The sequence below is a fragment of the Rhynchophorus ferrugineus genome, unplaced genomic scaffold (genome assembly GCF_030347505.1).
Source record: "Rhynchophorus ferrugineus isolate W39M unplaced genomic scaffold, kcgeb_rfMv2 rfM7, whole genome shotgun sequence".
In the NCBI taxonomy this organism is placed as follows: Eukaryota; Metazoa; Arthropoda; class Insecta; order Coleoptera; family Curculionidae; genus Rhynchophorus; species Rhynchophorus ferrugineus.
In genome coordinates this window covers 33,972,945-34,045,033 of record NW_027472586.1, presented here as the reverse complement: position 1 = coordinate 34,045,033, position 72,089 = coordinate 33,972,945, and the positions used below count along the sequence as shown (strand labels likewise).

The 72,089-nt window shown below is 36.1% G+C and overlaps 3 long non-coding RNA genes across 4 annotated transcripts; 1 reads left to right on the top strand and 2 right to left on the bottom strand.

The window, feature by feature from the left end:
- Positions 1-15,081: 15,081 nt before the first annotated feature.
- LOC143199843 (uncharacterized) lies at positions 15,082-19,492 on the top strand. Of its 2 annotated transcripts, none has more exons than XR_013006556.1 (2): positions 15,082-15,254; positions 19,322-19,492. It is a non-coding gene; the product is annotated as an uncharacterized LOC143199843 (long non-coding RNA). The 2 variants fall into 2 exon arrangements; XR_013006557.1 differs by lacking the exon at positions 15,082-15,254 and adding an exon at positions 19,135-19,268 and having other exon boundaries at positions 19,322-19,458.
- A 16,949-nt stretch (positions 19,493-36,441) lies between these two features.
- Positions 36,442-49,152, bottom strand: LOC143200079 (uncharacterized). The gene is made up of 2 exons (XR_013006622.1): positions 37,614-49,152; positions 36,442-36,580 (listed from the first exon to the last, which is right to left on the bottom strand). It is a non-coding gene; the product is annotated as an uncharacterized LOC143200079 (long non-coding RNA).
- A 5,303-nt stretch (positions 49,153-54,455) lies between these two features.
- On the bottom strand, positions 54,456-63,483 carry LOC143200078 (uncharacterized). The gene is made up of 3 exons (XR_013006621.1): positions 62,507-63,483; positions 61,420-61,720; positions 54,456-56,020 (listed from the first exon to the last, which is right to left on the bottom strand). It is a non-coding gene; the product is annotated as an uncharacterized LOC143200078 (long non-coding RNA).
- Between the last annotated feature and the right edge of the window lie 8,606 nt (positions 63,484-72,089).

The window sequence follows — 72,089 nt, the reverse complement described above, 5'->3', positions numbered from 1 at the left end:
CCCTGAAATTGTTTTATTATGTCTGTTTTTCAATTTCTGTGATGTCGTTTGCTGGCTTACATAATAATAATCTCAAATAAATAAATAGATAAATAAACAGTACTGTTGCTAGCTCCAGCTATGATGAACGTGTAATGCGTATAAGGGGGAATGCCAAAGACCACACGCTAGACACGCCACCAAGAGCCAGCAGAAACCACTTGGTGGCGTTTATGTATGTTTCAAGTTATATATAGATCATAATTACACATGTGAATCTTTGGCCACTTTGGTATTTACTTTTGGTTTATAAAATAGTTATAATTTATAATTACAGTTGGAAATCGATTGTTGCAGTTTCGGGCGCTTGGACGAAGTTCACTCAGATGACGAGTGTTGCAAAAAGGTTGCAAATTAAATTTATTTTCTCTCTTCTTTAATTAATACCCAACGACGATTTGTTTTTTAAAGATATTAATCAATACGTTATGGGAAAATGATTATGATTCAGAACGAATACACTTACTGAGATCTGAAGAGAAAACTCGGGAACGGTTCATGACCGGGTCTCCGAACGCCTGTTCTGCACCGTCGCGACGCTATTGCTCACTTCGTTTGCTAATTCCCTATTGTGATTCCTCCCCGATCTCTAACTAGCCGCTTTATTATGCGCCAGCATTCGGCTCTTCCTGGCTGCCACCATGGGTATAACTTTCCTCATCGTCAATCACCGTATCGGACCACGCGTTGATCCTTGTGACGGTCTCCATATTGACTATTCCCTCCGCGTTCCTCAACTGGTAGTTCCCGTCGGCTGTCCTATGCCTGTTTCGGGCCTCTACCCTTTCCCCAATTTCGCACGTTTCCAAAATATGCGTCGTGTCTTCCGGACCTGTGCGACACTTGCAGAGTCCATCGGTCTCCTTTAATTTAAATCTGTGCAGGTAGGCTTTCATATTTCCGTGGCCTGTCATCAGTTGCACGGCCTTCATGCTCAGTCCTGTCTTCCCACATCCTACCTTTTGGCAGTATTTGTAGAGGGTTCTTCCTTTGGTGAATTCTTCCCAATGCATTTGCCAGGATGGATCAGCACCAGAACCATCAATACTTTCTTGTTACTTCTCCTTTCTTGATCCTATTGATGGCTCTGGTGCTGATCCATCCGTGGTTTTTCAGTTCTATTTCTTCCTCTACCGTGGCTTCTCTCGCGAGTCTGTCTGCGGTTATCATTTCCTTAGTTGTCATTCTGCGGCACCATATTAGCGATATTTCCCTACCGCTTTTCTGCAAATCTAGCAAGGTTGCTTTGATTTGCATTATGTCCTTATTTCGTGTGTTAGCGTGCTCGGCCCACCATATGGACATTCTACTGTCCGTTCGAATGGTGACTGGTCCCGGTAGGCTTCTGTCCCGAACCAGTTCTATGGCTTTCTGTACTGCCACGAATTCTACCGCCCTGGAGCTCGATTCGTCTTTTATCCTTAGACTTATCTCTTCCTGTGCGTTTGTTCCTGTCCGAATCACAATTCCTATGCCAGCTTTTCCTTCTTTGGCACTAGCGTCTGTCCATATCTTTGTGTTTCCGACGCTATTTGTCCGATTTTCCCACGGTTCCTCCCATGGCCATGGCAATTTCTTTGGTTCTAGTCCTTTTGGCCCATTGGGGTATCCGTATTTTCCAGCTGGTTTTCCCCTGGGTCTCGGCTTCCAGTTATAGGGGTGGGCTGTTATGTTCCAGCTATTACCTGCAGAGCATCATTCGATGTGGTTCGATAGGCGCCTGTGATTGCTAACAGTGCAGTTCTTTGTGCTGCTGCTAGCGCTGTCCTAGCTCTTCCCATCGAGGCCCTGTATCCCCATATTTCTGCGCCGTATAATACTGCGGGTTTTATAACCCTGTCGTATATTTGACGCATGACCTCTGGTGCCCTAGGGTTGCTTCTTCTGCGCAGTGTTCCCCAGAGCCGGCACATCACCTTTTCCGTTTTTTTCCTCAACAGCTGTATGTGTTGTATATACTGCTGTTTTCTGTCGATTGTTACGCCCAGATACTTTATTGTATCTTTGACCTGGATGATGTCTTCGCCAGTTCTTTCCAGGCTTGGCTGCTACGTTGGCACAGCTCCGCATTCCTTTCATTTTATCTTCCGTAGTCCCTTTCGTCGTTCCTTTTGTCGCCCTGTTGCTCTCCGCCATCCCTTTTTCATTGCTGGTCGTCTTGGCGGTTTTCGCGGGCTCGTTATGTTTCTTCTTATTGCTTGCGGAGGTGGTTTCGTCAGATTTTTGTTTGGTGATAAGATTCTCCAGTCTGGCCATCCTACCCTCCCATTTCTTATCCATTTTTTCCATCTTCTTCCCTATGGTTTCTTCAAAACTTTCCATTTCCTTGGCGGCCTCCTCTGATTTTCTCTTAATGTCCAGTTCCATGGACATTATTAATATAACTTTTAAAAGTAGGTCTATTTTCCGACCCACTATTTTTCCCGCGTGACTAATTGCCTTACTTTCTCAGCCTGCCTCTCCGACAGGTCCACCAAGCTCTTGATTGACATCCCTTTCAGCTCCTCCAGCTGCTCCTCGTCCTTTTTTCTGTCGGCTCTTTAGCCGCCCTTATTTTAGTTAGGGCTGGGTTGTTAAACCAGTCCCCTTCCTTGATTGAGTCCGAAGTTGCCTCTGCGGTCGCTTCTATAGAGGCTATTGTGACCTCCTTACCGCTAATTATATCAATTATCCCACACCGCTTTTTAATTAATAAATGTTGGGACACGTCCTTTATTGGTTTCCCCAGGTACAATAATGTGATTTACCGTTGCAACCAGGTACAACAATAAATTCGGTAGATGTTTATTATACAGATAATTTTTCTTTTTTATAATTTTGCACTCACACAGCTGACCGATAATTAGTTGTTGGTGTCACAATTAATCCACTTAGATTTCTTCTATCTACACGTGTTCGAATTGTTTATAAAAATTATCATTTTAGGCTGTTGTTTTACCGTTAGGCGCGGCGGCTCGGACGGGTCACGCTACCTGCCCGACCCTTTTTCGACGGGTTTTTTCGACTTTTTTACCGTTGGAAATGAATTTCTTTTGTTTTACGTCGTTTTTGCGTTATTTTAATGGAAATTGCACCAAAAAACACTATTTATTCACGCCGATTTTAACAATATCGCGAATGTCTACCACGTACAAAAAATCGTGATTTCAGCGTCTGCTTTTACCGTTGCACGCGGCGGTTCGTTCGGAATTTTACCACTTTTTACACTGTTTTCGGCTATATTTTCGGTATTTGCGATAATATGCACTAATTTCACTATTTAACTGCACTGGATATAAACAATTTAACGTACTGCACTACTTTTAACTCCGGATAATACACGATTCGTTTCCACGTTGGCTATTATACCGATCTTATTTCATTGACTGGTAACCGTACGATTTGCTACCTGAACACGACCGTTCGCTTCGACTGCTCGATGCGGAGTCTTCTACTCTTCTCCTTTCTCAACAACACTGTCTCAACAATACTTTCTTCTCATTTCAACTCTATCCCTCGTTGTCGATGCACGGTGTTTTATCGCTGAAGCTCCTCTCTCCGGTTCTTGGTGGTGGTGGACAAGGCTGGTCAAAGAAACTTTTTTCTGTACCCAGGTTCGCTGAGAATATCGAGGTGGGAATAACTCTTCCAGCTAGGAACTCTTCTTGATAATTATGGTTATAGGCACCAGAAGGCGTCGTCTACCAGGTCTAGCAACTTCTGACACGTTTCATCTAGCCTCGGTACGTGAACCGAAAACTGGTTTTTGGTTGGCTAATTTCACGTTCAATACAATGCGATGTTATATTTTGTATCAAGCCATAATTATTTTCCCATTTCATAAATATTAGGAACATCAGTTAAAGGCCTAATAAATTATACCCGTTACCTATACAAACGAAAGAATTCTACAATTAACGTATAATTAACAAATACAGTAAATCATTAAATTTGTGTCGCAACATACTGCGCGCCTTGAACCATTAGGTTCAAATATAAATATAGTAATAATACTAATAAGAATTCCTAATTCTAAAACTACACAGTTTTCTTAAACTTATATAAATGTAATTACGTCGCAACAAAATTGTTTTTAATTTATAGTGATTATGAGTTATAATAAATAAATAGCTAAGAATAAATAGTTAAATTAATAGATAAATTATTGAATTGATTAATTGAGTTCAATGATTGGATAGATGAATAGATAAATAAATAGAATTAAAATAAAAGTAAAACTGGAATACTCTGTTGAAAACTCACCCCATTGAAGAACTTTGGTTGTGCAGCATAAAACGCGGACAATAATACTCGGCGCGATTGAAAAACGTAGTTACTCTTGACGGTCGCGGACAATGGACTTTCATAGAGCTCTAAAGGCCCTTGGGCTATAAAATATCAAGTTATACCATCTGACAAATGCAGCCCGCTGAACCAAACATACTTATACCAAACAACTAAACTATCTCAACTCGAAATACTATGGGTACATATCATCTGAAGACAATCCGACACTATCCTCCGCACTGGCACTGTTTGTCGCGTCTGAGAATCCCCCCATACGGTTTACAGCGATGATTTTCTCCTCGTACCTTGTTGATCGCGGGGTCCGGTGAGAGTTCTTCATATTCGTCACTACATATCGATCGATCGATTGTTCGGTAGAAGGTTTCACGACCATAGGACCACTCTACGGAGCTTTCAATAATCTACTTGCGCCTGTATATTGAATCTGCCGAAGAATGGCAACTAAATCGTCCTCGTTATAGGCGTGTGGCCTTTTTATTTTATTGCCGAAGCATGCTTTCTGTTTATCCTGACAATTTCGAATTTTCTTGACAGCTTCCTCTCTAGCATTCAATTAAATCGACCAACACCGATGGTATTTTGCAAATCTCGTCTTTTAATAATGCGTCGCTACTGTTTCGTGGGATAAAAATTGTATTGGACGAACCTCGAACGGTCATTCCATTCCAAGGATGGTTCTATTTAATCTCTCCACCTATGGTTCTGGGCGTCGCTACAGCATTAACAATATGTCGGATGTTATTTAATTTACAAAAGGAGACATATCTCTTGTTTGTAAAACAACTTACCTAATCGGATAGTATGACTTTTGGGGTGCTGTAAGTTGCAAAAATAGCCCTAAAATATTCTATGACACTTCGTTTTTGTGTTTTTGACCGCGTGCAGATATAAATTTTGTGAATGCATCTATTCCAACAATTATATGGCCTTTATCCTTCTGCTTTTTGGGAAAGGCCCCAAATGGTCTACATGGAAAATGTTGAGTGGTTCAATCCCCTTGGAGATAGTGTTTAAAAATCCTTTGTATTGTACGGAGACACGGAATGCAACAAGCGATGTACTGTTCCATATATTTTTTCATCCTTAGAACTTATGTAGCGTCCTGCCCACACGGAAGTGACCTAGATCATCATGGGCTGCTGTAACAACTTGTCTCATTCCTTTCGGGATCACACATAAGATTCATTTCACTGTTATTCGGAAAGTTTTTCGATCTCGCAAGCAATAGTTCTTGTAAATGTCCTTCTCGTGTATTGGCATTGGTGGTCTGTCCAGTATGTCGTAATTTTCTCAACTTGAACTATCTCGAAAGAACCCAATCCAACTTCCAGAATGTGCAGGAAAACTTCACATTCTGTTATCACTCTTGCATGGATTTCGATTCAGAGCGTCGACGTGTCCTATTCGATTTCTTGGTCTATACTGGACGTTAAAAGTGAATTCTTGAAGTTCAAGCTACCATCGAGCAATCCGCGGAATCATCTTCTTTATTTGACCGGCGGAATATAGATAATTATCGTCCGTTATTACCGTAAACTGAATTCGCAAAAGTTAATTTTTAAATTTCCTTAGGCTTTCGATAACAGCTACAGTTTACAACTCGTAGGAATGATATTTGCGTTCCGCATCTGCTGTCTGTCGGCTACAGGGCGTAATCTTTCGTCTAAGCCTTGTATCAAAATTCCTGCCAATCCTATCTGGGTTGCTTTCGTGTGGAGTTCGGCAGGACTATGCGGATTAAATAAACTTAAAACAGGTCAGCCTCATTCTCATCTTTTGAAGCTTACGGAATTTCATTTTTTTTTGTGTTCCCCCATCAACTTCGTAATCATAGCGAATAATCCAGGTGTGTTGGAAAGAGTCCACATTCTTGAAAAGTATAGCTGATGAAGAGGTGCAACAAGAATTAATAATTAATAAAAGTATCGCACAAATGTGGACACCAACAAGGATATGTGAAAGTTCATTAAAAGAAATACTTAATTGTCACTCTCTAATTGTATGCCCTTCGATGAGGAAGTAAGATAATGTTAGTAATCTTCGGGTATTACAGTGTAAACAAAAGCAGAATTCGGGTTAAATTATTAAGGCATTAATCTATACTAAAAAGAAATATTAATATTGAATGGAACAACCATGTATGGTTAGTAATTATGAACTTGGAAATGTTTGCCTCCGTATTATTCGGCGAAATTATTATGGTACCAGCACAAGCCGTCGTAGAAATTGGAACCGCGAGTATGTGATCGACCACCGCTTGACGGATGCGATGACGAAGAGGTCACCTCGAGGAAGTCGTTCACCATCTTAGCCGGTACATCCAATTTGCCTATCAATTTGCGACAATTGAAATTCATATCATCTCAACTCGATCAGTGAGAAATCAGCAGAATAATATTTTATAATGTTCTTGTTTTAAAATTATTTATATATATTTAAATATAAAATATTATCATACAAATTAAAGTTTGTAATTAAACCTTAATTGTATTTCATAGCATTAAAATTTTAAAATTCAGTTCATTATTTTTAATATAAACTGTGATGATGGGAAAGTGTTTCAAATTCATTAAATTGTAAAATTAGATTATTTCATATAAATGTTGGTAATGTTTAAATAAAACATTTTATGAAATGTTTGCCTTAAATTTCTCTGCATTTGGCTACTGGCACCTTTGGGTTATGAAATAACAATTTATATATGCGGCATGGTTTCCCATCTATATCTAAATAGATCTAGATATCTTGAAAGACAACAGCAACCCCAGGGTGAGTGACGTCAATGGGGCCCGAGTTCCTTTTCCGTGTTGAAGTATCCTGACTTGGCGATTGCATTAAGGGTATATAGGGCTCAGCTTCTGTTCCATAGTCATATCATGCAATTGTCGGCTGTGGTCATATCTCGCGGGGTCCTTGGCTTAATTGTCTGGGTCAAGATGAGACCATCCCAATAAAAACCTAAATGCCAAGGTTGAGTTAAGCCGAAATGATGCATGGCTAAATAGATCAATCTATCAATCCAACTACAGAGTAATTCCTGTCCTCGTGTAATAATAGGGTTGCCGTTACCGCTACATAGCCTCTAGCCTTTTGTGCTGTAGCTCTCGTGGGAACATCATGAAAAACTTTTATTCATTTCCACCCCCCTTAGGGTAAAGTAAGCCCAGATATAAAATTAATACTAATCATCTTCATAATATCGAGTGATAGTACTTCACTTGATAAGATGAGCGGTTAAAATATTTAATCAAATCCTGGAACAAATTGGCGAGCCTGCAACTATGAATAAAATTAGAAACTGTTCCATACTCGTTTCTACAAAGAGCGAGGACCAGTCTAAGAAACTCCAAACACTGTCTTGCGACCTCCCTGTGACCGTTAAGCCCCACTCCGCTCTGAATCACTGCGGGTCGTAATAGCTCGCCGTGCACTTCTCCTTGCACATATGATGAAATTATAGAAAAACTAAGACCATTTGGAGTGGAGAATGATCACTCAGACGAGAGATGGAGTAACCACTTCTACGGATAGTCTGATCCTGAATGTTAAGAGAGGTCTCCCAGAGAGTTTGCTGTCACTCCTTTTTTTTCTTTCTTTTGTTCTGGCCTTGTTTTCCCAGCTCGTACGCAGTTGATGCACTTGTGGATTTCTGTTTTACAGGAGTTATCCTCATGTTTCTCTCCACATTTATAACATGCCGATTCTGTTACCGTACAGTTCTTGTGACTGTGCCTGTAGCGACAGCATCTCATGCAGATCAGAACACTTCTGAGCATATCCACAATTACTGTGCGCTCTTTCATTATTTTGTTGAATATTTGCGGGGCTACCTCGAAAATCCAGTTTTGTCTCTGGAATCTACTGTTCCACGGGATTTTCTTGATGATTTTAATGTGGTTTACTTCCGGGTGTTGCTCCATGATTGTCTTTACCTCCTCGTTTTCATTCTTTATGTCCTCGATGATCTCGGCTTTTATGTTGCTGGGAATCCCGATTACTTTTATACGAGGATTCAGCCTGATGCCTTCTTTAATTTCCGCCGTTTTTACTGCTTCCATCTACTCCTTCACCGCTTTCTTTTGTTCCGTGGTTTTACATTCGACCAAAACCGATCCGTTTTTAAGGACTCGAATGCCCTTAAATCCCGTCTGCAGTTCTTTTGTTGTCATGTGTTTTTTTAGTTCCGTCTTTGTTTCTTCCCCTGTCTTGTTGGTGAAGTTGACAATTATTTCGTTCTTCTGTTTGTTCTTGTCCGGGGGTGTCCATGCTCTGGTCGTTTCCTTATTTTTGTTCAGTATTGTTGTCTTATTTCCCGTCTTACTTTGTAGGGCTTTGGCATAAGTTACTTTGTTTGTATTAAATTCCGTGTGTGGTTTCTCCGTCTGTCGTATCTTTTCTAACTTCTCAATTTTGTCTTCCATTCGCGCCATTTGCTCGCCCATTTTTGTGAACAGCTTTTCCATGTTGCTGTTTTCATCTTGTTTCCGTGATTTCCTCTCCATTAGGTCCGCTATGTCCCCTATTTTTTGGAGGGTTTGGCAGACGACAGTACGATCTCCAATACCGTACTGCATCTTTTTTGATGCCTGATGGATTTTCGTTGTTCGTCCCCTGATGACCTCTATACATAACTTTATTTTCTGATTTAATCGGGTGACCTCCATCCCTATAAATAAGTACACTCATTGTGAGTCCCGTCAGTTCCTCCTCCTTCGCGTCAAAATCGGTCTCTCCAGAGGTAGCCTCCATCCCTTCGTTTGCCTCTTTTTCTATAGCTTCCGTTATTTCGATGTCCATTGTCTTCTTTCTGGTTAGTCTTTTCTCCATTTTTCTGGTCGGTTGTGTCAGTTCTCGTTATTAATTATGGCGACTGCCCCTGGCTGCTGACTCGTTTATCAAGATGGCGCTAGTGCAACCGATTTTTAGACAAAATTGGTGACTGCGCTGGTGTGGCGCTGTTGTAATCAAATGGTGGACGCGATGAGTTAGTAGTTTCTGACAAGATGGTGTGTGTGCCCGGTTTTAAAGTTTAGAGTATCTTGATTATCGATCTTGTATGATTTATTTCCACCCACTGTATTAAATTTCTGTTCGTATTACTTGGGATTCACTGAATTGTTCACTAGATTGTGTTTGTTCAAATGTTAATAAACGATCCTACCTTGTTGTGTCCAAATGCCAAACGTTAATATTTGATCAGTCAGCTTTCCGGTGCTTCCGATGGGTTTATCGGAATTCTTACACTTACACTGCTGTCCGATAATTCGTTGTTGGTGTCACAAATAACTGCACGTATATTGTTAATTATAATACCGTATTTAAACATCATCAACATTGCATTCGACCAGTACCGATCCATTTTTAAGGACTCTCTTTGATGCCCTTAAATCCAGTCTACAGTTCTTTTGTTGTCATATGTTTCTTTAGTTCTGTCTTTGTTTCTTCCCCTGTCTTGTTGGTGAAACTGACAATTATTTCGTTCTTCTGCTTGTTCTTATCTGGTCCATGCTCTGGTCGTCTCCTTCTTTTGTTCAGTCCTGTTGTCTTTTTCTCTGTCTTGTTTTGCAAGGATTTGGCGGAGGTTAGTTTGCTTGTTTTATCCTCCATCTGAGGTTTCTCTATTTGTCGTGTCCTTTCCATCTTCTCGATTTTGTCCTCCATGCGCGCCATTTACTCGCCCATTCTGGAGAACTGCTTTTCCATATTACTGTTTTCGTCCTGGTTCCTGAACTTCCTTTCTATTAGGTTCGCTATATCCCCTATTTTTTGCAGAGTTTGGCAGACGACAGTACGATCTCCTATTCCGTACTGTATCTTTTTTGAGGCCTGATGGATTTTCGTCGTTCTACCTTTAATTAATTCTATTTAATTGCTGTCACTTCTATGTCCCTCCCCCATTACGTTGCTTCAACTGCCAACAGTTCGGACACTCAGTACATGAAAATTCCTGTACCAATCCTCCAAAATGCCCCAACTGTAATCTCAGTCGCTCATCAAGATATAAAGGCTTGTGAAAAATATAAGTAGGAGATAAGACACCAAAACGTTCTCATGTAACCCTTGCGAGAAAATATATCACACCCTTCTCCCCAATTCAATTACTCCTTCCCAAAAATATCTTTTACTTCTTTTCCTCCTTCCTCCGCCTCCTCCTCTCGAAATATCACCCCTACTCCATCTCCCATTCGACCAGATCGACAGCTTATGGTCAAGTTGAACCCTCCCCCTGCCATTAAACCTCCCCCAATTCAACCCCTTAAAACCTTCGCCAAAAACAGCAAGGCTTCACGTCAATCCATGCCTCGCAACTAGGTGTCGGAATCATCCCTATCTGAATCCGAGACTATACATATTCGCATTCAGCCCTATTATTCAATGGAACCTGTGTGGTTTCCACCAAAAATTCGCAGAGTTAAAAATATTTTGTCGTGCCCACAACCCTCTCTTGTTTCACTCCAGGAAAGAAACTTTTCCCCTTCCATCATTCAGAGGATGTTCGAAATGAAAGGACAGAACGGAAGCTTCTCGCGCCTCCAGTGGTGTAGTGTAATATTGGTCCCGTGAATCTCTAGATTTCCAGTCTTTCTCTTTAGATCAAACTTTGAGGCTGTTGTTCTATACGCTCTCACTTACACTACCCCGTCGCCATCTGCAGAATATATATACCTCCCTCCAATTATGTCTCCCTCGATGAACTTTCTAAGCTCATCAGAACAGAATTGTAGGACAGGCTTGAAAAACTTAATGTAGCGCCCATTCCAACTCTATAGCTGGACTGTATCCTGAAGGCACTTGAAATGCCAACCCATCCGATTTCCCAAATATTTTAGCTGAGCTTTTTCCTCAGCCTGAAGAAACGAGAACCTCCCAACCCTTGTCTGATTTTACTGGATCCACAAAAAACCCTACCTTTGTAATTTGGAATCCATTAATCTCTCATTTTCTTATACATAGTATCCTCTGCCCTCTGTCGCCATTCCTTATAACATTCCTTTCCCTCTGTAAAGAATCTTCCTCCCAAAGCCCTCTCCCACTTTCTGAACATTTATAATATCAATATGGAAGAAAGGCAAACTCTGGACATCTCCCGCAAGCTACCGTCCCATTTCCCTCACCGACTGTTTGTGTAAGGTATTCGAGCATTTGGTTCTCAACCGCCTATCTTGGCTTCTTGAATCCCATTCATTGCTATATGATTTTCAGTATGGCTTTCGCTTTGGTCGATCGATTAATCATTTGGTGGGCTAGATAATCATATGCTTATAAGAAATGCTTACTCCGACAGAAAACACCTACTGACACAAGAAAACATCTACTGACACTATCATTGGATTTACAAAATGTATTTGATAAAGTCACTAGGTAAACAATCTCCAATAATAAATAAATAATATAACTAATATAAGATAATAAATAACAATAATCAACAATCCACACTGCTTCGGACTCATGGGTAATATCCTGAACTTTCTCAAGAATTTTCTCAACATGAGATCTCTCAGAGTCTGTTCGGGAGGTTTTCTTTCCTCCAGCTTCAGCTCTCCTTGTGTCCCTCAGATTCAGTTCTAAGTCCTACTTTATTTGTAATTTCCCTTGACTAAATTCCTCGACTGAAGGCTTACTTTCCGATTTGTTTTTAACGCTCCTTCAAAACGCATTTTGCTCTGCTATCTTCCGCAAATCTAACCTCTACTTGGAGTCATCCACTTATTCTGGACCGTCTTATCCCTAACTACACCTCTCGTACTTCGCATGATTCTTTCTAGGGCTGGAATTGGCTTGTTGCATCCCCTCCTTGTCCGCTACTTCAGTTTTCCACAGTGAACCTTCACTACCCATTCCAAAAACATACATTTTATAAGAGTTGTCCTTGCCTTATTCGGTCCAAGTTCTATAAACTACTCCACTCTTACCCTGGCCACAAGGACATATATACCGATGGCCCCAATCTCGCAGCGGGCTTGGCAGTGCATTTGTGATGGACAACCGGCCATTTCATTTCAAGCTCCCTGAATAAAGCTCAGTATTGACCGCTGAACTCTTCGCGATATTCAAGGCTTTATCCTAAATCACAACACAATCCTTCGAAGAATGGCTAATCCTGATCAACTCTCGAAATTTTTCTTGGAATAGAAGTTCCATCATCCGTACCCTCTATCTGAATGGGATCAAAACAAGTTTACTGTGGATCCCTTCTCACGTTGGTATACCGGAAAATGAGCGCACGGAGAGTCAGGATAAGCAGTCTCCTCTCCCCTCCCCAGCACGGATGTTTTTATCCATACTAATCTTATCCTTTTCGTTTTTTGTTTCACAAAAAAGGAGGTACAAATTCGTTGGGCCTAGGAGGCCAATCACAACAGGCCCTCAGGTTAAAACTGATTTTTTTCTCCTCTTCGCGTTCCTTTCCTTCATTACCATGTCGCAGCTTTCGCCCTCGCCCAAATATAATAAACGTTTGTAAATGTCGGAAAGCGTTTTACAAGCTGAGTCCAGAAAGTTGCACAAAATCTCCATTAATCGCGAAATCTCCCGACGATAGCTTTGACGATGTCGGATTGATGAGTCTTGGACTTACCGAGTATCTGCAAAAAGAAAATGCAGAGCTTTAAATTAATTTAAACTAAAACTAATTAATCAACTTTGAGTACTGTTAATCAAGCAAGGAGATCCTACAAGACGCCCTTGCTAAACCCACCCCGGCCCAACCAGTACATCAACCTTCTGAGACACCAAATCAACTCACATCTCTACCGTTGGAAAATGAAAACCCAGATAATTGTTTCACCTTGGTGGGAAAAAGCAAGAGAGGGCGGCAACAAAGCGAAGCAGGCAACTGCTTCCAAATCAGAACCCAAGCCGGCGATTCAATCAATCCACCCAATCGAAAGACAAGGGCCATCTTTCGAAGACAGCCGAAAATTGCTCATAGAAGATTTAAGAAAACAGAATGAAGACTTGCGAAAGCAGATAGCCGAACAAACACGGACAAAGGATGCCCGCAAGGATCCAGTCTGGGCCCTACTCTATGGTTGCTGAACATGAAGGGATGGTTCCGCAAGATGGAGTGATACGGCATGCGATTCTATACGGAGCCGAGATATGGGAAGTTAGAGGGGACACCGAAAGAATAGGGAAACTGGCAGCCGCACAGAGATCAGTGCTGATTGCGATAACGGGCGCGTACAGAACTACATCCTGGAAAGGAGGAAACTGCATGACGAAAGGCAGTACGGATTCAGGAGGAACAAGTCAACGATAACGGCGATAGCGGACCTTCTGAACTGGATAAATACAGAAACAACAAAAGGAAATCACGTAGTAGCTGTGGCACTAGATTTAAAAAACGCATTTAATGAGGTCACGCTACCAACTTTTGTAAACTAATTAAAAAAAGGTAACATTGGACGGAAGATGGCAAAATCTATAGCCAGCTTCATGAGCAACCGCAGAGTACACAGTAACGGAGGTACCATGAGCACGGACAAAGGATGCCCGCAAGGATCCAGTCTGGGCCCGACTCTGTGGTTGCTGAACATGAAGGGATGGTTCCTCAAGATGGATACCGCCAACATCAATGACTGCGGAATAAGAATCCAGGAGTTTGCGGACGATCAGATTATTGCGCTCAGCAATAAAGTGATCAAAGGACGGCTGGACTCGGCATAGCAGGATTGCTGGGACAAATGTAGGAAGTTAGAGCAAACTACAGCGCGACCAAAACGGAAGCCATCTGGATTTGGAGTGACGTCAAAAGGAGAGCACAGTATCTATCACTTGGTGAAGTATCCATACTACCAGCCGATAAGCTCAAGTATCTGGGTATCACCATTGATAGACGAGAGCAGTACGTAGATCACGTTCAAGAAGTCAGGACAAAGGCAGTCGAAATTACGGCAGAATCGCGGCCGAAACTCTGAAGACAATTTATTAAAGAGTGATACGGCCCGCGATTCTATACGGAGCCGAGATATGGGGAGTTAGAGGCGACACCGAAAGAATAAGGAAGAAACTGGCAACACAGAGATCAGTGCTGATTGCATTAACGGGTGCGTACAGAACTACATCAAACGACGCACTTCAAGTCATAGCTGGAACGTCGTCGCTGCATATTGATGCAGTCACTTAGGCTTGGGCAACGGTAAGGTACGGTTACCTAAACGAATCCGAGAAACCAGACCTACAGAACAACCATGGCCATGGGGGCAGTCCTGGAAAAATCCAACGGACACAAGTCCAAACACATAACTCATCGCCGTCACCATTTCATAACAGCAGCGACACGCCAGCGCAGTCACCAATTTTAAAAATTGTAAAAATCGGTTGCACCAGCGCCATCTAGTTACAGTCTTGTCAAACGAGCCCGAAGCCCGGGGCAGTTGCCAATTCATCAAAGGAAGGATCATCCAGGCGCACTCGCCCTAATTAATACCGTGAAACACAGACCGATAATAATAAATAGGGTGCTATTTTCCACTAGTGCTATTTTCCATCTGGGCACAGCCCCAATAAAATGCTTCATTAACAATAACTGACATAACCGATCAGACAAAATGGAGAAACGAATAACTAGAAAGAAAACAATAGGCATTGAACTACCGGAAGCCACCGAAAGAGGCGAACATGAACGAACGGAAGGTAACTCTGGAGAAACTGACTTGGATGCGAAAGAAGAAGAATTAACGGACAGAGCTCAAAGTTGAGGTTACTCAACTTCGAATATTGCTAACAAAGCAAGGAGACGAGCTCTCCGCAATGCGGATATTGCTACAAGACGCCCTTACTAAACCCACCCCGGCGCAGTCAGTACGTCAACCTAAAGAAAATGAAGATCCGAATGATGGATTCACCGTGGTGGGAAAGAGGAAAAGGGGCCCCATCACAGCCCGCCCAAATCAGCGACCGTCAAGACGACCCAGCCTACTCAGGTAAGTGACCAAACTACTAACTCACTAAACACTTCTCCTCAAGCTACCACAGTTCCAAACACTTCAGGAACTCTCTCACAATCTTCAACCTCACTACCTATGCCAACTATTTCGGCGAACCCAAATCCAATCACCGCTCCTAAAAAGGAAAAAGTCCCACCCATCGTTCTTCGTGACACGAAAAAATACTCAGAAATCCTTCGAATTGCGAAAGAGAGTTCTATAGAAATTACTGCAATTTTAAGCCGAAAGGACGGAACTCTGCTTTCTCAGATGTTCGCTCAAGTACAGACAGACGCCCTGAACAAGCAGACGGAAAAGCTGGAAAAGAGCGAAAAGAAGAAAAGATTCCGAAGATCTTAAAGGAGAAATCAAAATTCTCACTGCTACAATTATGGACATCAAAAAGATGCTATGGAATTAAAGACTCCCGCTGCCACAGAAACCCACACCCAGACACCAGCTAAACTGGCGCAATGGTCAAACCAAACTAAAGACCCAGACGATGGTGGGAAAAAGGAAGAGAGGACCCATCACTCCACTTCAGGAAAGCCAGCTGCCGAAGGCCGGCAACAAGGGGTAACAGGCTTCCAAAACTGCTTCCAAATCACAACCCAATCTGGTAGCCAAGCCGACCATTCAATCTACCCAATCGAAAGCCAAGGCTAACGTACATAACCGTCGATTACTAAATTTGCCACCAATTCAAAACAAGCCGATCGCCAGGACGGTCCCACAGCCACCACCGAAACAAATAACCACCAGCCTGTGCAGTTAAGCAGCCAAGCCACTAACCAAACCTTAACCACCACAGCAAAAACAGTGCCAATCATTTCGGCGACTGTTTCTCAAACTCCCTCAAAAAGGAAAAAAATCCCACCTATAGTGGTCCGTGACAAGAAGAGGTTCATGGAACTCATTAGAATCTCCAAGGCACAATCAATTAATATTATCACCCGAAACAAAAAGAAGAACATTTTCTTATTCGTCGCCACAAGTGACGATTACCGAAAACTCACTACTCTGCTTGATGAAAGGAATTACCCTTACAATTCCATTCCATTCCAACTATTGTAACGGTTGACGAAGTGACGCTTCCACCCAAAATCTCTTCAAAGGTGCAAACCTTCAACAAAGGTGGAAGGCAATTGATGCTGGATCTTCGGAGTGTAGGACTTTCTGTGAATGCGCTAAAATCGCAAACTATCGAGATAAAAGCTCTCAGTCATCAAAAAAAGTCGTAGTCGATCCAAGCTGTACTTTCAAACTCCTAGGCCAAGCAATGCCAGCTCTCAAAAGGTCGGGTAGTATATCTATTTAACACGAAAAATAGCCTCGGAGCAAATCCAGGGTCCGCTGATTCTGGAACATCGGTTCCGGCCCACTAGCACGCCGACAGGTCACGCTTACACTAGAAAGTAATAGCAAAATATTAGGCCGTATGTTTGAGAATTCCAGAACCTCACTTAACAACGGCTTTGGATCCTGGAAACATTGATCCCATCGATATACCGTCTATTGACGTCAGGACCAGTAATGAGTGGGTTAACAAGATCGATGGACCGGGAGGTGCGCGCAGTTAGAAAATTGCTGCGACTGTCCAAATGCTTTCTTTCATGCAGAACTAGAAGCTGTAGGATACGAAATCCTGCTGCTGAGATTGGAAAGCATTAAAGGTCTAAAAACATCCCCGATAATCAATGGGAAAGTAGCGAGGGTGGTTTGGACAAAGAAACCCAAAATACTAAAGTGAGACTAAAGCTGAACAGAGTGATTTTAGACAAGGATGTATGGAAAAGAAATCTCTACAAATCCTACGACGGCCAAGTCCTGAAAGACCCAGCGTGCACCAAGAACCAGCACGATCGCAAGTGGCACTAGTGCTATTGAGTGGAAAGGATTTTATAAACAGCATCAAGTTCAGAAAAATATTTTTCCCTCGAAGTCCGGAATATCTCGAGGCGGGATGAAAGATCGATGCTGTAGGGCCGGCCGTGGGGTTGTTGTAACGCAGTATCACATCATGCAACAATGCCATAGAACACATGATGCTAGGATGAGTAGACAATATAGTGCAGCAAACTATACAGCCAGATATTTAGAACAACAGAACTACTGTCACAAAAGAGCGGAAAATTAACACCGCCAAGGGTTTAAGGATGCCTGACATCGTTGCTTCCAGGCTGGGGAAGACTTACATCCTCGACGCTAAAGTGATTAGCGACAAATATCATGATCAAGCGCACCGCGAAAAAGTCGCCAAGTACGCTGATGATTCCAAGTTAGTGACCACGATACATAATAACACCAACGCAAACTGGGTCACAGTATTGAGCTTTACTTTGAATAACAAGGGTGTATGGAGTACTCAGTCCGCAAACTCTCTTCTTGGCCAAAAGCTACTTAGACACAAGGACATAGCTCTGATCTCAACGCTAACTTTGATCGGAGGTTTAGCCGCATGCAGGAAACTCAATCTTAGGTCTTCAACATCCAAGCAGTCCCCTCTCACTAGACCAACATCTAGACTCAACACCAATCCCAGAACTGGTATCGGATGAAGTTAAGCTACCTTAGTCCCAAATTGAAGCGAACATCCACCCTCGACAACATGGTGGACAATATTGGAGTCCGTCCTCTGGTGGTGGAACATTGGTGGTTACCCAGTATAAGAAGAATATGTAACCATGTATCTTGTATAGGCTCTTTAATATATTTATGATATCCGAGGCATTACCGAATGCAATCAAGAATAATCTTCAACGAATAATCATAACGATCAAAATCGACGACCGCCAACGGGTGCAGCGAAAACATCTTGTGGCGACCGCCACGACCCTTTAGGCCACCACGCATTCAACGCCTGTAGATGTATACCATCAACACATGAACACCATTGCATCACGGATGCAATTGCAAACGGATCACGTAAGGCACCACACATATAGGTACCCTCAAACAAATCGAAACGCCCCAAGACGAACGACGTCCTGCTACAACTTCGATGGCAGCTGATCCCGTAAAACTCCGCGCTCGGGTTGAGATCCCCATCTCATCAGCAGTCCCTGGGCGTTTGTTTGCGTGATAGCGAGTGCACTCCGAAGGAAGCTGTGCGTTCCACGGCAGTTCCACTAGGAGGGGAGTCATGTTGCGGCCGCCACGACCCTTTAGGCCACCACGCATTCAGCTACAACACGTTCAAAGGTTGGCAAAGCCTGTGGATTGGTACCATGCAGTTCATAAATTATAAGTTAAAATAAACAAGTTTGATTGAATTAGTGTTTTTAGTTCTGCAAATTTCTTCCAAAAATAGTAATGAGTGTTCAGACAAGCAATCGCGTCGACAGCCATTTATTTCGATTGACCCGATCGATTCCTACAATTGACGTGCGTACGTAAAAGAACGAACCTGAACAGACAAGGGCAAATCATCGCTCTACGATCAAGTTCGTTATGTGTGTATGTGCCAGCGAGCTAGTTTTAGTGGGGACGGGAATTATATTTTCTGCACGTTCTGTGTTCTGTACTCTGTGTTTCAAGGTAAGTTAGTTTTCTATTTTTTTAATAATAATTTCGTTTTTTTTAATGTCATTCTAGTATTTGTACACAATATGGAATGGTCAAATTGTACAGTTTTACAATTAATAGAAGCATACAGAGAACGGCCTGTCTTATGGAACTCAACTGACTTTTATTATAAAAATAGGAACCGAAAAGAGGATGCCTGGAAAGAATTGGCGGAGATTTTCGGGACTGACAGCTCTAAAATTAACTACTATTGCCATAGTTGCAAGTTCAAATCCCGTAGGGACATGCTCGTAAATATAAAAAGGAAAAAGATCTTTTCTGGGATGATTTATAAATTAAATAAAGTAGTAAATAAATTAAATACAATCGGTAGTTTGGAGCCCATGTGAAGCAATAAATCCAGTCCAAATAAACCGTAATTGGTATAAAGGATGTCCTAAAATATAACAAACTTATTTATTTATTCTTAATTATTTGTTTTATGTTGTATGGCTTAATTATCTGAGTAATTTCTGATAATTATCTGATTTATTTTTTAGAAGACCATATTTCCACACTAGACTAGAATAATCATATTCATATACATTATAATTTGTTGGACTTGTCGCTTTCTAAAGTTGTGACGAAGGTGTTACAGCAATTATTGCAAAAATCACGTTAAGAGCATTCTTTTGGAATACTGTGGATATGGGAATAAATAAACGGGTAGGAAAGAAGAATTTCAAGGAAAATGAAATAGTAAGCTTATCGTTTATTTAAAAGGTGATTGTTGGATTTATTTAACGTTTTATTTTTTTTTCAGTATTTTTATATCTGCCTAGGGCAATGGAAAAAGTACAAGTGGCAGTCAACAAAATCTACAAATTGACGAAAGATTGGAAAATTGAACTTAATAGCTCCAAATCTGTCCACGTTAATTTTGCATTAAGGCGAAATAATAAAAACTTAATTATATCACTCAATGGATGCCCGATTCCTCAAGCAAAATCAGCAAAATACCTTAGAATTCTTCTTGACGGTAGATTAAATTGGAAGCATCACGTTAGACAAAAAGCAAAACACATTAGAACCAAAATAAAACAACTATACTGGTTAGTTGGAAGATACTCTCAACTTGATCTAAAATCAAAGAGGTTGATCTATAATACAATTATAAAGCCAATTTGGATCTATGGGGTGCAAATATCGGGTTGCACTAAAAATTCAAATCAGTTAGTCATACAACACTGTCAAAATAAGGTTCTTCGATTAATTACCAATGCCTATCGCTATGTAACCGGATTTGCGAAGTTGTGCAGGATTTCGCTTTGAAACACGAAAGAAGATTACTATATCATACTAACGTGGAAGCAATACAACTGTTGAACAGCGCGCAGGATGTCAGGAGATTGAAACGAATAAAACCATACGAACTTTTAGTGTGTACTATTAGTGTAAAATATAGCTTTAAGCTAATAATTAATAAATAATTATAATTTTATAATTGAGGAATATATACTGATGTATTTTCACACTTGTCTTGCTTGTTAATTAATCCAAGTACATAGGAAAACTAGTAATAAATTAAATGTAAATTAAGATTGTACTAAGCGTATCTAATAAAGATGTTATAAAAAAAATTCAGTATTCTTGATCCCAAAGATCATTGCTGCAAATATAATTACAGCTATCTGTGCAGCTGGCAGAACACAGCTGAAAAAGTTTCAATTTAACATGAGAAACTGATTGCATTGTGCACATTACCCTTTCAGAAAACCGGTCTATTATAGAGGATATAATTATCTATAATTTCAAAATTTCTTTCATTATTAACATACTGAGAAATAACTTCAACTAAATTGCTTTCCACCTAATTGCTTAGTATTCAGATATTGATAAGATAAAACTTCTGTTTAAGACATCTAATGACGTTTAGAAGTCTGGACGCTTGCGTGTTAAAATGGTTCCGTAGATTTCTCTTATTTCTATAGTAGGCAAATTTGATATTGTAATGGGTCGATAGAGGTCAGTCATGGAATTTCCATGTCTTTAATTAAGAAACTATTCGGAAAATCTGATTTTGATTCACTTAATTTAATTCACCCTTTTTTAATCTATATAGCCCAGAGGCAGTCTCCACATAACCAGTCCAACTCGCTTATTCCTGCGGGTCTTCCCGACCAGGTATCCGTAACACGATTCCCCTACCCAGTTCCAGGCCAAAAAAAGATAGACATATTATTATTATTATACAGAAAATGTAGTAGTTGTGCTATATATATCGTTGTTGGGAGGTTATTGATATTAATATGATTGAACACTGGTCCTAACACACTTCCCTATTGCACACCAGCCCTTATCATTTAGAGATCAAAGAAAGTCCCTATATTAATTATCTTAAAGTTACCTCTGGGTTGATTAGTACTAAATGATCTACAAATCCTTGAGTTTTCTGGTTGATTATTTTTGTTTTCGATCTAGATCTCTTATCTTTGGACCATACAAAAATCATTTAATTTTAATTTTTTGGTGGTTTTACATAGAGAATGGTTTGTTTCTCTGTCATCTGTTAGATCTCGCAGATATTTATCTATGGATTTGTTTAAGAGATGTTGATTTTTCGGGGTTCTGTTTTGTTGCTTTTTTTTTTCATGATTTTTATTTTTCTAAAAAAAAAATAAAAATTCTTTTTCGTTTTTATTTTATGTGTCAGGCCGGGGACTTTTCAGTTCACATATTATATACCTTAATTCTTGACTGAAAATTGAAAAGTATGTATAGATTCTATTTTCCCATTATTTATGATAATTGTCTTAATATCCGTTTAAACTCACCTTTAGTTCCTGACTGTAATTATATTTAAATTAGAAGTTTCATTTTTTGATTCAATTAAATTAATATTATTTAAATAAGTAAGGTACAATTAAAGTTTAATTAGACTACTTAAGCAAAGCTAAGAGTAACATTTTTATACCACAGAAATTCCACTTCCTCTGCGTCGTCCAGTAGATGTATTGATTTTACTTTACTGTGATTTAATAACATTATAATCTATTTTAGTGAGAAATCTTAGCCCCTGTAAGTCCATATAATCTTTGTTATTGATTGAATAACTAATCTCTGTGAAAATGAGTTTATCTTCCGACTGAACACTACAGTTATTTGAGACTTATCTACTCTGCATTTTGTCTAACGTGACGTTTCCAATTTCCATCCAATCCACCATCGAGGATGCCGAGGTATTTCGCTGCAACACAAAATTGACATTCAAGCTAACTGTATTTAAATATATCTGTTACTTGTCCTAACCCCGAAATGACAATGTTTGCGACACTGCATGAGCAATATTCTTCCTGTATATATTTTTGTAAGAAACGCTATATATTTCCTTGACATTTCTCTAATACATATTTTATTATAACTTCGAAGATTTTAAATTTGTTAACTTATTATTCACCCATTATTTCGAATTCGAGTCGAGTTTCTTACTATTAGGTAGGTAATGCAATTGAGTGTAGCTTTTTGATATTTTTCATGAAATTACTAGAATTGATACATGCGTTTGGACTTTTAGTACTGATATGCTATTTAGGGTAATCTCCACGAACTCCACCCTGGTAGGTTACAAATTTCGGGCCTGGGGTTTATTGTATTTGCAGTCATCGCGTATTTCCAAGTCTCCATTTTGACTCGATACCATAGATAGGTAGTTACATCATTACAATTTATGATTGGTTAACCTATAACCACAAATAATACTAGGAAGATTTCAGGGGAAACCCCTCAAACTCTAATGTCAGAAGAATCCTTTGATGTGGGTAGCTGGAGCTCCTAGTCGCTTCAGTGTTGCTAGTTACGTAAATTTCCTTATAAATCGGCTTAGTGCAAAAATCTCATCTACACAACCGTGAGTCGAATCACGCCTATTCTTTTTGCCTTATCTCATCGCGAGCTCTTTAAAATCTCAATTTTCATAAACGCTTTGATAAGATCTCCATTCATTATAAGCTCAATTATCGCTTTCTTCCATGATATTACCTCATTTGTCTGACTCCAAAATTTTTGTACTCCAACGTAGTTTAATGATTTTATTGTCGTTCGTCCACCTGTTGACTCATCATAAAATAATGAATGAATTAATATAATTCCTTTGGTTTTCGACTGTTGTCGTTTCTAACGAATACAAAATAAACTATAAATAACTTTCTTTTGTTTTACAATTCAAATTATATATATATATACATATATATATTCTACTGTAAGTATTTTCGTAGACACACTTCATTTAGACAAATTTCAGTAAAATAAAATCATATTTTAAATACTTATTGTATACATGTTGCGATCGAAATTGTAAATGTCTTTAGACGACAGAAACACATCCCAGTCAAATCCTTATTGATAACTACAAATATAACTTGCTGTGCTTTCAAATATAACAAATAAGTACATAACACCGGCAGAGAACATAAACCTGAAGAAGTATTGTCTTAGCAAGCATACTTTATATTTAAGAAACAACTTAAAACTATCAACCAATCCAACTAACAGTAACTAAATCGTTTATGGAAGAAGGAAAGCCATGAAATAACAGTTCGTAAACTTTCATAACGTAGATATATGGATCACATTTTATTTTGATAGATTAATGAAAAATAAGAATAATGAAGAAAAATATTCCATGTAGAAAAAACTCCGTTTCTTGACATTAATACATTAATAGCATAATTAATAAAATAGTTTAGTGCCATTAAAACGTTGTCTGAACAATAATCATTGAATAACGTCATTCTTTGATTTACAAATGAAAGTGATTATATATTATCCACACATTAACTGTATTTATATAATGTACTAGATAACTTTCAATTAATAAAATAAAAACATGTTTTCAAAGGGTTATATTTACCTGTTAGACATACACGCTAATAATAATATGGACCAAATGCATAGCTAGTTTATTTAGCAACATCAAATTTATTTAACAGAATTTGCATTTTACATAGTTAACCACTAATTTGCCTATTACTTAAAACTAAATATACACAGTGAAAAGGTACATTTACTGTCCACAGTTGAGGTACCGAATATCGTACGACGAATAGTAGTTTTAAAAAGTGTAGAATATCGGCTAAACAGTAAATATTGCGAAGAACAAAGTAAATTCAAGAAGTACTCTGAAGTGAGTTCACAAGTATTTGCAATTTTTGCTAAATGCTTCATTAAGAAACAAACAAAACAAACTCCTTTTTTGAATGAGCTCAAAATACAACTCTACGAAGCACAGTAAGAAAAACATGCCTTTATATAAATCTATAATGGCTGTCAAAGGTTCATAGCAGTCCCTCCATTGCACACTAAATAACCAAAACAGATAAAAACTTCACTCCAAAAATATATCTGTAACTATTCTACATTAGCCCTATCATAAGTGTGTATTGTAAAGCTAAAGCCCGATCACTACAATTTTTCGACCCTTTCAACAAATCTTTTGAAGTAAAAACTGTTCTTTCTCAATCCTCCTTTGTAGAGAAAAATTGCGAATTCTATCACAAGAGTTAAAAAACCAATAATAATACAATTTATCCCTCCCCATGTATACCGAAACTTCACATAACAATACCTTCGAAGGTCCCTTTATTATTGAAAACGAATGATGGATGAGTTAAAAAAATGAAAAAGGAAAGATAACTTCGGCTCGCATCTGCCTTTAGTTTACCCTACATGTGCCCGTAATGTCGTTCTTAATGAGTCCGAAATATAATTTTAGCGATACTACATTCACAATAACCACAAATGATTGAACCTACAAAATATATATTGTAATTCCTCTCACAAAAACCATCTTACAAGGGAGCAAACCTTGTAAGTTGCCGTAATGGCGTCACTTAGGGTCACGTCTCATAGGTATGTGGCCGGTGCCACAACGAATGATACATAATTGAACAACAATGATACAATAAACATTCAATTACTATTATTTTACACAATTAACTATATTATGTTTGATAAACATAAATATGATCTCAATATCAAGATTATTATAAAAAAAGAAAAAAATTAAAAAGATATTGTTCGCACAGAATTTACCAATATCATATATGTTATAAATTCCGGTAGACCCTCCGACATCAAGTAATTTAAGAAAAATATATTATTTTAATCGAATAATCAGTTTGGGATATGATCTATATAAAACAACATACATATTCTGATAATTGCAATAATAACAAGAAGCGTTAATGTCTCGTTTTCCAATTAGTTCCTACTATAATGAAGTAGAATATGGAACTGGATCCATTAGAATCAACCGTAACCCAAAATAAACAAACAACAATATTACGGCTTACCTTCATTATTTGAATTGTCTTATCAGCTAACTTGAACACGGATGACTATTTGGAAATATATAATAAACTAAACGAAAATTATAATGCTGTAACAACAAAATGATAAACAATTTGTCATCAGGATTAAAAAGCGGCGAATTAAATTAAGTGAATCACAATCCGAAGACATAGATATTACAAATAAGAGGACCACGCCACGATGTGTCTTATTTTATGGAATACAAATTCGTCGAATACAAAGTCCAAGAGAACAATCGTAGCATTCCCTACAAGTAACCTGCAGCCACGCATATCAAAACCAAATCACCCACGCCCTAATACTTCATAGGTATATAGTATCATTGCACACGTCTCCTAAATATAAATACCTTATACGTTAAACGTGCCCCTGACGGGAAATATAATACTTTTAGGACTTTATTTCAATTTATCTCTACTGTTCTATAGCTCTAACAATGCACCAATTTAACCCTCCCCATGTATACCGAAACTTCACATAACAATACCTTCGAAGGTCCCTTTGTTACTGAAAACGAATGATGGATGACTGAGATCAAAATGGGAAGATAACGTCGGCTTACATCTGCCTTTAATTTACCCTGCAAGTGCCCGTAATGTCGTTCTTAATGAGTCCGAAATATAATTTTAGCGATACAGTATTCACAATAACCACAAATGATTGAACCTATACAATATGTATTGTAATTATCGATATCGCTTCTGTTACTTCCCTCTCACACAAGAGTCTACAAAAACCATCTTACAAGGGAGCGTAATTTGCGAGTTGCAGCAGTGGCGTCACTCAGGATCACTAAGAGCAAAAAAACATTGTAAAATTTCTTTCTGTTAGAAAAATTATGGCCAGCGCATTTTGTGATAGTACGGGGATAGTGGTAATCGTGTGTATTATTGCTGCATCGCATCTCGTTTCCTATATTCAAAAAGGAGATAGGAAACATTAAAAAACTATCGAGGCATATAAGTATGAAAGCCATAGGACAAAGGAATCTGTAAACAGCTATTGAAGAAGCAAAAGCTAATAGAGCAGCCAAAATTGGAACCGAATCATGATTGTGAGATCATCATTCATCACAGGGTTAGAGCAATAGTAGGAATTCAAGTACTTGTAATACAGAATACAGCATAATAATCATAGAGCATCCATTGCTTGCCGAATCAGCTAAGATTGTAAGAACTTTTGCTTCACTAAGCACATGCATCACGTGTAGAGGAGAAGCAACGTTGCAGTCCAGTTTTTCCAGTGCTTATCTTGGCAATGGTTCTTTATGGTTACGAGACTTGGACACTATGTATTGTATACCTACACTTCACATAATAATACCTTCGAAGGTCCCTTTGTTGCTGAAAAGTAATGATGGATGAGATAGATGAAAAAGGGAAGATAACGTTCACTTCTAATTTACCTACAAATATGACCGTTCTAAAGTGCTCTTAATGTCGTTTCTGGAGCCCGATACAAGTACTAACTCAATAATTACAACTGATTGAATCTACAAATATATTCATTCTAGAAAAATTAAATGAAGATTGTAATTGTCGATATCTTTTTTATTTCTTCCCTCTCACAGGTAAATATATCTTACAAGGGAGCATAATTTGCAAGTTGCCGCAGTGGCGTCACTCAGTCACAAGTAGCAAAAACTTTGATTAAACCCTTTCTGTCGGAAAAATCATGGCCAGCGTGTTTTGTAATAGTATGGGCATATGGGTAATATTATCAACTCAGATATGGCTGGGGAGAACGACTGGCGTATTGTTGCTACACGGTCATCAATTTTTGAAGCGTGAAAATCGTAAAACAAATGAAACTTTAAGGAGGTATCAAATCATCAAAGCATCCTAAACATTATCAATTGACAACTATTATCTAGACCATGGATATGGATACAGCCGTAGGTAGTAAGTAGAAGTAGAGATGATGTACTGGCCATATTAATTCTATTATATAATATTAAATATCTGCAATTTAATTAATCCCAAGTGTCAACAATATAGAGGTAATACGTAACCATATTCTATACAATCTGCAAGAAAGTATATCTCAAAAACGTTTCATTATTGTAATTGACTAATCACATTGGAATATCATATATGATTTATACAATCATATATGTTCAGATGCTAGACTGAGAGTGTTACGTCTCATTTTTGAATTAGTGTGTTCAAAAATTGTCCGCATCAGCGGTAATATCACTTAGTTTCGGACCAAAACTGCAAATGATTAATCCATCGCTGCCAAAAAAAAAACCAATCAAGAATAGACGGTTTATTCAAGATTATTTGAAGGCTTGTAGAGTGCGGAAATTTCAAGTTCGGCTATCCCTGGAACATAATTTTAAGCTTAATGGAATACAATATATTAGATAATGAAGCAAAAAATTGAATTGACTTGTAAACACCAGCAAAAGTGAGACAGCATTACTAAAATTGCTCTAGCTATATGTGATGCTAACAAGACTAATAAACGATAAAGCACAGTGCCAAACAAGAGAAGAACAATGTAAGATATTGTTATTGACAATCATCACAGATTTGTTGGAACATCTCGAAAGTCTAGTCAGTATGGGTATAGTCAAAGACACAATATCAGAACAAAATAATGATCCACAACCCAAAGCCAAGCATTTCCAAGGACAGAATAGGGACATTTAAATATATCTGTAGCGACCTTGAGACATGTGGAATTTTATATCTTAAAATAGCGGCCTACAAAATACCCTGAAGATATTATGCCAGATGTTGAACACGTGCGGAGTGTCAGCAGCGACGTCAAGTAAACGATAACGAAGATACGACAACCCTGAGGCGTTTAACCGGGTTATTATTGAAGGGTTCTTTAGATCATTCAGTCAATGGCCAGGGTTCAGTTCAGAAGTGCCACCATCGATTGCCCAAATGTCTCTTTTATCCATCGTATGTTTTATTTTTATTTAACGCTAAGAAATAACAGTCACTCAGCCTTGTATACGTAAATATCAAGCCAACAGATACTGAACTGTGTAAATACTGTAAAAGAAAAGGCTATAAGGAGGATAATTGCTATCGAGAACATGGGATACGAAAACATGTAACGTGGACAGAAAATACCCGATGTATAAATACAAAATTAATAACCCGGCATTTATTTCTATTTGCTACTTTGTAGGCACTGGTGTACACGTATCGATATTGCATAGAACAAAAGCTAGACTCTTAAAATTAGACACACTACCAAACCATGGAATATTTGTAATGTATACCCTGACAGTGACATATAGATCTATTTCAGGAATTAGAATAAGGTAAAGTAGAAATAGTTCAAGGCTCAGCATGTTCAAAGAAAGTTTACATATCAAACGAACGAATTAAATACCATAAAGAGAAAGCTATTATCGACAACATGGAATATAATATTGTGTAAAAGAGACACAAAATATGAATATAATTAAAATTATTGGCCATAATATAGTACAATAAGTATTGCCGTTATAAGACCAACAGTAAAATAGTAAGTAGAAATGATACATTACATGAACCTTGAATTTGTATGCCGAGAACAATTAACGAATATGTGTTAAATTTCTTAGGATTGGACGAGCGATAAAACAGATAATATCACTGTAATATCAGGAAAGTTAAAAATCGTTCTACGTGATCAAGAACCGGTGACCCCTAAAAATCAGCTGCAGGGCAAAATACGACCCAACGAATCTGCTTACGGCAGTACCAATTTTTAAAATCTAGAATAATACGTCATACATATTTAGTTGTAAAATTATCAAACTACTATTATAAAAGCACTGTATAGGATAGCCAGGAATACTTAAATCTAGAATAAGATAATGTTATACCAATTTAGGCAAGTAGGGAGGCGGCAACATTTTCGCATTGCCGATTAATATAAACAGATTTGTTATATCAAAACAGTTAATATTAAATAATCAAAAATATTCTTTATATTGCTTTGTTATATTCTATTTCATACCAATAATGCCACCATTCATAGAAACAATTATATTAATTTATTATATTATATTATTTTATATTTATTGCTCTCGAATACATGAGATTTTAGAATTGTTATACGTGCGGAGGGGCGATGAGAAAATGGTGGTATCAAATAATCTGATTGGTTCGGCATGATAATGAATAAGACACGCCACTTATATTAAGAGTTAGTTAAGTTCAAATAAAATATGAATATAAGCATTTACACGTAAACGTTTATGATACATTTACATACGTTTGCAGCACGTGGTGACTTCAGTGTGACTAGTGGTACGCGAATTTAGTAGCGTACCGTAATTAGCTAAAGAAATTGCGCTTAGCTAAAGCATTAGAGTACTTTTCCGTAAAAATGGCCGGCTAACAGGGGCGGCCAAAATTGAGTCAAAATCGTCGAAAAATGCAGCCAAAATGTCAGATCAACAAAAAGACGAACATGTAAGGCACCTGGAAGCACAAATTGCGATACTGCAAAATCAAGTGTCGCAATTAATCAATACCAAAATGACGACCGGCGAAACCGACAACGATATGATTGACACCGGAAAATCGGATACTGACGCAAGCACAGACAGTGAAGGGGAATTTCAACCTGTCCGCCGAAAAAAAAAATGACAGGCTGAAATCAACTACAACCACAGACGAGGAATTAAACCAAAGTTACAGAATAAAGCAGCAAACAAAGAGACAAGCTGTGGACCAAAATAGGGGTGGAGTCTGCTCTTAATGCATTGTGCATATCTCACAACCAATGGATCTCGCCTCAACAATTAATAACAAACAAACTCCTACAACTCAATCTAATGATATCCCAGCTCCAACTCCAGCTAGCACCAAAAAAACCCGAGTCCCGCCAATTATCCTCCGCGATAAAAACGCGTACTCGGAACCGATTCGCATCCTGACTTTCCAGGGTATTCAGTTTGGGTCTACTCAAACTAAGCCCGAATGGGTAGCTTTCTTTCCCGCCACACCTGACGACTACAGGATGATTATCAACGTCCTGAACGACCGCAAATATGGCTATCACACCTTCTGCCCGCCGAAGAAACGACATCTCCGGACAATTATCAAGGGCGTTCTTGAAAGCATCTCGACAGACGAAGTCCGAACCGCGCTCATCAAGCTTGGTTTCAATCACATTTTCAAAGTACTCCAAGATCTCGATTCTGACCACAAGCCAGTCCTCCTCACCATCAGCGACTTTCCACTGAGTTCCATTGTCCCTAAACCCATGAAAACCACCGACTGGAGTTAGCTTCAACTCGAGTTTCAACGGACGGTACTTATTCCAAGTATTAATTCTTCAGACGATCTAGAAAATGCAATAACGAAACTCACTCTAGATATTCAGACAGCCGCAGACAGAGCAACTAAAACAAGTACCTCTGAACCTTTTCAATTTAACCTCCCTAGAGAATTAAAAGAACAAATCAGGTACAAGAACCGATTAGCGAGAAGAGCTCGCGCTACACTGGACCCAGAGGATAAACGCACGGCGCAACACGCAATCAGAGAAGTCTCGGGGACAGGGTTAGAGCCTGGATCAGAAGAAATGGGAATAATGCCTTCAAAGGCTAGGCAATCCCTCTGGCGCGCCGCCAAAAGCGTAATGGGAAAAAGTTCGAACACAATCTGAAGGCTGATTCCTCTACGTATATAGCCTTCACAAATCCAGAAAAAGCCGAGCTCCTCGCAAACGCGTTCGAGAATCAAATGAAATGCAATGCATCTCTGGGCCCACCCCAACAGATATTATCTGTCATAAATGACTATCCCCTCTCTAAAGAGGAAAGATTTCCAGTCAGTTTATCTTCTGAAGAGTATAGTCTCTCCCAGAGACCTTCAGCTCTCCATAAAACGTCTGTTCTCCAAAAAATCTCCAGGCCCAGACGGTATAACAATAAACTATCTAAAAAACCTCACCAGCAACTATCTGAACTTGCCAACATTATCAACTCCATCCTGAGGTTAAAGCATTTCCCAAAGTCAACAAACTGGAAACATGCGCTTGTTGCTGTTATCCCTAAAAAATTCCAAGTCTAACAACTAGGTCTACCGAAATATCCAATATCCTTGATAGATTCATACTTGGATGGTAGATCCTTTCAGGTGAGGATCTACGTCCAATCTGCCTCAATGGAGCACAGGTGTGGCACAAGTTTGTCTCGGAGAGACAACTTGAATTACTCCAAGTCTTCCAATCCAAAAAAGCCCGTGCGTTACTTAATGCCTCATGGTTTATGAGGAACGTCAACACACACCTCGAATTATGCATCCCGTTTGTGAAAAATTTCGTAAACGTGCTCAGTGTAAGGTTCTCCACAGGAACCTTAGAACACGATAACACCTTAATAAAATCCCTACCCGTCCACAAACCCCGGTATAGAACAAACTATGATAGTCCCAGTCGTAACCCAGGGTCTCTGTTGCTCGCAAAACAATCATATCCCGAACCTGAAGCGACATTAGCCGAAGACCATTTGATTCTAGCTGGTCATTCTAGTAAAAGAAAAAAAAAGCATATCATCATTTCTTACTCGTGTGTTCTACAAGCTAGCGACGCTTACAATAATGGACAGCGGCTTATCCAAGTCGAAGACATTATATGAAGAATTAGCACCATACTTGCGTTTTCCAGAGACAAAAGTCCGTATACCACCAACAGTTACCATTTCATCTACTTCCAGTAGAAAGGAATTTAGTGACGCTTACAATAATGGCCAGCGGCTTATCCGAGTCGAAGACATTATATGAAAAATTAGCGCCCTACTTGCGTTTTCCAGAGACACAAGTCCGTACACCACCAACAGTTACCATTTCATCTACTTCCAGTAGAAACGAATTCAAATCAAAACGGATAAAATGTATCGATCAACAACGGAAAGAACTGTTAAATTGTATATAGACAGTATGATATGATAAACATAATATAAAAAGCTAATAGGCTCAAGATTAAGTTATACCCAGTTAGTTATAATAAGGTGTTAATGTAAAAATAAAATTTCGAATAACTAGGGGCAAATAATGATAAGAGATGAAAATTCTGACACTACTATATAAAAGAAAGAAATCCCAACACCATTCCTGTTGTAAAAACTCCCTAACACTATTTGTTTAAAAAATCTCCCTAATTGTCTTTCAGCTATGGAATAATTTTCGTTGCAAAAGGTCTTCACAGGTTTGAAAAAAGAAAAGAAAACCGTTGAATTTACAATTAGTGCTCCTTCTATTTCAGCTGCAAAATCGATTCAATTAATTCCTTAAACCGAAAATAGAAAAAATACCGCCCATTGTCCTCCGTGGCAAGAAGTAATATTCGGAAATTATTAGAATATTCAGGCAAAATAATAATGGAATCTCTAAAATCCTCAACATCAAGGAAAAAATCGGCTTCCTTGTATACACTACTGACGATATTAGGAAATTGACAAGACTTCTGGAAGAGAGCAGATGCCCTTTCTACTCTTTCTGCCCACCCTCCGAAAGGGCAATTCGCATCATCATCCGTAAGATCCCTCGGATCGTCAGCTTGAAGTTTTTGTAAAGGTGGAAACTAAAATCGGGCGAAGAATTTCCGATCATCCAAGTGGTTACTCCAAATGAAGACATAATGAAGGAACATAGTGAAATTCACCAAGCTCGGCTCTACTATTTTAAAAGTAGAAATCCCGGAAAAAGGCAACGGCTAGCCTCTGCAGTGCTACAACTGTCAGTTATTCGATCATTCCAGACATCGGTGCAAAGGACCTCCCGGATGTGTCAAGTGTGACGGGCACCAAGGAGCATGAACTATCTCAAGAGTAGAGCACCTCACAGGTGATTCACATACAACTTGCTACACCGGCTATGGCCGCTATCCAGACCCGCTCCAACTAAACAAGCTTTTGCCCCGACAACCTCAGCAGTTTAATATAAAATTTGGCACCTCCATCCAGGTAGAAACCCATGACCGTTCTATTATGGTCACTTCCTTGTACAGTAAGTGACCCATGTAGAATAGTGACGGTGCAAATCGTCACCCTGCGTGATTTTTTTATTATACAGAACATCCATCGTCCATTCGACGTGCAGGTTCTCCTCGACGACGTTAGAATCGAACCATCGAAGAACCATTCTGAAGATCAATTATCCTGACCAATTCGAGTTCGTTGTGTCACAGCTTACTCGAGATATCCAGTTTGCCTTCCAAAACTTATCATTTAAAGTACCATCTCAAACTCTCAAAGTGATCCATTTCCTGAAAGTATCAAGTCTATTATCCGACACAGGAATCGCCTTCACTGAAGAGCACGTATCACCCTTGAACCCGCAGACACAACGAAAACCGAACCAGCTGACAAGTGAAACTCATTTCTATCGTCACAGTGTTCAGAGTTATCTATTAGAACATCTGATAAAACCTAAATCCCACAGGTTAGTGCTCAGCAGGATTCCAAACAAGAAAGCTGCGGCTCTCGACGACATTTGGATATCCCAACCTCTCATATATACAGCTCGCCGAACTATCAACTATCATACACTCTATTCTATTACTGAGTCCAACAAGATTCCCCATGGCACCCACTTTATTTAACATTTTTCTTGTAGATACGAGCATTGATATGTATTAATATATTATTGATATATATGATATATTCAGATTGAAGCAGCATTCTACGTCGACGATACTGGCCGGTAAGAGTATTCCCCAATCCAGTCCGCCTTCATAATCCTACATTTTTTATTACAGCAAGATCTTCCGATTGAACTTGTTCTACCAAAAGAAGGATCCAAAGTTAAAAAGTGACGTCAATTCAAAAGAAACAAAAAGCTATAAATTAATAACCGAACAACTGCTAAAAAATCCGAAATTTCCAAATCTGGGAAACCAATAAATGAATCTTATCGATCAATTTCCCCTCTAACAGTAATATTCAAAGACATATGTATTGAGACAACAAGATAAATAAAACCCAAAGTGTTCCAAAAAACTCTTAAAAAGCTTAAAAATAATCATAGAAAAAATCTAATACCCGCACATCCAACAATCATAGACATTATTGAAAAAAAATGCTCAGGTATATTTTTGGACATTGTGCAAGTATTTGATAAGTCTGGCAAAAGAGACTCGTGCATAAACTCCACATAATATTACCGAAGCAATACACTCAATTCCTAAAATCGAATCTCAGCCATGATATTTAGAGTTAAACACGTACATCACGAACGGATTTCGTTAGAATTTTTCTATAAGAATCAAGTAGGTACGAAGGTGAATGGTCGGGGTGCAAGAAACGCATTTATAAAAGCACACGAATTCAGAATGTAAACACTTCAATACGTGCATGAAAATAATGAATGTGGATGACATTCCAAGATGATAATTATGTACCTGGCACGTTTATATAATCTGGAATATTAGAGATATTAGAAACACTGATAAATCTGTAGCCTGTTTCGATCTTTACTAACAAATACTTGCTAGCTAAAAAAAGTTTAAAAATTTTAATTACGATTTTGAATGGTTGTATAGATATTTATAGAAATATGAGGGATATCACTTAATTGTATTTCAACACTTAACCGAAATTGTAGGAAACTGACTTTTGAGTTTATAATTGTAGATGAATGAGATGTAAACAGCACATACATGTTTTGTTAACCCAATTATATACCCAATCATATGTTATCGAAATACTCGGTTAACTTTTAATATATGAGTTGAGGAAACAGTCTGCATCCTGTTTTTCTAATTTTGTACTGATATGGCGTTACAAAAACAAAACACCCATGTTAAAAACAACTTGGATCTCGGGTATATTGAATATGGGACACTTTTACGCAGAGAAGAACCAAAGTTGAGTACCAAATAAGAAAACCTTTCTAAGATCTTGATAAACCATTGTGAAAACAGCGACTGTAGAGGTTCATCGATTTCTATCAGCTCGACAACCATACTTTTATCGTCGCAACTTAAAACTGTCACCAGGTCCTAATAGAATATCTTGTTAGATAATTCAGCATTCAAGATCATCTTGTTTCCGATTTTAAGCTCAGGAAGTGTAATGTATTGCCAGTAATCGGCTAAAATATCCTTTGTGGTACATTCCACAGTCCAACTCCATTCAACTCATGTGACACGAAAGATCAAGATCTAACCATATATAGTCAGTACAGTAACGACTGGAATAAAAACCAAAACAAGCTCAATTTGAAAATTAGAATTGAAATCTACCATTTGACGAAAATAAATGCAAACAAAGCAGCTACAACGTACTTTTAAATCAGGAACGTGTGTCTAAAACCAAATAAGATTGCTTCAGGTTTTCTTGCCTTTCGCAAAGTGTATCAAAACGATAAAACACTCACGTTGCATGAATTATTAGAAGTATTCTTAAGAACCTGTTTATTTATTCAAAGAATTCAAGTTATGTCTTAGCTGAATTATTAGATTTATAATAAGACTTATGGCTTACTCACTAACGAGAGAAACTGAAGTCAGTGTAACTATAGACAGTGTATTGAGGCCAATTCTTTACGTACTCTATACATGTGACATACCACTAATGGAAAATATTTGTTATTTGCCGATGACACTGCGATACTTATAAGTAATGATATAGACAAGCGAAGATGGATAATAAAAATGAACAAGAGTAAATCGGCACATATTAACTTTATCTACAACAAAATATAGGAAAATGTACTGGCTAATTGGAAGATCACAATAATTATCAGTACATAATAAATTGCTATTATATAAGCAAATACTGAAACCTATATAGAGATACGGAGTTCAATTATGGGGATGTTCTGCAAAGAGTAACTTTTAGGAACATCTTCCATTCCATAAATGACGAGATGTGACATAATATATGGATTATACTTAGTATCGCAACCAGTCACCAAACAAGCCTCGAAAACAAAACAAATATAAACAATTTCATATAAACTACCTGAAATAAAAATGAAAAGTATGTCCAATATATAACATTAACAAAACTTGCCATCTACTCACAGTGAAATTTAAGTTAATTTTCATCCATTCACAGTTACTTAGAAACCTTGATAAAATCGTTCTTCATACTACGTTCTTTAATATCTCTGAAGTTATGCAGAAGTAAAACAAGATTGTCAGTCAACAAACTGGAAATCAACAGCTGCCTACAACATTTACAACCCGATACTACTGTTGCAATCATTCAAGCACTTGTCTAAGAAATAATATTCACAATTAATAATAATCACAATTTTGCTTTAGAAATTGAAATTATTATTTATGTTCATCTAATAAACTTCCTTTCATTGCTGTGAAAAGATATAAGGATGAAAAGTAAAACACCAACAACTAAAACATTTTATTAAACAATTGATTAAGGTGTTATAAATCGTATAATCTTATAAAAAATCACAGCTTCTCTTTCTCTGTTGTTTACCCTTTTCTATTTTCACTAGTGTTGACTTCATACTTCCATAAAAAATCTAGAAACAAAAAAAGTAGTCTATATTACCCAGATTATTAATGAGCATCTATATTTCAATCTGCTTAGGGAAAATTGCCTCTCATTTTGAAGAAAATGGTGTTACTTGAAGGCATCCACTCGTCTTGCTTGTGAATTAATTCAAGTACAAATGACAAGTACTAATAAATTAATTTATAATTAAAATTGTACTAAGCGTATCTAATAAAGATATTATTAAAAAACAAACTTGGAGGCGTGAAATTTGGCACCGTTAAAGTTTATGTCGAGGAAACATTTTTAGGGCTAATATTTTTAGTGTGCAATCTAAGAGTTCAGGGGGTCCCTTAAGCCAAGTTGTAATGCCACCCGTGACGATGGCCAAATGGCAAGTGAGTTGTCGGAGCCTACAGAGTACCTTCCGCCCCTTTGTAATATTTAGGGTTATTCTAGTTCGAAGTACTACTCTAGCAGGCCTGTATTTCTTTCATATTCGTTGGAACAATATGATCACTATAACTCTTTCTGCCATCGCCACCACTCCCACCCCCTAACAAGCTCGAAAAGGCTCCGCATAACGTCTACGAATTTAGCAAAACTAATAGTTGATACAGAATTTAACAAATTCTTTATAATTAAGTGTTTAAAATAATTTTTTACGAAGGTCTCTCCGTTTTTAATAAACAAAGTTCTTACATCTCAAGTTGGCGAAAGTCTTGAAATCAAATAACTTAAAGATGGTACTCTATTCGGGTAGAAACAAGGAGACAATCTTAAAAGATACTCCAACTAACATCTTTTTATGGCTTTTGCAACTTTTACAAGTAAGAACCAGCTCAGATCTCATGAACTGTGATCTAGAAGAAATACTTGAAAACATGAAGCTAATCAGGGAGTGACAGCAACTAAAAGAATCACAAGTACGACAAAATTATGAATAAACTGAGCATTTTATTAACATTTCATAAAATCTTTCTTCTAACGAGGGTTGAGGTAGGCTATATCTTTAGAGGGTTAGATCTTATATTTCTAATCCATTGACATGCTTCTCTTACCAAAATTTCGGACATGTCTCTGTCTCCTGTAATCATAATCCTATCTGCCCTTCATGTGGTAACGATTTTCACGAAGGTACTTGCACCCTCTCACCGGTGTGCTCAAATTAAAATTTATATTCTCCAAGATACAAAGGATGTACAATCTATCAACTTGAGCTAAAGATAAATCAACCCAAGGTCATAGATAAAATATGGTACTTTGTAATAAAAAAAGATTAGTACTCCAATATTTAATGAACGGAGGGAGGAATTAATCGAGACAAAACTAACAATCTTCTCCCACCATCTTCTAATCCAATTCATCCCGTCTATGCAATTGTTTCCAGCAAATGTCTATTGCTTCTCTCCTATAAATTCTAACCTCTTATAATAACCCACAACCATCCTCATTTTCCTACTTATCCTCCCTGATCCTCTATCTAAAAGTGCCTAAAACAGATTAAGTTGAACCACCGGACAAGAAAAATAACAGCAACAAACTATATCCTAAATTATCTACAAGTTCTTTAAGAGATGACATATTGGAAATATATGAGAGTATAATTATTCAGTATTAATTATTCATTTCCACTTTCCTATGATACTTTGTAATATTTATATACTATCTTCCTATTCTCTTGATCCTGACGAACTTGATGGCCTAATGACTGCTACATGCTCCTTGCCCCATTGGTGGCGATTTCAATTCTCATCACCCGACTTGGGGATCTGTTCATCCTAATTCTAGAGGCATTATAGTCATTAGTTTTTAGATAATTCACAGATAAGTATCTTAAATTCGGGCTTCGCTAGACATATAACTCTTTCCTCAGGTTCCCAATCCTCTATTGGTTTTACCCTATGTTCGCTCGGTTTACTTCCTAAAGTATTGTGGACTTATGATCATTTCCCGATAATAATTCAATCTCACGCAAGACTCCGTTATTCTTCTGATTCGCTTAGTACTCAAGATATGCCTAAATTTCGTTACTTCGAAGCTGACTGGCTCCAATACGAATCATCATTCATCATTCCATAATTCAGGCGATGCTAATGGAAACCTGGATCATTTTATCATAGCTATTACATCTGCAGCAGAAAAATCAATCACTATCGGTTTTCCTAATCACCATCCACCTCCCGTACCATTGTGGGCCAGAGAATGCAAAGAAACAATTGCTAAGCGTAAAAAGGCTAAACAATTTTTGGGTAAATCCTATGCAGACATATTTAATAGCCTATAAACACGTAAGAGTTATTGCCATAATAACGACCAAAGACGCCAAACGAACTTCATGTAATAACTTTGTAAATTATCTCTAATATAACTCTATTACCAACAATTTTGGAAGGGTATCAAGCGGATGAAAGATTTTCCATTTCATACATTTTGGGAATTGCCTCGGAGAATAGATGGGTGAAGAATATCGATGACATTTTCTCCTTACTGGCGCTACATTTCTCTAATGCAACAGAGGACTGACTGTCATCTTAATGTAGATTTTGTTGGAGCTTCACTGCCTAATGTATCTGTTAACGAAACCGAAGGTTTATCTATCAACAAACCATTTACTTGAATTAAAAACGTCGCTCTCAACTGCTCCCGGTCTGGATTCCTCTCTCTTCAAAAAATCTTTCTGCCCCTTACCTTAAACACTTGCTTAGGATTTAGACAATGACACAAGATGGATGATTTCTAGATGGACAAGGCCTTATTATTGCTATTTATACCAACTTTCCTTTCCCTAAAAAAAGTAGTATGAGGAAAAATAGGTATAAAGAAACAATGCTTGAAATTAAGGAGCGCTTGAGGCCTCCGAGTCCGCTATCTAGTCTAGGTGATTTGACAAATATTCTAACTAAACAACAACAAAAAACGGTTGTTCCCGCCGGGAATCGGAAACATTGTACGTGTCTTTAAAATGTGAGAGTTTCTCTCGAATCAACCAAAAGAAATATGCTAGATACACTCTCATCATAGTGAGCAGGAATAGGCAACACTCTATGCCGTATATATGCATGTTTATATTATTTGGTCAGCATATTATTAAAGGTTATAGATTTATTGTGCTGACCGGGTATTAACGACCACATAAACCTCCCCAGGTCTGTGAAAATAGGGTATCATTTACAAAGGTGATGATGTCACTTCTCGTATTTTAATACTTCGAGGTTTAACATCAAAAGATTGATTGGGGAATGGTATTTTGTATTGTATGTGTGTGGGTGTATTAAAGAGGTTATCTGATGGTTTAAACTTTCCTAAGAATGAATTTTGTTCTTTGCGTTTGAATAAAATTGTTTTTGAATTTATTTTGGCTGGTTAAAATTTCATAATTTGTTATGATATCAATCCCATTGTCAAGATTTTGAGGATTTTGTACTATTAAAAGTGTGTTTAGTTCGTTTTGAAATATTTTCCAAAAGATGTTGAGTAAAATATTTCTGGCTTCCACATTTTGGATATAGCTACATAATTTAGTATTGATTTGTATAGCTAAAGTAAAACTTAAAGCATGATTCTGATTTATTTCTTGTCAGTTAATGCTGTAGATTTCATCGTGTTATAGGATCACTAAATTTTTGTAAAATCTCGGCGCGTTAGTAGAAAACCTTCTGCCCCTCCAATTATTTTAATTAAGTGATTATGATAAATGATTTATAGTAACTTAATGAATTGTTGACAAAAATACAAAATGTTTCAAATACCATTTGTTTCAGTAAGAATATTTAATGCACTGAATTATATATTTTTAATGTATAGAATAAATTATTTTCAATTCAATTCTTATTCTTTGTTTCTTTTCTTGACTCTTCTTTTTCAATTGACTCACGATTGAAGAGCAGTGCAGAGTGCAGATCCTTCTCTAGATTGCTCCTACTGTCATCAGATCAGATAATATTATAAATAAAAATGATATATTGCCTCATAATGACAGTGCTATCGATGTCCTCAAAAAGTTCATGCCAAAGCAGGTAATCGTTATTCTATCCAACCGACAAAGAAACAAATATGGGTTTCCTGCAGTTTCCTCAAAAAAGAATTTCTCCACAGGTATGTTTTCAAAATTCATGCTTACCAATAAGTAAGTGTGCTTCAGTTACCTTATACTGCAAAAATTCTGTTTATACAACTCACTGCTGAAGTCATCAGACTACAAGATTGGCACAGATACATAAAGATAAGATACATAGATGTATTTCTAGGACTCGCAATTACTTTAGACTTAAGAGAATAGTATTTAAAGGAAAGAAAAGTAATATGTTAATTAATATATACTATATTATAACTTATATGACAATAAACACAAATTGCTTTTAGTAGATCCACTTCTAGAACGGTCCGCTATTTGCCATGGACTCTAGCTATGCCAATATGTCCGGGTTAATTACAATTGGTAGAGGTCTTGCCTAAATCCAATGCAAGAGTAGAGGGCGTTCTTGTGTTCTGCAACTGGTACAGGTCTAGCCTAAATCCAACGCAGAGATGTGCTTCAAGTTCTGGTTTGTCAACTGAGTGCAGATTCTTCTTCTTAATCGTAGATACGAACAGCGTACTTATTCACGACGAACTTCGCGATACACTTGAAGTGTCCTACCGACTGCGTCAATTATATCAAACTCCGTTGATTTCTCTTTGAAAATCAACTTTATTTAATTAATCTTAAGAGTACAAGTTTTACACTATAATGAAATATTAACTAACAAACAACACATACAAGACTGCAGACAATATTATATATGTTTATATTACATATTCAAGGTTGTACATTTATTGTGCTGACCGGGTATTAATGACCATATAACTATATGTGTATTTTTACGTCGTGTATTTCTCCCTTTCTTATTACCTTATTGTCTTTAATTCTATTATATATTTTCTCTTCAGTCTTCAGGTCCTTCCACATCGGCCCATCTATTACTAATTTATTATTTTGCTATGCCTATTAATTCTATTTATTAATCTATGCTTTATTTATTATATTTATGTTCCCTTTTTTTCTCTATCTATAATATCGATTATGTTTCTCATTTGTTTCATTTCTCATTCATTAAATTTTATTATTCGAAATATTCACTGTTATATTTTTTCCTTGATCATGTCTAGCTGTTTTTTCTGAATTTTCTCCTCTTCCTTCGGCTCTTTAGTAAAATATTATCTGTTCTTTAAAATATTCGATAATGGCCATTATCATGTTCAATTTCTCTCGTATGCTTAACCTCTTTTTCGTTTTTGCCAAATGCTCCTATTCATCTATTGTCTACTTATCATTTCCGTTATTTATTTTCGATTCAATATATTTACATGTCGTGGTACTTTGTACTCATCTCTTTGACAAATAACATGTTTGATTCCGTACTACTCTATCTTATGTATACAATTAGTTTTCGTCAAATTCAAGGCAAATTCATTTAATCATCATCAAATCACCTGATGAATTTATTTTCACAGGTACACTTGCCTTAACGGATTTATAGATTTAAAGATCCAAGATCCCAAGTCCACGCTTCGTGAATAATCAAGATCTAAACAGTTGGCGTCTATTGGAAAGAAAAGTATTTTTTTGCAAGATTTCCTGCCGTTTCCTCGAAAAAGAATTTCTCCATAAGCATGTTTCCAAAATTCATGTTTACCGAGAAGTAGGTGTACTTCAGTTACCTAATATCGCGAAATTTCTGACTATACAAGTCAATGCTTTCAGAAGTTATCAGACTACAAGATTGGCACATATACATAAACTAGATATATTTCTAGGCCTCGAAATTGCTTTAAACTTAAGAGAGTATATTTTAAAGGAAAGAAAAGTAACATATTAACTAATATATACTACATTGCAACTTCAATAAACGAAAATTGCTTCTTGGACACTCGTGGTCTCGGTGGCCAAAATGACAATATGCTATTCTGTTGAAACAAATAACCGACACAACCAAAATGCCTGCAAAAGAATAAATGACCAGTGCATTGCACTTTCTAGGACGTAGGAATTCTATATACAATACGCTTTCCAGATCACTTCAAAGAATAATTGCCCTTCAAGTGTGTTTTACTGTGTACGTATGTATGTCCAAGTTGTTCAAGTTATCTAATACCGAGAAGTTATATTATACACGACTCACCCCTCAAGTCATTAAACTGGGAGGTCTCTGAGATTTGGAATTCAATGATTCATAGATAAAAAATAGTTAAATTAATTTTATACCTCAGAAATAATCTGGACTTAAGAGCCTTTAATGGAAAGAAAAGTAAATTTTTGTAGATTCTGCATTATAGCTTATATGCTAAATATGCGTAAATTTTGCGATGTTTGAAACCGCAAACCATAGGGCAGAACATTTTAATTGTCCAGCAGACGAGTGTAGCGTGCATACACTAACGCCATTTAGAAACTCCATCACCATACGAACAATTAAATAGAGATAAAAGAGAAAGAAGGAAAGATCTATTCTTAGAGGATAAATAGCGACGTACAAGAACATTTCCTGTAGCTGAGCTTTAGGAATCACATCACAATCGAAAATATGTTTAAAAAAGGGTATCTGTTCAACAAATGATGCTTCAACAAATGATCAAGTCAATCTCTTAAATAAGCAAAACAATAAAAATTATCGCAGTACAGCAAATAAACATAACAAGCATATCAAAACTGCAGATTCCTCGAAGAAGGACCACAAATATGTTTAAGTATATGCCCATGGTGTTCAAGTTACCTAATGCCGAGAAGTTATTTTATACACAACCCACGCCTAACTAGACTACAAGATTGGTCTCTAAGATCTTATACTTATTGAATCATAAACAAAAACCACATACATTATTTCGAGATATCAGAAATAATTGGAAGCATTGCCCTACAAAGTGTATATAATTCATGTATATGTATGTATACCAAAGGATTCAAATTATCTATTGCCGAGAGGTTCTTTTATGCACGACTCACTTCTCAAGCCACTAGACTACAAGAGCGGCTGGTGAGATTTGACAAGCACAAGGCTACACAAATAATTTAGATTTAAAACATCTGCATATACGGGAAAGGTAAGTAAAAGCTCTCTACATTCTATATCACAGATTATATGCATAATATGGGTAATTTCTGCAATATTTGAAAACGTACCACTGTACGTATAAGCCACTGGACGCTACCTTAAAATTGTCCAACAAACGAATGTAACATGCAAACACTAGTGCCATTTAGAAATACTATCACCATCCAAACAACTGCCAAAAAATATTTTCTTTAGTTGAGCTTTTTGAATCATATCCTATAAGAATAATATTACACAACCGTAAAAGTGTTAAAAATAAGGATTTTTGTTCAATAATTCGGAAGACATTTAGAGACAATACTGCTTAATTACGAAAAATAAGATGTCACTACATACAAATAGCTCTTCAGCCACTCGTGCTTTCGGTGACCAAAAAATCATTATGCTAATCTCCTAATAAAACCGGACAAAAAATTCTCTAAAATATAACAAATATACAATAAACATTTCACAATTCGCCAAAGAAGAATTGCATTCCAATTTTGATTTACTATGTATATATATGCCCATGGTGTTCAAGTTACCTAATGCAATTTATTTTATACAAGACTCACTCCCAAAGTCATTATACTGCAAGTTAGGCCAATGAGATTCCTGCATTAATAGAATTATAAATAAAAACTAGTCACAGTATTTCTAGACCTCACAAATAAACTAGACTTAAGAGGAGTGCATCTACTGGAGTGAAAAGTCAATTTTCTAAATTCCATTTTATAGCTCATATGCTTAATATTCGTAATTTCTGCAAAATTTTAAAACGCTAACCATTGGATGCTATAATTGCTGTTAAACTATCTGTACACTCGTCTGTAGCATGTATACATCAACACCATTTAAAAATACCATTGCTATCCCAACAACTGAAGAGAGAAGAAAGATAAAAAAGAAGAGATCTATTCTTAGAGACCAAATAGTGACGCCCAAGATCATTTCCTTTAGCTGACCTATGCTAATCATATACTATAAGAATCATATTACAAAACCAAAAATGTGTTAGAAGTAAGGTTCACTATCCGACAACTTGGAAAATATTTAACGCCCATACCACTTAATAACGAGAAATAATAAGCCAATACAAACAAATTGCTTTTTCAGCCATTTGTGATCAAAAATGTTCAAATGTACAATAAGCATTCCAGAACTGTCCAACGAAGAATTGTAAGGGTGAATTAAATGCATCTGTCCCAGTTACCTAATGTCGAGAAATTATTTTATACAAAACTCTAACTTTCTACATTACTAATTACATTGCTACCTACCTTCAACATAATTTACACACTATGCACAGTTTGTAATATTCTGTCTATAATTGTCAAACACACGAATGTGTGCTTAATGATATAATATGTAATTAAGAAAAATTAGAAATTCTTTAGAATGTAACAAATGTACGTTAAGTATTCCAGAACTGTTCAAAGGAGAAATGCTCGATAGGTATGCTTTAGTGCCTTTAAAGTGCATTAAATGCTCATGCCCAAGTTACCTAATGTCGAGAAATTATTTTATACAAAACTCTATCTTTCTACATTGCTAATTACATTACGACTTACTTTCTACATAATTTACACAATATGCGCAGTTTCTAGATTTTTGGAAACGCATTTGATTGACATTGACCCTATAAATCTAACGCTATTTAGAAATATAATGACCACTCGGAAAACCAGAGTCGGAGGAGCAAAGCCGAAACATCTATTCTTATTGACTAAACAGTGATACCCAAGATTACTTTCTTCAGATTAACGTTTTATGACAACCTATACGAATCATATTACATAATCTGACATGTGTTAAGAAAAGGATCACTTTTTACTATTTAATTATGAGAGATAGGGAGTCTATACATGCAAATTGCTTTTCAACTCGTAAACACAATAACAAAAAACAATAAGTATTTTTCTCAAACGAACCAAACCACAAAAATATGCGCAGTACAGCTCAAACCAATGCTCTAAATTCTCTAGAATGTATCAAATGCACGATAAGCGTCCCAGGACCTTTAACCGGTGATACTGAGGATTCCTCAAATAAGAATTACCATGCAAGTATGCTTTAGTGATTACGAACGCATGCAAAGAAATATTTAACTTACCTAATGTTCAGAAGCATTTTTCTAAAATACAGCTCATATGCAAAATATGCAAAGTTTCTGCAATATTTGGAAATGCAGACAATTTAACTCAACCTTACGAATGTCCAATAAACGAATATATGACCACCAAGAAGGCATGAACGAGCAAATAGGAAAGATCTGCTCTTAGTGATATAATATGTAATTAAGAAAAATTAGAAATTCTTTAGAATGTAACAAATGTACGTTAAGTATTCCAGAACTTTTCAAAGGAGAAATGCTCGATAAGTATGCTTTAGTGCCTTTAAAGTGCATTAAATGCTCATGCCCAAGTTACCTAATGTCGAGAAATTATTTTATACGAAACTCTAACTTTCTACATTACTAATTACATTGCTACCTACCTTCAACATAATTTACACACTATGCACAGTTTGTAATATTCTGTCTATAATTGTCAAACACACGAATGTAGTATACATACATTAGGGCTGTTTAGAAATATGGATGTGGGAAAAGCAAAAGGGAAAGATCTACTCTTAGTGACCAAATACATCTTCGACCGAATAATTCGGGAAACATTTTGGGCCTATAATATCTAATTACGAAAAATATAGTTCAAGTCCTAAAAACAATAGGCTTTGGATTTAAACAACCCAGTCCACTAAAATATCTGCAGAAAAGCAGATGACCAACGCACCAAATTCTCTAGAATGCGTCTTATTTGCAACAAGCATTCCAGAATTGTTCAAAGAAGAATTACCCAACAAGTATGCTTTAGTATACATGCACGCAGAGAAAAAAAAGTGTTAAAAAAGATTATAATTTTTTATAGCTTTTTGAATCATATCTATATATCTCCTAAACAAGTAAATCAATAAAAATTATCGCAGTACAGCAGCTGGTCAATGCACAAATATACAATAAATATTTCAGATCATTTCCCCAGTGAAACTGCGGATTCCTCGATGAAAAATTTCCCCACAAGTGTGTGTATTTAGTGTATATGTATGTATACCCAAAGGCATCAAATTATCTAATGCCGAGAAGCTTTTTATGCACGACTCACTAATCAAGTCATCAAACAAGGTTGGCCCCTGAGATCTGACATTCACTGAATCATAATTAAAAACTAAATATGTTACTTCAAGGTGTTAAAGATAATCAGGATTTAAAACAACTGAATCCACTGGAAAGGAAAGTAATGGTACGTCTTACATGCTTCATAGGCGCAATTTCTTCAATATTTGAAAATGTAAACCATTGGACGCAACCCTATGAGTGTCCAGCAGACGAGTGTGACATGCATACACTAGCGATAATTGTCCAGCAGACTGACATATGTAGTAAACCACACAAGTAAATATAAATAGAGTAATAAATGGACTAATAAAAAGTAAAAAGAAATTCCTAATAATGAAATCGAGGCGTTAAAGGATATTTTCATTAGCTGATCTTGTGGTAGACCGTACAAATATAAGTATATATTACATATTCACTTTACATTTTTAGCGTATCAAAAAAAGCAAATCCCTTTGTACCTAGTATCATTTTGGTTCACTTATTTTAGTTAACAGTTTACTAACAGTAACAGTAAAATATTTTATAATGAGCAGTAATAAATGTTAAATACAAATCACTTAAACTTTAAGCTAACAACCTAATACTGAATCACATCTGGTCCAACCGGAAAAAAACTTTACAAAAGACTGCGTAGTCCTTATTTGTTAAAGGGTCGACACTCCCATTTAAACAATGAGAAAAATGATGGTATTTAATCCATCATCAAGCCTGTCTGGATATACGGTATTCAATAATAGGGTACAGCGAGCAACAGCAATATAGAAATATTGGAAAGGTTTCAGAGCAAGGCTTTGAAGAATACGTTCCATATTCCTCAGAGCACGTGGCAATATATGGATCCAAACGTGTGGACAGAACAGGGCATCCGTTGAAGAAAGATATGGTCAATTAACAATAAGTGCTACTTGTTGTCCTCCTAAATGATCAATATTACGTTTCTTTAACACGCTGGGTAATAGAATGAATCTATGGCCGGAGGAAACTACAATGCAAAAGATGTAATATGAGATTCCAAATTAATAATACTAAAGGCAGATAATTAGACAAATCAATGAAGGCACATAATCAGCATATATCTGCTGGTGAGCCAACATATTTCAGTGCAAAATTGTAAAGTTTTGTTTTGGTTCTGTGCATGCTTTGATCCATTATCTAATTACTCAGCAATCATTATAACTGTTAACTGAAATATTGCCAATAAAACAAAACCACCTACTTTGCATAGCACTAAAACTAACTGGTCATTATTTGAAGAGAAACTATAGAGTTTAATATTCCTAAATTTAACTCTGAAAATTGAAAGAGCGGCAATAAATATAATAAAAATTATACAACATATCAAAAATTTAACATTAATATTATAAACATCAGCAAGATCATTCATACCTTAATATTGATAACAATACCCGTATTATATTGATAACAATACATATTAAGACACTCAAAATAATCACAGAATTGATTTTCATATTTTTATGCGGAATAACAGAAAAAAAATACACAGATTAGCCAACCAAATTAATAAAAACTTAAATGATAAAAAATATTGCTCCTCTGTATTTCTCGATATATGCCAAGCCTTCGACAAGATGCGGCATAATTTACCGGACAGCAAGTCAAATAGAAAAATATTTTGCCCCACACACACTCTCAACTACTGAAACTCACAAACAGGCATTTTATTGTAAAACAGGATGACAAATACACTGATTTATATCCAATATAGTCAGGTGTTCCGCGGGGCAATGTCCATGGTCGATTGTTACATATTTTGTATACAGCTCACCTACCGACGTCAAGAAATTTTACTGTTGCGACATATTCGGACGGTACAGCGGTTTTTATCGTAACACGAGGATCCAATATCAGCTATAAGTAACCTCTAAATTCATCTAAAGGAAGTCGAGTTGTGGTTGAAAACATGGCGTATCAAATCAAATAAGATAAAATATACCAACATGCCATACACTTTTTGTAGAAGCAGTTGCCCTCCGATAAAAAATAATAACTATTAAATCGTGCAAGCAGACTATGTTAAATATTTGTGAATGCATTTTGATCGGCGTGGATGACATGGAAAAAACATGTAATGACAAAACTCAAACAACTTGGACTTAAACCAAACCAAATACATTGGTTGATACGGGGTAAATCTAAATTATCATAACATTATCATAAGTTAACATTAGATAACAAGGTTTTGTTGTATAAGTCAGTACCATACAAACTGTCTACTGGAAATACAGAGTGAGATATAATAATCTCCAGAATAAGACTGTTCTAAATCCTTAAAATAAGTTTGTATAGATTTTAAGAGTACGTTAGAACGCACTCTAGAATAAGAATTAGATCACACATTTGTACAGCAGATCACTTACTGCCGTTATCCTCTACATATCAGTATACTTATAGAATATGAGAATATGATATTATAATTAAATATATTAATCTATTTGAAAATACAATAACACTAAATAAAACTAAATAACTAATACAATTATAAATACAATAACAATATAGTGGACAACGCTAGTAGTGGTTTATTGTGTTGAAACAGATTACCATGGTGCAGAAAATAATCAATCAATATTTAAACTACATTTTAAGTTCAATAAAATCAATCAATATGTACAGCAGGATAGATTAATATAAAATATGTAATAAACAATAAAATTTAATATATAAAGTGATATAATAACATAAAAAAAACAATGCCGACCATGCAAGCTTGTAATGCTTTACTGAAAGCAATAGCAAAATTTAATATATCATATCACTGTGTATGAAGGTATCATTAAGAAGGTATTAAATTACAGATACAAAAAAAACTTACGAAAGCCACTCTCATATAGAAACCACTCAAATCCTAAAGAAGTAAATAAAAATGCTCTTGGACATAAACCTTTCAACGAAGAATTAAAGATGACTCTTGTTGGTGAGCAAGTTTAATAAGAATTTCGATTGATATACTATAGTACATGTTGTAACAAATATATAACTCAAACATATCGTTCGAAAAAGGACATTGCTTACTGACTGAAAGCAATTATTTCAATAGCATAATCAAAAACTACCTATTGTTAAATTTGTATCCGTCCTTATACACTTAAACGAGACTAGGTAAACTAGAACCATAGTGCAAGAAAAAAATTCGTTGGCATGACAGAGTTTTTTACGTTCTGGGTTTAATATTAGCAGAAAAACGTAAATCGGCAATTTAAAACATATGAGGAATTGGGTAATTGACTACTAATACGTATAACAACAATATAATTCAGAAAAAGTGAAGAAGCAAACTGCAAACAATTATAAAAATTCGGTCCGGCTTTTGTCAAGCTATAACAGTAGTATGATAAATATAGCATGATAGTTCATGATCATTAAATATGTTAAGGTCGTAGCGACTTTAACAGAATATATATGTCACCATTATCCATAATTAGACTCTCTCTTTTTCTTTTAAGTAAATATTATAATATTTCTACATTTTACATCGAGAAAAGGCATACTCCGTTGCTTTAGTAATGGTGGTAAGTCCGTTAAGGAAGTTGAAACGCTTTGTTCTTCATTAGAAAGTCTAATACAAATATATTAAATAACGCTGGGATTAATGGGGAAACTTGAGGGACACTGACACTAGCGACCTCAATAAAATGATCAGAACCATTGTGCCAAATTTTATCAAATACTTTTGGCTCTTTGGGCCTGAATCCGTGTTGTACATGTGAAATCATGTGGTCCTGTTCCTCTTTTTTTTTAATGGAAGGCATTCCCTTTGTTACTGGAGTGTCTCGCCCAGAAGAACGGCCTTTAGCTGACTTTTCGGAGTTTAGGGAACATTATTATATTAATACAGTTATTATTATCATAAATAATGACGAACGATCCACTAAGTCAAAATCCGCGACCAACCGCTCTCTGTAAAACCTCATCCCATCATGGGCTATCTTCATGTACTAACGAGGAAATTATAGAGAACCTCAAAGCAAAATCACAAATACGAATAGTATTATCATGAATTTCAAAAGGAGATATCTGCCTGAAAGCGTAAACATTACATACCTCCGCTCCATACTTTCTTCCATACACCTCTTCGCTAATGCTACCGCGACTCTATTTATCCATCGTGTGGGCAACTCTCACATGAGAACCCAAGTACTAAACCTTCTGATACGTGGGATGAGAAAATTATAAAACAGAATTGGCAGTTCCGCGACTAAGAACGACAGAAAGAGTAATATATCAGGAAGCAAAAAGAAATATTTTATACTTTGTCGGAAGACAAAGAAATGTTCTACTGCATTTGTAAAGAAACACCCCATTCCTAATATTGGCGTCCAATATTCACTGGAAGCAGAAGCTTTAGTACCCAGTCAACATACACCACCAACAAAAACTGGTCAGATTACTTTATCACGGCCTTCTAGCTCGCTCACCCCCATACTTTCTCGAGGGACAGATAATTCTACTGTTTCCTTCAACTGTTTACCATTTCCTGTCATCCCGAACGTTGACATTTAACTGAAGACGTCCATTTTATTTATAGACATTTAGTCATATATTTTAATTTGGATAGAATGTCGTGTTTTAAGCAAATTCAAGCAAAAGTACAGTGCAGTATAGTCGCGAAATGACGATACAATCGTCAAGACTGATCCAAACCAAACTAAACAGTCCAAACAATTGCAGTCTAAGCCGACATGATAAATTAAGCGTAAATTTAAAGAAGGGCACATACCACAAAATATTTTAAATTTAGTTCCCTTATATAGGGTCACATCTGTTTACAGTGATGCCAAATAGTGCAGTAACGTGGTTAAATGTTAAAGGTTCTGTATTGTCTCAATAATATATTTAACCTTTACCCATTTACATTTAGTGAAATTTATTTTTTTCAATTTTAATTCAATTTTATTATCTACGGTACTGTGAACTGCGTTCAAGAAAATTTCATATGCTATGTACCAAAGGCGTAAGTTGATTGAACCAATTCAGCTACAAATAAACATAAAGAAGTATAACGCAGAGAAAGACATGCAACAAGTACAAGTAATATTGGCAAATTCTTCGATAGGCCGACAACTATTCAATTTTCAGCGTTCTAATTTTTACCATAGAATTTTGAAGATACGAATTGTTACAATTCTCTCTGATTGTATCAAATAAAAGTAAAATTTTTGAAAATGTTAAATACGATATTAATTATTTAACTTACAGGTTTCCCACAAAAGAAATGAAGGGAAACAGGCAAGCACTAATCTGCTCATTAAATACTTGTTACCCCAAAATAAGTATAAAAGTATAAAAATTATAAAAAAATATAAAGTGTATAAAAATAACTCAAGTATAAAATTTCAATCCTCTGGAGAGAAGTTAATTTAGGCCAGGTAAATCCCTTCGCCAAATTTAAGAAATCGTTGCAACTGAATCACCTTATCACCATCAAGAGTCTTCAATCAATTCAAAACCGTCTGTATTCTCAAAAAGTTAAATCTATTTTTCGAGACGTTTCTCCTAAATTAACTAATTAACCTTTAAATTTGGCGAAGATATTAATATCGGATCTGTGGAGCATCTATAGATAGAGTTAATTTCGAATAAGAGGTGGAGCTTCGTTCTAAAAAATAAATCGAAAAATTTTACAAATTAGTTTCTCAGGAAACTCCATCACTAACTCACACTGAGAGAAATCTTAAATATCAAACACTGAGCTATCCGGAGTTATCCATTCAATCAAAAGGATGCGACTTTATTAAAACCCACCAGTCAATCAGTCTCTCAATAGAAAGAGAATGTTCCATTCGAGCCCAGCACTCGGCAGATTTAAGGAGAACGGGTACATCCTTAATCCACCAACTGACAAAGATAAATTAAAACTAGCAAAATAATAAAAAACTACAAAAATGACTGATGACAAACTAATTTATATTTTACCAAAGGTAAATATATAAAAAAGTTTATGCCGACTACTTAATCATAACATTCATTTGAGTTTAATAGCCTGCTAATATTCACTCAATTATCTTAAAAAATTAAATATATTACATAATTATTATTTAACAATATCAATGAGGTTTATTTCAAAATCCAAAAATGAATATTTTGAAGACGAAATACAATCATTGAATGTTCCAATGAATCCTTAAGATTGAATCAGTTTATAGGCAGCCCTTTCTCCCTTTACCCTTAATTTATCAGCAATAGCAATTGAAAGATGCGGTAGAAATAAAACATATTCACACAATTTTGGATAAGCACAAAAATTAAGCAAAACGAGAAATACCAAGACAATCCATGAACTGTTGTTTCAAAGTATTGAGCACATATTTTTTACTTCGGTATGATGAATTACGCTCTTGAGTGTTGAACCTATAGTTAGGTATAAGCGGAAGTTTAGATTTCTCTCCTCCATAGTAATCTCCTTTAATAGATATAAAACTTCCAGAGCAACGAAGCATTAAAAAGAACAATCCCAACTCCAAATCCTCCAACAACTATTTACTCCTATACCATTATGAAATCAAAGAATAATAACCTTTGTAAACTAACGATTGCACCAAAAAATTTTAATAAACTTATCCCCCAAAAACTATATAGTACTAACAAATTAGTCTGAAGTATAGAGCTACTAAAGATTTGGTCGTAATTCAAGAAACTCCATTGTAAACCACATGAAATTGCTTTCGGTTTCGTTAATTTTTGCAACCTGCTTTAGTAAGCAAAATAGCCCTCCTCAAAAGGCAATTAACACCGTAGTGGATGACAAAAAATACCTAAATGATCTAAAATTTAATCAATTAATGGGATGACTTCGCTGTAGTACTTCCCTCTCCTAGAAATTGTATTGTAAGGGCAAAAACAACATAACCCAACATTTTATAGTGTGCCTACACCGTTACTAAAACAAATAACCATAAGGCTTATCGGCCCATTGCTCACTGACAATTCCACTAGAATAAAAATCTAATAAATAAAATACCCACAGCTTATAACCCAACTAAATAATTATATGATGCTGTGGAAAATATTGATATTTTTAATAATAAATATCTTATAATTAATAATATTTTAATAATCGATTTTACTAAAAATTAGTAAAATTAATTATCTTAACATTTTAGGAATTCAAGCAGTACAAAAATGAAAAAAAAAATCTAGAAAAGTGCATACGTGTCATAAGACATTTTAAATCAAGTTCGCTCGTGGAGAAACTGATGAAAACACAAATACCAAACGTATTATCATGAATTAAAACTGATTTAGTGACATGCTGAAACTCTTATAACTCTCCAATCAGTTAATCCAATTACCGTGAGATCCATTTTGTCGTGAACTCTTTAAATATTTATTATAAACTAATGATTGACGATGTAGAACAATGGTTCAACATTTAAATACCCTAATAGTTTTCGCGTAAACTCATGACTTTTTAACAAATCTGACCTACAGAAACCTACCGAAACCTACAGAAAACCCAAAACCACAAGAAGCGTTTTGCACCGAGCATTTCGCGTCTTAAAATCGAGAACGGCGAAATCCCATGGTTAGAAGAAGCCACCTATCTCGGTCTTGTCTTCGATCGCAAATTTAGGTGGAATTCCCACATTCAAAAGTCCCTCCATAAAGGTGAAGGTATTGTTAGTTTGCTGTTCCCGCTTATCAACCGAGCCAGCAGGCTTCCTCTCTCTATAAAATCTCTCTTGTACAAGATGCTGGTTCGATCAGTCGTGTCTATCTAAAATACGTCTTGGTGGAACGTCTCCAAGTCTTTCAAACCAAAATTCCCAGTCAATGAATAACCAGTGCCCCCTGGTTCGTCAGGAACAATCAGATTCATAGAGAAACAAACGTCCCCCAAGTTCACGATTTTATATTTTACGTATTACCGAGCTGGCCGATATTTTAGGCCAATAATTTATTCGGCTCTTCGTAGCCTTATTCTATCACAGCCGACACTACCCCGTCGTGCTCTAACTCCAAATTGTCTCGACCTTCTCCGGCGAGCGATTAACTCATGTACCGCAAGCTGCGTAGTGTGATAACGACGCCACGTTCTTGCCTGGCCCTTGTGCCTCTTAACGGTGTTACCGGTTACGGAGACCCTCCTTACTAACAGTAAGAAGTATCAGTTAGGGTCATTGGATCAGCCGATAGGGTGGGGTTTAGTGGGTAGCCCAGAGGCAGTCTCCATATAACCAGTTCAACTCGCTTATTCCTGCGGGTCTTCCCGACAAAGTATCCGTAACAGGATTCCCCTACCCGGTTACAGGCCAGAAAAAAACAAATCTGACGGCTTTATTTACTTTTCCTGCTACAGCAAATTTATTTAATTAGATATGTTATATTCTTGTGTTATACCTGACTGGGCGGCTAGATCCGAATATTAAGTTTTAGTACAATATATTTTCTCAAAATCATTACACCAAAAATTATTGTTTTCATTTACATACCCCGAAAACTCGACATAAAAAAGCTAGTGATAGAAGAGAACTTGCTACATGAACCAATCCTTAATTAGAATATTCGAAATTAAAAGACGATAGAGAATAAATCACCTGATATAATCGTAATATAGCAAGTGGTTCAAAGTCAATGTAGAAGCAACACACATTTCTACTCTAAATATCAGCCACCTAGAATGTCAAGAATAACCTGAACTAGTCACAATACGATCCAGTATTAATAAACCATCCAAGTACTTGTATAAGAGATAACATCGATATTTAACTTGTTTCCCATAAATATTAAGTTATCAGTTATGTTTATGCAATTAGTTCCCTTTTGTTGCAATGAGAAAATAAAAGATTGGAAGGCCAACAAATAAATAACTTTCACCTGAAATAGTTACAATATAGCAAGCAGATCATAGTTAATACAGAAGTAACATTTCTGATGCAAATATATCAGTTATCAAGAAAATCAAGAACAACCTCAACTAGTCACCATACAAATCAAGCATTAATAAACCATCCATGTGTTTGTACATAACTTCCCATAAACATCAAGTAATCCGTTTATGTTCTCAGTTCTTTTTAGTTTCAATGAAAATATAGAAAGCTGGTTAATAAAAAGCCAACAATTAACGAATTTTATTGCAGAATACATTAGGGTAATAAAAATCTCATGATGTAATTAATGGATACATCTTCGTGAAGCTTCTCTTTCTTTGTTGTTACGAATCTATTCTTAGTAGTGATGAGATGATATTTCCACGTAACATCTGCAAATAAAAACACAGTATATAATTAAAAAAATTATTCAAATTACTAATGGGTTTAAACAAAATGCATCAAAATCAAGTTAGATGAACTATGGAACCCGACGATCGCAATCGTTATAAATTGCATCTTCAGGTCAGAGCTCTATTAAAAAGGTTTTATGTTTTTAATTTAAATATAAAAAATGTATGATTCTTAAGTCCATCTACATTTTCATAGTATGAAATTAATGGTAACTCTGGTAAATATCAGAAAAAGCATAAAACTATGACAGAAATAGTAAATGATAATTTTTATTTGCCAAAACTAATAAGCAATAAGCATTTAGATAAGAGAGACTAGAAAAAGACTTGTTCAGATGTGCAATCAATAATCACAAAAACTTTCTGCTGAATGATTAATATATAAAAATTTTGTGTCACGTTGCTTGTACGGAATGAACTCAGTAAAACGAAAAACCAAGTAAAACGAAAAAAAAGAACATTGAAAAACTAAAGTTGCTGGAGGTAAAAACAGCTTTGTATTAAAAATGCAAATATTAAGAAACGAAAGCCAACTGCATCGGTCAGTGGAAAACCACTGGAAAATAATTAAAACAACAATTGAGGAAGCAGCAGTGACAATAGGAAATAAAAAAGAAAAACCAACTTGGTGTGACGAAGAATTTAAAGAAGCGATAGGAGAGAACCTAAAATATAAGAATCATAAAGTATGCAGAAATATGAGAACGACTTTATGCAAGGCGGAATAAGATCTCACAGATGGCTTATATAACCAAAATGCAGCAAAATTAAGTTAAATTTGTACTATGGAACTTGGATTCACGACGCAATCGCAATCGTTACAAATTGCATCTTCAGGCCAGAACTTCATTAATAAGGTTTCCTGTTCTTATTTTAAATATAAAAAATTGTATAATTCTTATGGGACATATAGATGCCTAAAAAACGGGAGAGAGAACTGTAAACCCCGAAAAACATCAACAAGAACCTGAAACGAAAGAGGATCAATGGAAAATAACCCACAAAAGATAAAAAGCATTTGAAAGCCATATTTCAAATACTCTACTTGAGACGCAAAACGATGCTGAAATCAGGCAAAATATAAATCTGAGCGTTGAAGAGGAAGAAAAATATCGAGCTCCAACACTACAAGAAGTCAAATGACCAATAAAGGCCCAGAAAAACAGCAAGGCACCAGTAATACAGGAAATCCCCTCAGAAATCCATAATCATCAAATCTAATAGGTTGTGAGCACCTAACAGAACCAATCCATGCAGTGAAAACAAAAATATGAAAGGATATGCAATCCCCGAGGACTATTTATAAAAAGGGAGATACCGTGGAAGAACTCTTCTATACACTGCGTACAATATTCCCAAATGCATTATTAACCTACGTCTACAACCTCTTGTAATTAATTAATTGGGTTTAAAGCGTACTAAGTCAACCATGAACCAGCTGTTTACAGTAAAACAAATACTACGAAAATCCTAGAAACCTGTCATTGATGCATGTGACATACTTGTATTATTAAATAGGTTTATTGTCATACCAGGGATACCGAATAAACCAATCAGAATGAGAAAAGAAATTATTTGACGCATTCAATACCTCGAAAGTCTTAAACAAGGAAACGGGCTGGTCTCTATTCTATTTAATTTATTCCGAGCACTTGGATAGTAGCTAAAACATTAACGATTCTCTCCTACATGCCTATAAGTATCTTACCGATAATAAGTTTTTGAGAAACTATACATAAAGAAGGTAAACTCTATGAAATACAACTGTGATTGAAGACATGGCGCATTAAGCCAATGAAACAAAATCCACCCATATAACTTTTGCTCTACATAGAAGAACATGTCCAGCAGAATATCAGTCATTGTCAATACCCCCAAGCAGAGGATGTTAAATATGTTGCTATGCACTTACGTCGACGCCTAATCTGGAAGAATTACACACTTGATAAATGAAAACAATTTGGGCTCAAATTATACCAAATATTGTTTATACCAAATAAGTATTGCTGTATAAGTCTATACTCAGCCGATTTGGTCATATGGAATCCAATTATGGGGACTGCGAGTAGCGCATCATGCAACGGTTCTAAAATAAAATGTCGCATATCATTGTTGCGATATTCCTCTAGAACATATAACGAATGTAATTCAACGTGTTTATGTGAAGTATTTCGAAAGTGTTTCACAGCATTCCAATGTACTCGCTAATCAGCTAAATATGCGACGTGATAGTGAACTGCTTTTCTTTTTGTTTTGTACTGGCCTAAAAACCAGGCGGTGGAATGCATGACGCATACAGGAGACTTGCCCTGGAGTGACAAGTTGGACTGGGTTATGTGGGACTGCCTCTGGGCTTACCAATACACTAAACCGCAACCGCCTCACAGTTGACCCCTGTGGATATTGCTACTGCATTAAATTTGGGGATATGGCACCCGCTGATCGGGTAGCCATTTTTGAGCACGAGGGCCCGGCGATTCTATTGATTCGCGAACCTGAGTTAACACACAACCGGATACTATTGTATGGGGGCAAAAGTTATGACTGTAGCGACGGATGGGGCCGTTTCAGCCTGGAAAAGGGGGGGAGCTTGGCCGTGACGCGGTGCTAAGCTCCCAGCATGTTGACCAGCTCGCGAACAAGCGCGTTTTCACAAGAACTTGAGCTGAGTTGTTGTTTGTGAAATGATTGAGATATGAAGTGCTTGATTTCTGGAGTGTCAGTTTCCCTATGAATTTGATTATTTCTGACAAACCATGGAGCGTTTAATATTCTCTTGAGGAGCTTATTTTGGAAAACTTGAAGCCGTTTGACCTGGTTAGGTGTAACGAACTTGAAGTAGACATTAGATCCGTAGAGGAGTACTGACCGAATAACATTTTGTAAAATAAGCATTTGATGAAGATGGGATGTCGTCTAGAAGGGCAGATCAGAGAAGATAGCAGGCCTGCTGTCCCCGAACCTTTTTGGATTGCTTTCTGGATTTGGGACAACCGGTCGAAGTGAAGACCTAGGTACGTGGCGTTATCCAGCCATGGAATTATTGCGGTGTCGATCTTAAGTTGCGAGATACGCAGTGCTTAACGCTTCTTATGGAAAATGATGGCCTGGGTTTTCAGGGGGTTGATTTGCAACCTCCAGAATTTGAACCACTTGACCGCATGATCGAGCTGCTTCTGTAGACGTTCATGAATTGTAACTACGAACCTGGCGGCCGCGAAAGAAGCAGTGTCGTCGTGAAGAACGCGACGTCAGTGTGCTCTTTTCTGGGCAGATCTGAAATAAAAAGGTTAAATAAGGCTGGGGCCAGCGGGGAGATAGCAAACTGCGTATATTAAAACGTTTAACACCATCTGATCTGATTATTGGACATATATAGATTTACAATAAGGCTAATTATAAATATCGTATTTTATATAGGAAATTGTATATATAATATAACATAACGAATAAACATAAAATAAATAATAAATACTTATTGCCCCCTGGGCAGATTGTGGAACCGCTAAGTAAATAAAAAAAATTAATTTAACTCCAGAATACACAGTGATATGTAGATATAGGGAAATAAAACTCGCTAACTAACAAAACGCTACAGCTAACTGATGAGCCGCGGAGCATTGGTTGGCAAGCATATTCAGAACTGAAATTACATTCCGATAACATCAGTCTTGAGATTAAGTAAAACACAGACTTTAATGCAGAACTGAAATGAAGAATACAGAATGAAGGCGCATGAATCATAGTAGAAGACAATATTGAGTCGCTAGATACTTGGGTTTATATATTTGGGAGTGGAACTGAACTCAACGGGTACGGAAGGTGGAGAAATTCACAGAAGAATAAATATAACCAAGAAAGCCTATTTCGCAATGTCCGCTTTACTACAATCTAAAAACATACACCCTAATAATAAGCTAAGAGTCTACAACACAATAATAAGACCCATTGCAGATTGTAAGATATTCACAAAGATAACAATTAGGGACAATATCATGATAATATACGATATGTAACAAAATAATATCTGAATATACAATTTATGTAAAGAACTCCCACTTTCAGAATCATATTACAACAATTAGAGTGGACAGGGCATGTGAGAAGAATGGAAGTCAAGGGGTTATCAAAAAGAACTTTAGGTAGTCGAATTCACGGAAAAGGCCAGTGGGAAGACCCCGAAAACGCCGGGAAAGTGAAACTCAGGAAGAACTTGAGATTCGGGTCATCCGAGGGTGGCGGAAAATGGCAGGAGGTAGTAGAGGCAGAAGACAAAGGAAGAATATTGATAAACCTTAATGAAAGGTCGAGTCATTTGTCTGTTAACACCATCAAATCAGTGAAGTGTCTTTTAATTACAGTTATTCCGTTGGTGAGTGACTTTTTAATAAAATGAAACAGGGATTATTGAGGATTTTAAGTTAATGAACAATACCCAAATTTGAAACGCAGAAAACTACATTTTCGATATTTTAAAACACTGCTAAACACTAAAAAGGCGATGTAAAAATTGTCGCGCGTTTGGACATATCCAGTTTTTTTCTAATAAATAATATTAAGTGTGCAGGATGACATGTAACAAAAAATGCAGGACACCTTACATTACAAAGATAAAGTCCATAAATTGCAGAAAGAACGAAAGTGCCAGCAAAGAAAAATCATGTATATTTAGTTGTTATAGTTCTGAAAATTACTTACTTATGATACTTTGTTATAATTTTCAATGGTGTAGTAATGGAAATTAGATTTAATTAAATAATATTTTCAAAATGTTAGTGTGTGTTAATTCTTGTTTTTCGCATATATCTTAATATGATTTAAAATACAGACATTTATTATTTTAAATAGTATATAAAATATCAAATAAATTTATGGTCATATATTGTAAAGGTTGAAAATTAGTTAAAACATTAACAAAATGGCGTCTTAACAATTTATAAGAATGAAGGTTAAAATATTTCACACAATGAAATTGCTTTTTTTTATTTAAAAAATCAGATACTTCTATTCCCTATAAATAAAATGAATGTAGATCGTATATCGAAAATATTATTCGTGGTACATTTTGTTTTTTTGAATGCCTGTTTTTTTTTAATTTAAAAAATCAGATTATTCTATTCTCTGTAAGTAAAACGAATGTGGATCTTATATCGAAAATATTATTCGTGGTAGTAATATATATTTGAAATATTTTAACGTTCACACTTAAAATAAAATATGCTATTAAAATAATTAATGTTGAGGTCCATTCTTTCACCAATAAGCTTTTCCGAAATCAAGATTCAGTTTCCAGAATTACGTCAAGTTAAAAATCGAGCACATTTGTATGATATGCCACACATAAACGGCCACAAAAGCAATTAAAATTATTGTTTTACCTTCAATGCGTTGTAGACGACCGCTTCGCCCTTGAACTTAAACTATATTAAACCACCTGATAAACCAAATAATTGGCGATTCATGTTCGATGGTGAGATATTTGATATAGGAGGGGATTAATAATAATGTTCAGCACTATCGATCGAAAAACACTAATCGACTTAATGTTTTTAAAGACTATTCATATATTATATGTGAGTAATGAGTATAAATTTTAACTGAATTGGAATATTAAAAATAACATGAATTAGTACTGATTATTAATTAATTTTAATTATTAAATTAATCAATTATATTTTACTAGCGACCCGCCCCGGCTTCGCACGGGTGCAATGCTGATACTAAATTAAATACACTACAGAAAAAAATATGAACGTTGTATATAAAAACATAGCGGCCCGCTCCGACTTTGCACGGGCATAAAATATATATGCCTATGTCACTCAATGAAAACATGATTAAAATCGATCCAGTATTTTTGGTTCATTCATTACTGCCCTTGGCCTGCACGCATTAAATTTGGAGTAAAACAATTCCTCTTCCCCTATACTTACTATGAAGATTTCCTGCTATCTTTGGAATATCTAAATTCATACAATTTTTATTACATTACAAATTTTTAAACGCAAATTTTAAATTTGTAATATCTCCGAAAATATTTGTTTAATTTACATGCTGTAAGGAACCATATTGATCTATATTAATTGCACACTGTATTTAAGGTACTTAATTCGATAAGGAGATAAACATATACCATCGCGGACTTTTTTGTAGACCTTTTTATGGTGTACAATACTGTAGTACATTAATTTGATCTAACTCGTAGGGTTAGGCAGCGTTTTTGCTAATTGCTAAATAAGCCTAAAAAAATAGGTTAATTTACGAAATCACGTTAGAAACCTCTAAAATTAGCAATGTTGCCTTAGTATATTATGCATGTATTATATATATCAACCTTCCTCTTGAATCACTCTATCTATTGAAAAAAACCGCATCAAAATCCGTTGCGTAGTTTTAAAGATTTAAGCGCACATAGGGATATAGGGACAGAAAAGGCGACTTTGTTTTATACTATGTAGTGATTACCATCTTAACAGTCTGCACAGTGTATGCTTCTGAAACCCGTTCGGCTTTCGATCCACGCCAAAAATATAAAATTGGACAAAGCATATTCATAGGACATCTTCCTAGAAAAGAGGTGATTTTGTAATTGCGGTTTCACGGTAGATTTGGCATGCAAAAAGAGTTTTATTTGTTTATATTCTCTCGATATTTTGTTTTCCTAAACACAGCCAAGGACATGTACCATTCAAGGGAATCATAAATCGTTGCGAATATCTATGGTTCTTAGAATTCTATCTGACAGTTCTATATTTCAGATCTTTTACTTTTGGGTCCTTTATGTCCTTAAAAAAGGTTTGAAGGATGATGTACAAAAACTAGGCGTTATTGCTGCTTCTGTTTAATTGTAGAATTCGTCGATTCGGTATAATCAGATATCGAAATAACTACCATGAATGGTAACATTGTTGATGGTACTTTGGCGGCTGTATTTGTCAGATGTGATATCTTAACATGTTCAAAGAGCGTTCATTTGTAAAGACGCGACATTCAGAGGCACTAGTCAGAGTCTCATCAAATGATAAGTTTGTTATTATATTCTAATTATTATTTTCTATACGTTATCCTCTATTTATTTATTTATTCATCCATTTTATTATTTCTTCGAATCGTAGCATATTCCCCATAATTCTTAAATTATAGAATGGTGGCAATAAAAACAGCAAGCAGTGGCAGTAAATAACTCGAAGTATATATAAACGTTTTAAACGATTTGCGCACGTCATACTTCATCCTAGCACAGTTTACCATTGGTATCAGTTATCTCTATTATCCATTATTTGGTGTTTGTTGGTTTGTTCATGCCAACTCTTGCTGCCAACGTGCCCAGCGTGTTTGCCTCTGGCTTTTATCCTTGTACGCATTATACCTTGTTCATCATAATCGGTGTTCGGTGAAGCGAGTGCACAATTCCAACATAATTTTTTTATTTATTTATGAGTATACATTTGCATATTTATATTTTAGAGATTTTAACTTTACCCTAGCGAGTACTACTAACTCTAATGATGGGATCTCGTGCGTCTGCTACCCTTAATCACATTACACGTCCATTATTGTTAGTATAAGGTTAGTGCCATTATATTCCAATATTATTTGGCATTATACTTCATATCTATCATAATAATAACCGGTCCTTGTTATGTTTTAAATATATTTTTAATTTCACCCTTGTCATTGAAAATTGGCTGCGTAGTAGGTTTTCATCAGAACTATCCAACGACCACCAACTCAACATCAAGATCTCGCACAATTATTTGCTTTTTTTTATTGTGTAAATAGTTGTTATGTCATTTGTTTTGATATCTGTTTTTATTTATTTAAGATATTAAATTGTTTTATTACATATTATCTTTATTTTACACCCTGGGATTAAAAATAACCCTATAGGAATAGATATATTTATTTATTTATTTATTATTTTAAGAGCCCATCAGCCTCTTGGGCTATTTAGGGTCGAGTTACAATGTATTTTTAAATAAAGTATACATAAATAACATTCAAAAATAATGTATTAAACAAATTACAATAGAGAAGAATTACAAAAGGTGTATCAATCCAGCGGCCGTTAAATAGTTTAAAAGCATATCCAAATGCTTGGGTTGGACCAGTTGTTTTAATGACCTTGGCATTCCGAGCTGCTGTCTCAGTACCTCAAACTTTTCACACTCCAGAAGGAAGTTTGACGCTCTGTTGTGTTTGGCATTCGTCACATAATGGAGAATCTCTTCCTTTTAACAGATGCTCATGCATTAGCCTGCTACGCCCTATTCGCAGCCGAGGAAGGATGGTCAATTGGAACCTGCTGAGATTGTTAATATTAGGAGATTGGTGAAAGACCCCCTTGATTTCCCACAACTTGTTATTTTCCTTAAGGAGACCCCAATTTAATTGATCCAATTTTTTGTATAGAGTTTTTATATGTGTTTTAGTATCTTCCTTACTGAATAGAATGCTCAGTTTGATTGACTCTTCCTTTCTGATTACCAGATAGTCGGCTCTTTCATTACCGGGAATTCCCCTATGAGAGGGAAGCCATAGATAATTTATTCTTACTCCCCTCCTCTGCAGTGCTGTATGTAGCTCTCTGATAGCTAAACTAGAGGGTGGACTGTCGTTACTGAAATCAGACTGTCTAAAGAACTCATTGAGTCTGATACCACAAGTATTGATGAGCCCAGCGACACTCCATCCAGGGCAGATAGGACCTTATAAGTAGCCAAAAGCTCCGCGGAAAAAATGCTAGTAATTGTAGGAAGCTGCTCTTCCAACAGTCTTGAAGTATATGCGGCACCAACGAAATCTCCCCGTTTAGAACCATCCGTATCAATGGTGAAGCGATTTGGGTAATTCTCCTCAAGTGTCTGGGCAAAGAGCTGTTTTACTATGGATAAGCTAATATATTCTTTATTTAGTACCTTCATGAATAGGTCTATAAATATATTGGAGTACTGCCAGGGTGGTATTGCCGTAGTTCTGTTCACTACAGCAGGGATTGTTATTTTTAGTCGATTGCAAATCCCACGAAGTACTGATGACGGACTTATATGCTTTCTTATTGTAGTGTTGTTGACTGGGTTGTTAGAAAAGTAGTAGCCGAACTGACTCAGATCTGGATGAAATCTGAGGGAGCTTGCATAGTTCATGAGAAGGAGCTCTCGTCCTGATCCAAGTGATGGAATTTCTGCCTCACATTGAAGGCTCTCAACCGGACTGGCGTGATATGCTTCCAGTAAAATTCCCAAGGCGGCATTCTGAACTGGGTCAAGTCTCCTAACATAGGAAGGAGCTGCAGTGATGTAACATTGACTTCCGTCATCTAGTTTACTTCTAATTAATGTTTCGTATATGTTACCCGGTGAGATTCTATGAGCACCCCAATAGTGTTTAGAGAGAGTCTTCATTAATCGAATACCTGTTACGCATTTTCCCTTTATGTAATTTATGTGAGGGATCCAGGGATCGAGTTGGAATGGATACAATATTTAGATTAATACATACATATATATATATATATATATATATATATATATATATATATATATATATACTCGATAGTAAAGGAATTTTGCATACATTCTTCGAGCGGCCGATAAGATATATCACATAGCTTTGACGATAAGAGTCGTGTCTCGTGTGTGTTAAATGGTTCAGTTCGAAATTTTACATTATTTTAGTTTAAAACATTTTTTTGAACATGCGTCGGCTCGGAAGGTAATTATTGAAAACATATAATTTGATAAAATGAATGACGGTAAATTCGTCTATTGCTGTGTACAGACCGGGCCAACGAACGACAACGAATGGGATTGTTGGATATTTTTAGTTCTGTTTGAACGGTTTGACGACGGCATCTCTTGCAATCCGTAGAGTTTGGGTAACATTAAAAGAAATGAATGGAATCGATCAATGCGGTGTACCGGCGTTGAAAAATACAGATTCACGGCCAACGAACGTTTGATCGTAAGAACAAATACAATATATACGTTTCATCGAAGACCATCGACGCCGAATCTCATTCGTTGTCCTTCGTTCGCCCGGTATGTACGCATCATATGTTGAGAATTGAATTTAGGATTATGCTAATGTTTTGAGGTTTGAATCATTTAATGCTTTTGAAAATTGAGTCGGGTTAAGACATTCGCCATTGTTGTGTATTCTTGTTATAATGAAATAAAGATTCTTTTAAGTTTTTTGGCTGACGTTCAGAGTTTTTCCGTAGGTGTACCGTAGGAAAGGTTCTGGGTAAAAGCAAACCACACATTGCGCTTAGCTCCATATGTCTGAGGCTTGTTGATATGGCTGGGAAGTCCTTTGATGCTCAGGTTTGTGTTAACTTTTTCTTTGCTTAGTTCTGATGATCCATGGAGCTTGGAACGAATGTTTCCTTCAGTGTTGGTGATCGATTTTGGAGAGTCAATAAAGTGTTGTCTAAGGTCGTTGACAATTTTGCGACATATCTGAGTCCTGAACATGTGTTGGCGATGGTTAAAAAAATTATCAGCTCTGGTCTATGAATTATATAACATTGTTGCGTTATAAATGCGCCTCTAGTGATTAAGAATTGGGATGTGCCGTTTTGTCAGAGTAGCCTTAGGCTGTTATGCCATGGTAGCAATGACAAAGTTTGTCGGTTCAGTATTTAGGTTGTAACTAAGAGTTTTTTCTATATTAGGAATAATTAAGTTTATTCCAGTCTTCAAATTTGGAATGGTTCCAAAACAGTCTCCCTTGGTTCATTGATTGAAACATATTGCCTTGTCTTTTGAGCGAAGGCGTTTTTTCAAAATAATATAGATTTTTATTTTAATTTCTAACATCAGAAGTGGAATTCTTATCGAATAAAGCGTAAATAAAGGAATAAAGTGAACGTTTCAAAGTCTAGAACATTGTTGCTGACATTGTAAAAATGTAGAATAATAGTGAATTAAATAAGAATTACGCCAGTGACATAAATTGTGACAGTTACAAAGCAGTCGATAGACCATTCGCTCCAAAAATGGTAAAATTCAACTATGCAGAAATTTTTCATGTCATCTTATCTAGAATTGACTGAATTAGTGTCAAAATCCAGTATGACGTAGAAACCTTCCTCAATCTGATGCTTCCGGTGCACCAGCTGTGATGCTAATCATGCTCTCATAATTTTAGCCCGATAATGGCAACTATTTTAGTGGCGAATTGTTTGGATAGGCAATTAGTGCTAAAGAATGAATTGGTGGTAAGTAATAATATTCTAATTGTTAAGACGAATCAATCTCTCAAAGGCCAGGGTATTTGAGGGCCAGGGCAGGTTTACACAGCAGTTATTAGACGATATTCCGACCACCGGCAGCATGAATGTCGCAAATGCGCAAGGACGCTCGCATTCGAATACAGAAATCAACTAATGATGCAGCTAAAAGATCTCACCTGAAGAGTTTTCAACCTATTTTGTTTACGAAAGGTACACAAGGCACCATCAATCAATTCTAATCAAAATATTAGTTATTATTTTGGTACCTCACCTGTTTTGAATAATAACGTAAAAGGCAGCACCTCTCATGAAACTTTCGGGGGCAGGAGGACCGCTAATTCAATTGTGTGAGAGGTAGTACACCTCTGCTGGAAGTTTCAGAACAGAAGTACCGCTGGTAAAATAAATTGAAAGGCAGTACATGTGGTAAAAGTTTAAAGCAAAACCTGAGCCCACTGCCACCTTACTTTGTTTTACCTGTCGGATCTATTATCTTGTCGAATAAATTGTTTTTTTAAATACAGTTTAATAAAGAATGTACAGTACTGTTTAATTAGGTGGGTGAATTTTTGGCTTGAAGTTAACTTTGTCGTATTTATACATCGTCATTAACTTAAATATTTTTGAAAGTTAATATTCTATATATAGTCTAATATAATTAGTCAACTGTTATTGACAATATGTATGTATGAAAATGTTAATATCAAAAATTAATTAAAAATGTCAAAATTAGTCTAGTGAATTTTTTAATGACTTCGTCCGTCCTCTTTTTTCCGAATTCCGAAGTATGATTGAACAATTACATATATTGTAATATACAATTACATTTTAATGCGTATAATTAAATAATGAAAACAATATAATTTTTAAAGCTGCCCAGGCACCATATTTTTATAATATCAACATAACTAGATTCGTTTACATGAATATATTTGCATTATTTACACAAATGTATTTAACCATTTGCAAGTATTTTTGGAATAAACGTTGTCCACCTTCTAGCTGTTTAAAATATGCGTCCTTATAGTGGTTTAATTTCCCCTCATTTATCTCCTTCCTAGTAATTTATTCTATATTTTTTCTCTCAAATAGCTTAGTTGATTATTTAATTTCTTACTTCAGAATATATCGATTATCTAATAATATCTAAGACTGTCCGACGCTGTTCATTATTTTAATCGAAGTACTGTAATATCTAGGATCATTATAGGTTATTGTATGTATAATGGTAATTAACAGGTCCTTCAAGTCTGTCTTTTTAACTTTGTTTTCGTTATTTTACTTATATATGTCTCAAACATTCAACTTGAAAATCATCATACTCTTTATCAGCAAGAAGGCATTACATAAATATTTACCAATACCTCATAATATTACCTTATTTTTTATTGTTACGCCTCCAGAGGAGTGGTTGTTAAAACTTTGGGATATCGATAATAGATATGGTTCCATTATTTGCCCTTCAGCTATTATAAGCTTGTAGGAAAGTCGTAAAGAAACAGAAAACACTGGTTGAATAAAAACGTCTTTATTTCGATTTTAAATACTGCATGTGGCGACGGGGGGATGAACAGGATATTAAGTTAGGTTAGGGAAGCACGGAAGCGCTATATAAGTGGTACGGCTACAAGGTGTAGAGAATATAAAGAGATTGACGTTGCCGTGGTGGTCTTTTATACCGGAAAAAATATGGTGCCAATCCACCAGCGTTGCCAGCCTTATATATAATAATGTATCAGTGGTGGCCTAGAGGGTCGTGCGGTCGTTACAAACTATTTTATCTTCGTGTTCACATGTATCTCAAGAAATTCAACAATACTTGATCTATAAAAGACAAATTAAATTAGCAATATTAATATCATAACTAGCATGTATTTCTAATTCTGTCAGTAACTGAAATATTTTCTGTTATTCTTGATAGGCAAACCGCACTAATGAACTACCTCTAGCTTTTGGTACTCGTACATTTTATTGCAAAATTTACAGCGAATTTAAAATAAATTACAAGAATGTTTGTATAAAAGCCATAATTACCTCAATCCTTACTTTTAATGGAATTATACGCTATACTTCTAGGTTTTAATTGTAAAGGCACAAATAAGCAAAACATTTTCTGAAGGTCGCTATTATTGTCACTGTTACGACTCCGTTATTCACCACACCTCATCATTAACTTCTGGGAGAATGCAATAACAAATCTATTAAACTGTGATCTCGATCAAATGCTAAATAATCTTATACTTCAACAGTGGTAGTCCTGAGGAGAATGGTCCCCTAAAAGGATAGAAAAATTAACTAATACCAAAAGCAACCTACTCTTAGAAAAGCTTATTTACTATATAGCATTAAGACGATCTATTCTTAAGAATAAGGCCATTCATCCTAAACCCTGGTAGGTGTTTCAACAGTTAGAAGTTTGGTCATGTCTCGGCATCATGTACGGAAAACTGAAAGAGTGTACTCCCTCAGATATAAATGCTGCCCTCTACACTAACTGCAGCTGAATATTAATCAAAGTCTTCTTTTTCATTCAAGCATTTCATCCTTCGCAGCCAAATCTTAAGAAATTTCTCACTTTGCAGGCTAAATGCTTGTCTCACCCACGAAAATAGCACCGCATGCTCCAACCTATAACTATCCAATCTCTCATACACTTACCACGGCTTTCCTCTTGAAAATCGTAATATAATAATATAAAAATAGTAAGAGGAGTGTGTTTCTCTTCATCTGTATGTTCCCAACCTCCACTATCTTCCATTTATAAATCATTCAAAAAACCATGTCCTCTCATAAACTTCCAAATCAAAACAGAAAAACAAACAAACAATGTAGATATGGAGCTCCTCTAAGTACTAATGATGTACAACACAACCACAATAATTCAGTGGAATGCAATTGAACTCCACGAAAGAGGCGAAGACCTGCAAGTCCTAATAAATATGTATAAACCAGCTGACTTCCTATTCCAAGAAACCAACTTAAACCCATAAGATACTTTTCAAATTAACGACTACAAAATCCACAGAAAAAAACAGAATATACACCCGCTATACTTCACGCGGTGTAACCATCGCCATACACGAATTCCTAGATTATTATTTAATAATACCAAATTTGGATTAGGTAAGTGTCTCAATAGATTTCTAAGGAAGTTTAAAGAGAAATCTTAAAAAATGCAGTAGGGCCGGATGATCATTTTGGAATAAAAACAAACCAACGAATAGATCAGGCAGAATAAAAAGAACTATATAAAATATATGTCAACGACACACACCGGGTCTATTGATAGTATTATATCATATGCTATCAGCCTGTTCACGACATTTTATAGCACTAAACTTTATGCAATTACTAGGAATTATATGGCTCGGTGAAGACGAAATAAAACGCTGATATAGAAAATAACAGAAACTAAAAAGACAGGAATAGATGATAACAAATATAGAAAATATAACAGAAGTGTGGAAGACGCTCGGGCAGTGGATGGTGACACGTGTAAACTGAATTTCAATGATATCGTTCGTATTTAACATCTGAGATAATATTTTTGGGTATTTTGTAGGCCTTTATTGAATGATGTAAAATTCGATATGCCTTAATGTCGTCAAACCATCAATTATGAGCACTAATTTTCTCAGAAATTTTAGATTAAACAACAGAAGAAGTAGAGTTATCTGATGGAACCAAAGACGTGCTCATTATAACGGGAAGTTCTATCCCAGAACATTTACGACGAGAATATCCGACAAAACTGAATGAAAAAAAGTTGTTAGAGATTTAAAAGAAACCCCCTTTGTTTGATTCGAACTCCGTTCTTATGATATTTGGTTTTGCAAACAGTCTGACCACCATCAATCTTGAATAAATTTTTGAACGACTGATAAAGTTGTAAATATAAATAATAACAGATGCACTTCTGGAAATATGTATGCACAATACATGGAATAATATGAAAGAGACAATACCGATCAAAAAGTACAAAAAACTTCGGACAATTTAAGAGATACGACATTCCTTAGATAATATAAACTTTTAGCATACCTTGAACAAGAATACTCCATTAAATGAATACCTGTGCAATGTGAAAGAGAGAATACATCACAAAAGCGGCAACGCTTCAACAGGTACTATTATATATAGAATATAGAATTCATCATGATATTCAAACGTTCTTAAGAGGCTATACCATATATATAAGTCTGATATTTCGGCAAAAAATCTGCCATCCCCCTTTCCGGACTGCCTCAGAGGTTATACCATCCTAGTAACGGAGCAATTTGTAATTACGGAAACAATTTAATTTTGTATAGTTCAAATTATTAACGCGATTTATACGATGCAAAAAGACCGGAATATCATAACACCAAAATTGATTTATTGAAAAATGCCACCATTCATACACACTAAGCACCAAGAATATCTGCCGACAAATGCCGAAAATGTGGATAATCGATTAATAAGATTTATAAAACCAAAAATTTTATTCTTATAGTTATTTAGAAAATTATTTGGTAAATTCAATTCCATACTACTCATCTGTAGTAAATTACTGTGGGAGGTTTAAAGATTCTATATGGATTATACTTATATAGACGCTATAATATATGGGAGCTAGTACGAAAATATAAAGAGAATGAATAAGTAGGCGGTCAGAAAGTCGGGAACATTTTGTAGTTGGCTGGGAAAATGATATAATTGTGGTGTACATACGAATTAAATTTAAAATCAAAAGCGAAAATGCTGAGACAGGATCACATCACCAAGTGCTACACACTTGCCATAAATTACGGAAAATGAAAGAGTGAATATGTG